The 72,089-nt window shown below is 37.6% G+C and overlaps 2 protein-coding genes across 2 annotated transcripts in view; both read left to right on the plus strand.

Moving 5' to 3' along the window:
• Positions 1 to 27,197: 27,197 nt before the first annotated feature.
• Positions 27,198 to 54,484, plus strand: LOC108665636. Its single transcript, XM_047884989.1, has 27 exons — positions 27,198 to 27,338; positions 27,821 to 28,034; positions 28,998 to 29,095; positions 29,439 to 29,593; positions 30,076 to 30,229; positions 30,391 to 30,636; positions 30,879 to 31,312; positions 31,606 to 31,948; positions 32,509 to 32,844; positions 35,311 to 35,405; positions 36,352 to 36,358; positions 37,675 to 37,851; positions 38,191 to 38,433; positions 38,531 to 38,818; positions 39,307 to 39,520; positions 41,579 to 41,772; positions 42,106 to 42,260; positions 42,654 to 42,807; positions 42,966 to 43,211; positions 43,397 to 43,830; positions 44,132 to 44,474; positions 45,015 to 45,326; positions 51,425 to 51,577; positions 52,136 to 52,329; positions 52,423 to 52,629; positions 53,292 to 53,401; positions 54,462 to 54,484. The coding sequence occupies exons 1-27, from the start codon at positions 27,198 to 27,200 to the stop codon at positions 54,482 to 54,484; spliced, it is 5,670 nt and encodes a 1,889-aa protein (XP_047740945.1).
• Positions 54,485 to 71,520: 17,036 nt separating this feature from the next.
• LOC125179330 overlaps positions 71,521 to 72,089 on the plus strand; it is a 3,151-nt gene continuing 2,582 nt past the window's right edge. The window contains exon 1 of the mRNA XM_047884990.1: positions 71,521 to 72,089. This exon is cut by the window's right edge and continues 2,582 nt beyond it. Within this exon, the coding sequence (XP_047740946.1) occupies positions 71,657 to 72,089 (433 nt within the window). The 5' untranslated portion in view covers positions 71,521 to 71,656.

Consider the following 72,089-nt stretch of genomic DNA (forward strand, 5'->3'; position numbering starts at 1 on the left):
GTTGCTACTTCGTCAGAAGTCCCAGCCCGGGATTCGAACCCTCGACCTTCAGATCCATCCTACTAGCCCAAACCGCCGCCTTTAACCACTACACCAAACTTTCCCGAGAGCTAGAAAGTTGAAACTTCTATTTGAATTGCGTAAAGTCAAATATTAAATTATTGATTAATTTCACACGTAGTGTAGCTACTCATCAGTTTCCATAACGGCGGTGTCCTGAATGCATTATTTGAAAGATACAGAAATTGAAAATTAAATGTAAAATTTAATGAATCAATATGAAAAATCAAAATATCATTTTTAGTATTTAGTTTTAGATCCGGTGTCATTTTTTCGCTACAAACGACAGGCCGCCATCTTGGATTATTCTTCCTGGACGCCCATGACTCGCCTCCTCAGCAAGCGGGTTCAAGCCAGCCCCAACTCACCACCCACCACGCCCCCCCACCCCCGAACTTGTAAATTGGCTACCAAAAATTAAAGGAACCATAGGAAATATTTATGAGTGGGACGCGTTCTGTAGGCTGTTGTTGGCAGTTTGTTTTCAAAAGTCCTTTTGGCCTAAAACTTTGCAACCGCAAGCACCTCTTTGGCCAACGTTTCATGTGCTAGCTGAGCAAATGAGGATAACCTGCAGCAATGGCTTCCATGTAATAACATATGGGCAATTGCCTGTCGTCATTCAAATAGTTACATTTTAAAGAACATTTGAGGAATAAAAATATTCGTACATAGTAGATTTTAAGTGAGCTAGCACTGAAAATTCTCAATGGAGTATAGAAAATTACCTTTATTACAGAAATTTTAAAATCTACATGTTAATATAGAAATTTTATTTCTTAATATGCTAGGAAATTTCTTGATACGGGAGTACTAAAGTCTACGGAAATTGATCAGGAAATTTAACTACAAAATCTAACCGCGTCTGCTAGGCAACTATAGCTTCTGTTATATATGACTTCCTTATAAGATTCGAATCGCATCACAATAAAATCCGAAAACATTGTAGCCAAGTTCAAGTCAAGTAAATTTCGTCAAGCCGAGTAAATCGCCACGCAATAATTGGGCTTGAACGCCGTTGTACGAGCATCGTTGGTACTGCTACCTTTGACAAGGCATTATTTGATGCAAAATCCTCTCAAACATCATGTTTAGTTTCTTTTTAACGGCAATAAATGAGTCAATTTGGCAGCTTTACTAGTGTAAAAAGTTAATACATGATGTAAATATTGCCTCTGCAGAAAGTAAGCGCAATTGTGGCAAGTGCCAATTACACTTGTTGGGAGACAGTATTTAGGGGGAAGCTCGTGTATATTTGTTATCATCTTTCGCGTAAGAAAATTTTACTTGAAATATATACTGTATATGGTGTTTAATTTGTGTGATCTAATTTCAGTTTATAAATTTTGGAATTTGAAATGCGGAAGAGGTCTTTAATAGATTATATACTGTATATTGTTTTGAGGTGTGAAGACCAATGTATGTTGCGTGTCAAGTCCTGATGAGTTTTTCTACAGTAGGATACGTGAATTGATGTAAATAATTTATTGGTATTATTTGACGTATTAATGTTTATTACTTTAATTTACGAGTCAAAAATTTGGTCAACTTGTTCATTTGGGAAAGCCTCAAGACTGCAGGCTTAGATCAGTACGCGGTATATTTTTTCTGTAGTGGATGGATGCCTGCTATGTGCAATGAAGTGATTGTGAGTGGAGTCTGTCGGTAAAAAATATAACTCAGTACTCACTGCAGTGAGTGACAGAGAGCGCATTTTCTCAAAATCGACGAAAACGTGAAGTCACAGACAGTCGGACGGACGGACAGACGGACGACCATGACGAGCACAATAGCGCATTTTTTCCATAAATGAGAAAATGCGCTAAAAATGACCCTGTGCTATCATGTAGGCAGAGTTGGCGTGTCGGTCACCACAACATTGTTATACTCAAACTTTCTTCGAAATATTTCTTAGTTCTTGCATGTATGAGCTTCTGTGAACTGAAAGCGTTTTAAAATATTCCGTACCTCCTTATAATAATGCAGATAAATGTTTACTTGTTACTGCAATGCCGCCAGAATAAGAAGCCAACAAAGAAAATGGTGGTGAGAATAGCAGATATATTACCGCTTTATTCCACGAATTTATGTAAAACTGACAAAATATTTCCCTCACTCTGACAGTTCGCAACTCAATGATTGATCCTGTAAAACAACACAATATTTTCGCTGCTCGCTACAATAATGAAGATTTTTCGATAAATATTTGAAGGTTCTAGCCTATTATGATTTATGCGTTAATCCTTTATTTATAACATATTCATCACTGCTGCTGTGAGCAGAATCAATTTCTGACAATATTCTGGGTAAGTCAAAAATTTTCAATACATTCAAATTTTGTGTGTTATCATAGATCTCGTTAGGGGATTTAGTTTTTTTGAGAGGATGGATAATCACATTGAAGCGCTCTCTACTGTCAAACATTCACGTTTGCATCGAAATGAAGTTATAATATTCTAATATCTGTGTATTTGCTATATTAAGTTATAAAAGAATTACTCAATACCCTTCATTCCATCATTTCATTCATATCTAATGGAAGTTCATTTATTGAGTTAATTTGCACGTGAGAAACATGCGGTGCTATTTAATCGAACACTCAACTCATGTAAATCCAGCAAAAACGACCGAAGCGTTGCATATAAAAGCCTTTCTATCAAACATGGAATTCACTTGATTGTTGCGTTCCCGTCGCTGTAAATTGAACGCTGAAGTCAATCATCTCCCGAGACCTGGTGCCTGTCATGTCGTAGCTAAGTTTGAGATATCACTTTGTTCAATGCAAAACATTGTTAAAGGTAAAGCTCTGCTTGAGGCCATGTTGGTTGGTAGCAAAGCTCGGTAGAGGCATCAATAGTTGAGGGCATTTACACTGATGTAGCTGCATAAAAAATTAGGTTCACAATCGCTACCGAATAAAACCAAAAAAATTCTATCACATTACCTGTTTAATACATAAAGAAAATTCCATAATAATTTCCAAACATATCTACGCAACAATATTATCCTTCACCATAGTGCAACGCATCAAACTTGAATGCCCGATTTATCGACCGCTTGGGAGATAAAGTGAGAGGTAAGTTCAGATACGATCGGGAACATCTTGGTAAAAATATTTACGGAACAAGATAAAAAATTATTCAAAATATTACTGTATATATTAATGCAAAATTATAACAATAATTCGAATGACACAGCACCTTGACTTTACATCATACTTTTCTTTCTTATTTTTTTTCATCTTAGTGATGTGGTTACCCCCGGTGTTTCGGAGTGAAATTTAACAAATAAATTACAAATAATATAGTGACATTCTCAGGGATAGAGTATACGGTTTGTAAAAGCTGCATAACAATCTTAACTTGTTGATGTGTGAGAAATTTACATTTTTTTGAGTGTGTTGACTTATTCTATCTAGTTGCTACCAATTACATAAATTAAAAAAATTGAACACAGTAGTGGAAATAATTACACAACATAAACGGCGATCCGCTCATTATTTTTTTCTTTAACATCCCATCACCTCAACTCTAAAACTCTCGTCTCAATGACCGGTTTATTTTCGTTATGGAATGCCTTAACACCACTTTCTTACTGCCTTAACCAGATCTTGATTGCGAAGCAAAATCAATACAAATAATTATTTACCAGACCGTCCCCAGCGATAACTTTTAAAATTCTGAACATAAAATGGTAAAACTAAGTAGCCTCCACCGTCCGCCCTGGTAATGTTAACTGCCTACGCCGTCCCTCTGTCCCTCCATGAGACACATCCCTCTGTCCCTCCATGAGACACGTCCCTCTGTCCCTCCATGAGACACGTCCCTCTGTCCCTCCATGAGACACGTCCCTCTGTCCCTCCATGAGACACGTCCCTCTGTCCCTCCATGAGACACGTCCCTCTGTCCCTCCATGAGACANGCAAAGGTGGTTCACAGCAAAGGTGGTTCACAGCAAAGGTGGTTCACAGCAAAGGTGGTTCACAGCAAAGGTGGTTCACAGCAAAGGTTAGTGAACTTGGGTTGAGACTGTTCTGGTGCAGGTACTGGAGTTGAGAAGTACGGTCGAGGTCGGCCTAACTAGGAGCCGCATGTGCTGGCCAGGCAAAGAGTCGGTCCTGCCGAACAATGATGGTCAGCAAGACTATAACTAACGATATTACACTATTGAACAATTTCAGTTAACACAACACATAAATACATTCAAAGAATTCAAACACTATATTCATAACTAACATTAAAGTAGAGCAAATACACCCACCTAATAGGGACGCTACAGGTGCATTCGAAAATAGTGACAGTAGGTACGATCCGACCGAGTTACAGCAATCGAATGAGACGAACTAACAGGGGCTACAGGCCGGTAACGCCACGTCATCAGATAGCACGGTTGCCAACCCTACAAACAGCCGTAAAACTTACGACACAAAAATAAATTTAAGTAACCGAAATCAAAACGGGTGAATTTCCCTTACACTTGTATATTGTAGTCAATATCAGTGATAGAATTTTGTAAACTCATGATTTCAGTACAGCATAATATTTGGATCTAGTGAAGGATACTATTTGCGATAACGTCGGTTAGCAGCAGCAGAAAATAATTATTCATAAATGAATTTAACGTAATGTGCTAGATTAGAGTGACATTTTTTAACGATCATCGTATCTTTCTGCACTGAATTCGCGCAAAATTTATCTAATCGCATGCGAGGCTTCATATGAACAAATGACATATATATAAATAATTACACGTGTTAATTCACTATAAATCTTTTTGAAATATTAGGAACTGGTAATAGGTCTTATTTTTGGGTCTTTGAAGCCCTCTTATCGATAGCCATTCACACCTGAATTTTTTACTGTGGCAGTTCGTTTTTTATTGGACTGAAAAGTTCAAAGCACCCATTACAACTTCAGCTCTAACTACAAACCAATGCTTTTTTTATTGCATTTTTACATTGTATACTTTTCGTGTAAGAGGTAATTTGAAACCAATAAATAAATTTTAATTATTAAATTTTTTTTATTTAAATTAAAGTAATTTAAGCGGCTTCCATATTATTTATTTACTCCCTTATTATATGTCGGTACAACCTTTTAATTACGACTTCTCGTTTCAATTGTTAAATTTATTCCTATGAATGGTATTCGTCTACATTTTACTCGATGACCAATTTTCTTATTACATGTAACGTTTTATGATGTCACGTAACAGCCAGCATATCTGTATGATTAAACTTTTTTAAATTAATCTCTTGCAGGCACATCATCCCTGGAAACATGGCTGCCAATTTCCTGGTCCCGCTCTTAATTCCTCTGGGCGAGCAGCTCGCAAACAGTGAGTCTTGCCTTATTATTTTTTTATTCTTTCAAGGACAGACTAGACAAAGCTATGCAGGAGCATATGTTCAGTCTTAAAATGCCTAGCACATTGCGGACCAGGCAACAAGTCCAGCAGCTATCTCTATCAATCGTCAGCTATGGAAAGATCGGGTTCCAAAGGCCGGATCCCTTGTGAATCAAGTCACGAAATGTACAATAATCGGCAACAGGCCATAGGCCTATTTCTTCAGTGCCGACACTTCAATTCTATTCTATTCTAAATCTAAATCCGCGTATTTCACAGGATTTGGTTCATAGCTATTTATTTTCCTTACAGAATAGAATAGAATAGAATAGAAGTGTCGGCGTTGAAGAAATAGGCCCATGGCCTGTTGCCGATTCTTGAACTTTTCGTGACTTGATTCACAAGGGATCCGGCCTTTGGAACCCGATCTTTCTATAGCTGACGATTGATCGTTTCTAAATCTAGGAACTCGAAAGAGCGTCTGATCAGTCCAAGTCGTTTTTTTTTTGGATAATTTTTTAGTATGTAAGGTACATATTTGGCCCCAGTATTGTTGAATCCCCAAATGCAATCTAATCATCATTTCCTTATATACGCTAATACTGATTAGCAGTTTTTAAAAATGTCTGAGTACTTTTCCTTACGGAACAAAAAAATATTTTCCATGAATTCGAAGGGACTTAACATCACTCAGACATTTCTATATGAACCAAGAATGAATTTATAACATTTAACTTATTGCAATACAGGAAATGCGTAACGAAGAATGTACTTCTGCGTTACCTGTTGCAAACTAATGGAACAACGATCAGAATTTCATTGAACTTTGGGTATAGAGAGATAGTAGTTTTAAGATCGATACAATGCAAACAAACGTAAAAATCCGAATTTAGAGTAGCCTCAAGATTTAAATTTTACACATTGATGTATTTCATTTTGGCGTGGTCTACCTCAAAAATTTAGACAAAGGAAACTTTTCTTTCACTCATCAGATAGAAAACTCAAACAATTTGGGGGGTAACTATAAATATTTTTGTGTACCCTAACTTTTTCCCACTTTTAACCATACATAAGATGTATTTTAGAAGCTAGTTTTCGGACGCAAATCTGGCTCCATGGATCTAGTTTCTACCATATTTAGTAATTCATCGCTGTGCTTATGACAGAATTGACCCTATGACAGTGTGCCCTTGTTCCCACTTAGTGTGCTAATTCAATAATAATTGTTATTTAGCAGCAGTAGCAGTTAGCATACTTTCTAAGCTTTCGGGAATACAATTCAATGAAAACTCATTTATTTGTTTAGTGTTCTGAACGAGTCCGAAACATTTTTTATCTGTTGTATTAGTCCAATTAGGTTTTTATGTTCTAAAAACGGACTATCATCTTCCACGAGCCATAGCAACTTCGGGACTGGAGTGATCCTCTGTAAACTCTGCGGATGTATAGCACAATATTTAAGTATCTCTGCTTGCACGTGTGATATTAGCGCGAGTCCTTAGTAGATACTAATTTTAACTCCTAGTTATACTATTGACTTTTTCATGATTTACTTGTTAAATTCTATTTACTTTCACTGTTCGATAGACGAGAATACGGGGTATAATCAACACAATGAATAACGAGCTAACTTATTACCCAGTCCGTAGTGGTTGACAAAGCAACAAATCGAATAATCTGGAGTTTAGTTTTACTGACTTATAATTCTTGTAACAGGGAAGTCACTATATGTGATTGCTAGATCCGCCGCATTAAATTTTCTTCTGACTTTCATTCTCAAATGAAAACCGACTCCCGCCGACTCTGCAGGCGGGAGATTTAGGTATCAGATCGATTACTCGTTCAGCACTCGCAAGATCGATTACTCGTTCAGCACTCGCAATGTTCGGAGGATAGACGAATTTTTCACGCGTGTAACAGCTTAAGTTGTGATTCTGACCAACAGCGACTAATAAGAGCAAATCCTGCCACCTAAAATTAAAAAGGAAAGTCTTTACCCAAGCTTGCACCTAAGCCGAAGAAGCAGATCGACACTCCGAATTATCATCATAAATTAAATGGTTTTGTGGGCATTCATATCTTCAGCGAGAAGAGAATTGTATTATTTTGCTCTCCATAAATAAGTGCAGAGGCATTAAAAAATTGTGTCTGTATTTACTCACATGTGATGGCGAGAGAAATCAATGACTAAATTCTTTGATTTTGATCCATTTTAAAGACAAAATTTTGTGATCATAATCTTGCTCAATATTAATTTAACTTTGTTTATCATATATTTTTTTTCTTGTGACAATTTACTTATGTACTGCCTTTACTTTAGAATGTAATATTTGCATTAATTTTCGTTGTACTTGTTGCAACTATTACGTTCATACTTGTTTCCTATTACGCCTGCAAAGCTTTTTTATAGCTTATATGAGCTTTTCACCTGGAAGCTTTTATTACCAAATAGCATGTGTTTATTTCTCTACCTATTGAGTCGTGCTGTGTTGCTTCTTTGTGTGAAAGAATAAAGAATAAAGAATTTATCGGCATAAGAAGCCAACAATTGTAATTGACTGCTACGACGCATCCGCGGTCGCCAACGATATGAGGATTCGAAACCACTGTTACGTAATCAGTGCAAAATTGTAAATTTAGTATTATTGTTAAAATTTTCGTCAGGTATTTCGATTTGAAGAAATCAAATAATTTTTTGTACATTCAATTTGCCAGCCAATAATTTTACTCAATGCCAAGCTCATGCTTAGATAAAATTTATCATCCGCCTGTTTTTAGATGTTCACGTCCTGACAGCTTACAAGTTATTTGCATGAACATTTAAGCCCTCACCGTCAGCCCTCACCTGTCAGTCCCCGCTGCAATTATTGCGACAACAGAAGCTATACAATTGCTCCATATAATTATCATCGAAGACTGAAACATGGGCGAATCTTCTCTTATCTAAATAGGAGGAGGAATTTTGTGAAAACTGCCTATTTAAATTTAAATTCAGATTCAATTTTATTTCTCATATAGAGGATTTACAATTTAAAACATTGAATTTAGAATATTACTTCCACAATACACAGCCGATAACTCTATTCATGATCGTTGAACGCTTTTATCTTAAATGGATTATCGCATATTATATGATTGACGTTAAAGACAATATTACTCTCATCCGGTTTAAGTAAGTATGAGCCCGCCTACATTGAAGAATTCTTAAATCAGCTTATTTTCACTACTTTGAAGATCACTCCTCTATTGATCACAATACTTTTTTCCGCGCTCCGTTTTTGTATAAGGTATTTTTTTTGCTAGAAAATAATTATCTTTCCCTCCCTCCCCCTCCCCCGCCCTCCCCGAGTGCAGCGAATTGTACAGCTCGTCGTCGCCGCAGATGATTCGATGACTGCCGTTATCATGGCTTCGTGGATAGTACATGTTATTGTTATCAATTGCTTGCTGGCTATAAAAAAAATTTGTTTGTAGCATTCTAAACTGACGTACTATGCTTCACATGATATTACATGTAATGTATACAGCACTTCATCCCTTTAATACAACGTGAGCGCGTGTACAGTAAAGGTGCCGTAGAGGCCGCGGTACCGACTCTGCCGGCGGGTCAGTGCGAGGCCTGGCGTCGCGGTGTGAGGTGTGCGAGGTGAAGCGTCCTGCGTACGGCGCCGCTGCGTGACTGAAGATGTGGCCGTCGAAACTTTGCTTATTTTTTCGAAGTTATTAACCGGCTAAGTGTGCTTCTACTAATTAGAATTTATTTATTTTTTAATCAAAGTTAATTCCTTAATTTAATCAAATTTTAGGATGCGTCAAAGGACAGTCACTTCATATCATACTTAAGCTATGATCACTTTTTGATGTCTCATGGTTTGTCGTTGAAAACCATAATACTACGTAAGCGTTCTATCGCCCCCAATACAATCTCGCCCGCGTAGACGTAAGCATAGGCAAATTCTCGTGTAATTTGAGTATCTTCAAGGTAATCGGGCCCCTGCGCAATGTACAAATATTTTTTGACAATTGAATGCCATTATATTATTTTGTTAGAAAGAAAACCAGTCGAAACTTAACCTATAATATTTTTCTGATTATTATTTTTCTCCACCTAAACATTTTCGTGTCCGAGAATAGTTCAACGTCATTCAAAATTCGTAGCGTCTTTTCCATGAAAATTTCATTGCACTAATTTGTATTAAAAGTACAAGCCTTGCACATCGCACGAGTTACACTCACAAACAAGGGTGATTCATTTTGCTTCATCAGATATATCTTCAAATAATTTAATTTCAGTTGAAAAGCTCCGTTATTGCAAGAATTTAATAGCATTAATTTTGTCAAGAAAAACAGCAGAAGGTTGTATTGATCTATTGCAAGAATTTCTTGTAACCAAAGTACAAGGCAAAGTTCGCATGGAAAGATCTTGAATTTCGTTTGCCAACCACAATGAAATTTCAAGCTTGAAAATAAGTCTCATAAAATTTTTTTAATGTCTCTAAGTTGAATAATTTTCCACTCAGCGAATTAATGAGTGCGAGGAATTTTATATTTTACAAGAAGTTTTATTCAACATGGGTATCGCAAACACAGGAAATAGGTTGCGTCAAAGTACAAAAGTGCATGACCAATTTCCAAAATTGAAATACCAAAATTAAAAACTCATTAGAAATGGGTGTTACAGATTGTGTTAGGGTTCGGAAATTTATTCACAAAATCATTAGAGTACATTAAATTGTTTTGTACGACTTGTTGTTCAAAATTTGAATATGAAGCCCTTCTTACCTTGTATTCATTATCGTTACATCATCGAACGAAAAAATGTTTCAGAGTAATTATTCTTTGAGCATTTCTCTGAATAAGTTATCTTAGCTTTCAGTTGGTGTAAAAAGTCTTTGTTGTGAAATTAATCGAGAATCTTGATCACACGTTTTTTATGGTCTGAGCGGGATTATTTTCATTGTGACATGATCAGCGCGTACAAAATTTGAACTTCTTCAAGAAACACGGCGACGGAAAATTTAAAGTGTTATTTATGTGGAGCAGGGAATTTCGAGGGCTTTTAAGCACCCGCGACGCAGCGCGACCTCAAACACTCCCCGGGCGCCGTGTTTGTCCATAATAATGAAGTGGAGGCTATCATAATAATGAAGTGGAGGCTATCATAATAATGAAGTGGAGGCTATCAAACTTTACCTGCAGCGTAAAACTCAGACTTATACCTGGCTACAGGCGCGTCTTTCATGAATGTTATGTTTCTAGAAGACTATGGAAGCGTTTCTTCAGTTTTTGTATAATTTTTTCATGAGAAAACCATGTTTGGAGATAAAGAAAGGAATAGAAAAAATAAACATTTTCAAACACATTCACGTTTTTGAAACGTTATTAATGTACGTTTTTTACCGGCCCGAAATAGTTGAACTTAAACATTTCATGCAAGCAACTCGAATAAGAATTGTAAATTATTGTCATGCATTTGTACTTATTATAGATCTGTAACTAACTTCCGTGCAGATAATCAAATTTAATATAAATTAAATTCGTCTCCGCATTTCATCAAACATATCAATTCTGACCATCAATTGATATATAAAGAGCTGTTCGCATGATAAACTTAATAAACTCTGGGAATTGCTTCCTAATTAACACGGCCTCATAATTTCTTCCTTCAATCTGCTCGAATGGATCCTGATTGCAGAAATGCATTCAATATTAGCATGTTTTTAATACAGATCGCGTCTGTGCCTTTAGAGTTTCAATGGGTATTCATCAGGAGGCTCTACTTAATTTCGTCGCTCTATGATGCACAGCCACAGTGCATCATAATGGAAAGCGAGAGCCTGCCTGAGAGCCTGCCAATTCAATTACAATGATCCTGTTTGTCATTGGTAGACGCAAGTGTTCAAATGTTCGAAATTTTTTAACTCTTCATGATAAAGATTCGCTGAAATTTTCATCAACATTGTCGTTGTGATCTCATGAAGCAGTTGATATTAACAGAGAAGAGGGTGCGATAAACCGGAACGCGATTTCATGAATGCCTTTTCTTAGTTGATTGCTATGCAGTATTAGGTATGATATTACTATTTGATGAAAACAATCGTAATCAAATTTGTCAATATTCGATAAATTTTTTCGATCGATTGACGTAAATGAATTGTTAGCCCGAAACTTAATCTGCAACTTCGCATTTATTTTAGACCTTTACTTTTTTACAATTGTCGAGATCGATTTCGAATCTCATGAGCAGACTTAAACTCTACCATCTAAAGTTAACAACAAGCCTGTTACGGAGCTCGCGAATGATTCAAAATTTGAGTATAATTTTTGATTAAAGCAGCTTGTTTCAGATGATCGGATTTCCTAAAACTCAATTCAATTTGGTGTTGATTTAAATGGCGAATTGCAGCAAGGCCGAAATTATTCCCAGCTTTTTATTGAATTCTTATAAGCTCATGAGCTGCCTTTAGAATTACAATGGGAATTGTCGTCGTCTCATGAATTCGTTCAAACTGGTCTGGCAGTGAATGGTATTTGAAAATCTTTGAACCTTTATAATTTGAAATGACAAATCAAGTGAATATTACAAGTGCTTCATCCACGAGCATAGAGAAGTGATTTTAGTTTAACTTGAGTTTAACTTTTATTGCATAATTCATGAATAAATGTGAGGTTTTTAGCAGTTTGAATAAAAATATAATTAGCGATGGACCCCGCGACAATATTCAAGATAATAACAAACAGCACCTGGATTGGTGAGTCTGATAGTTTGATTGTTATTGTCATGAGTTGATTGTCATCACCATATGTATATTTAATGAGACGTACATTTCCTTATGTACCTACACATAATCTCATTGTATTAGTATGTAGTAGTAGTATATTAGTAGTATAATCATTAGAGAAACACATTTATGTGTTTCTCTCTTGAGGCTTATTTTTTTGAAGCACGGCGCGCGTATATAGAGATACTGTATCTAAGATACCCTCTTGTACGCACTTGTGTCATTCCCAAATTACAATTTTAAGCGTTGCAAATACTCTTCACTTACTTGATAGTGAATACTGCATACTCGAAACGTCGTAAATTCTAATAAAATATCTCTCGGAAAACTTTTTTTTTTTAACTTTCTAATCCCACAAGTAACCTGATTAGCCAAATAGAGAAAAACAATAAGAAAATCATCAATAAGATATACTCTCTGGTCTTCAATTGAACTTGTATCAAAAGACAGCTTCTGCCTAACCACACTAATGTATAGAGAGAGGCAGGTATTCACGATACTTATCATGTCATGATATTACCTTTTCTAATGATTTACTTATTTCTAATGATAGAATGAGCCATTTACAACTCTTGATTTCTGATCACTTTGCAGTCAAGAGAAAAATCTGTGAAAATTTGTTTATGTTCCCTAAATATAGACTATAAATCGCGATCCAGGGAGTCACGATCGTACCTTAGCGTCTTTGAGCAATGAAGCCGCGTCTTCAAGACAAATTCGCCGTTTTCGTGACGTAGATAAATTAAGAGGAGACTTAATTTAAAAAATTCAACGAGTACTATATTTTGAGCATTCAAGTACAGTTGCAATCACAAAAGAGAGTCAAATTTTCCCCAAATTCCCCTACAGGACTTGAATGAGAGTTTCATGCAAACATGACATGAGTTTTGAACAGTTCATTCATAAAATTACGGTGCTTTTGTTTAAAAATTATTAACTGGATTCAGAACGATGGCTTGCAACTGCAGATAAATTTTTCCCGCGTAGCCTGCAAATCATTTTTATGAAATTGAAATAAAGGGGAATTTATTTTTAACCATTCAGGCTTTATTCAAGTGGATCTCATTATTTAAAATTTTGTATCAACCTTCAAGTTTTAACAAATTCACTTATTGAAATAAATTACCAAATTTAGAAAGTTCCTCTCACAATTATTCTCACCAACAATTATATTTTTAAACTTGCTCATTATTCTAATTAAACCATTCTATATTACGGTTGCATATCACAAATATCTCACCGTTGATCGAACCATCATCTCCTTTACCAGACCATTGCACCCGCTCTCAGCACCGAAACTTTTCGCGTCAGTAACTACATCCAGGAACTTATAATTCGGGATAACTCATGGAAATTTGATGCAAAATTTTGTTGAATTCATGAGTGTTTTCTTACGAATTTAATAGAATACTTGCCCTTTTTGAACTCGGCAGCTTGAAAGGAAGATTAAATTGCCAACTTAACGCTTGTTGTTAGTTCCACGCCTTACTGAAGCAAGTTCGAAATAATTTCATCATTTTTGAAATAATATGATTGGTTTTGAATAATACAGTTGTTTGGAGTGTAAATAATTATCAACATGCATATAATAATATTAATCAAAGACAGAAATCAAAGCGGTATTGTCACCTGATATGTTTCTCGGAAAGCAATGTTTAGCCAGTAACGTACATACGAAATAAATAATCTGAAATGAAGGCGACAATGTTATAAAAAAACTGTCAATGAAAATTAGCAAAAAACAGCTGCATGGCCTAATAATTTAAAATAATATTTAGGAATACATAAAAATACTGAATTCTTCTGTTAATAATTATGTTATGTTAATAATAATGTTCTGATAATAATTAAGAGGATGATGATGTCCAACAAAAAATCAAAATCTTATAATCATCAAACTTAATTTCAGAGGATTGAAGTATATTCGAGTATCAAAATTTTCACTATATGATTATGAAATAAAAGACGGTAAAGACCGATTTGAAAAGTCTGGTTCCACATCTGGAAATTACAGATCCTGGTCATACCCCGACAATATAGGTATTGTGGATACGCGCTTGAATAACAGCTAGTGTGTGTAGTCGCCAGTTTCAAGGACGCTATCTAACACCTTAACAAACATAAAAACTTTAGAAAAAAAGTAGCTCGACATAGCGAGTTACTGATGAAGACGCTTTAAGTTAGTCATGACGGAGTGTTGTGACTTCTAGTTAACGATCACAATTTTTATATATTTTATTTACATTGCATATGATTTCATATACCATCTGCTGTAATTGATAAATGTGTAAATTAACTAAAATGTAATTGGACTCGTATTAATTAATGTCGCCGATGTGCGAAATTTTCTGCGTCACAATTTGGTGATTGCTTACGAATTTAGTTTTTCTCGATGCGATCATTTTTTTCTAAGGAAAACTCGATATAAATATAATTTTTAACACCCATAATTGCAACTTAAGATTTTTAATAAGTTCACGTCAACGAATTCGATATTTTCCTGCGTACTTTTTACTCAAAACTTCTTGGGAAGCGTTGGTACTTAACGATCAACCATTAATTTTTATTTTGCATTAGCTCTCTTTATACATTATTATTTGTATAGTCAATGCAGCTACAAGTTCTTTATTTCTTCAATGCGCTTCTAAATAATTTTTTTGATGTTTTACTACATTCGAGTTATCCGATACCTGAACACTCGTACATGTAATCCACAGAATAAAAATATTTCGTATTTTATCAGCAGCAATCTCCATGAATACGATCGTTCTCTTATGATTGATTGTTGGCTGCCTAAAATAAAAACAAGTGATCCATCTGCAGAGGCAATCATGCTGCTTCATTTTTTGCGCCGGTGTTGACTGTTATAAGCGACCGTTTTGTGGAGAATTTTCGATTAAGTTTCCTTCTAACTGAGTGTAGAAAAACACACGAATATTTTTACGACTTTAGAGATAAAAGACAGAAAATGAATTACACTAGCACTCGACTTTTTCTTACTTACAGCGTGAAAATATGTTTTTTAATTAGTAATTAAGGTCAATCCATCGATTTATTCGGAAAGTTTAAAACTTGTTCTTAGGCAAGCAGTGATACTGAACTAACGCGGGAATGATTTAGTGACAGGCTGATGTTAGTTAAATAATTGGATTATAAGAATGGGTGAAAACTTATTGTACAGCTGGCATGGAATCTTTGCCATTAATTCGGGTTTTTGGTATTCGAATTCAAGTTATAAGAAATTTGAGCTTTCGTTGCTAAGTAAGGAATACAAAAATCAAACATTCAATCGTGGTTGCTTTTATATCCAATCAAATCTATTTAATGCCCTTGTTCTACCATTTGAGCTTTGACTCGTATTTTTACCGACTTATTTACATTATTTGAGAGCAATTTAGTTGAGTGTTAAAAAGGAAAATAACTGGGAATTGATGTTTGTGAATGAATAAAAGGGAATTCTCTGTGAAAGTGAATAATAGTCTGCGCCATCTAACATTCACTATTCGCATGCTATTCTCAGTACAAAGCTCCAAATAAGTAAATCTCGCAGCAAATTTGAACACAACCTGCAGACTAACCCTTGTGTTGCAGTGACGCAGCTCATGAGCGGCCAGTCGGTTCAGTTCAGCCAGAAGAATTACGTAGTCCAGGTCTCTGAGGCGGCCGCCCCGGGCACCATACTTCTACTACAGGCAGTTTCTCCCCATGAGGGTGCGTACATTTTTGTAAGTAGTTTTGCCCTATGAAGTAACTTTTGTTCCTAGTCCTTCACCCCGGATAATTTTTGTCTTTTTGTGCTGTTTATAGAAACTATAATTAGGTTTCTGTTTTCTTGGTTCTAGATCTCAATATACAATTGAACGTTCGGTGTTATATGAAAATGTATCCTTCCTTTTATGCGGCTATAATCATGATTAACTCGGCAAAATATATCTGTAGCATAAGCGCAGCATTTTCACATTCCGATCGTCTAATTACAATTTTGATATTTAACGCATGGTTATCTTTAGAATTATAAAACTTGAAGAAATCTGTTTTTTTTTTCTGACTGACTACAGTTAAATATTTTATTTTACATTTGAAATCTTCTGTACATATTTATTAAAAGAAGTGTCAGCCTCTTGTGATTTATGAGATAAAGACCCACGTCTTTAGACGTTATTTACGCAAATCCAAATTACGGCATATAGAATGTGTTTAAAGTTTGAAATTTAGTTTTCTATATATTATTATGTTTAACAGCTTAAGCAGTCTCAACAATATCCTTCAAGCTATTAGCATTTTAGATATCGGCGAAAAGTTTTGTCAATATATAGAGCGAATTTTCTATCCTGCATATTTTGCACGCAAGTTTAAACTTCGTGCTTCCTGAAAACTTTTCGAAATAAAATTACATCAACCATCAGAGATTGCCTTGGGAATGTTGTTCAGCGCCACGCTAGACTTCTCTGAAGGCACCAGTGTAATCGTCATTATATCATAATGTAATTTTGCATCACGATAAATATGCTCAATAGGCCTTGAAGGTTTAGAAGAAATCTTGAACAAATTTATGCACCGTAAACAATCTGCTGTGCATTAAATAGTTTACTCATATAAATCATCAATGAAGGTTAATTCTCGCGAAGAGTTCATTATGAGAAAGAGTAGATGCGACCATAATATTATCAATGTATCAATGAATTTTCGTGATATTTTTTATGAAATGAATATGTTCGCACGGCTAACTTTGAGCCGTGAAAAAACGAAAGTTTAACTCTTCTTAATGGTTTCCCGTAATTTCTTGAAGACAAACGAGGTAAGCAGGTTGATTCATGAACATCTTGAATAAACTTTACATTGATATAAATATGGTCCTAAATGGTATTGCTATTTCAATTTGCAGTAATAATCAAATTATTTCTTATCAGATCTGAAGCAAGTCCAAGTACAGAAAAAAATGATTACCTACTTTGTCTACAAATACAATCTGCAAAGTAAAATTCATTTGTTCTCATAAATGGATTTGAGCCTAGCAATTAAGTAATTAATGTATATAATATTACTTCAATTTAACTTTCTCTGTGTTTACAAACTTTGGTTTTTAGATAGGCTTACGGTCAATTTTTCACCTATTCCAGTCAATATTCCAGGTACGTTAAATCATTCACTATTTTTGGCTTTTGATTATTACTATTATTCTTTTTTTGGATCTTAAGGGTTACTTTATTTTTTCCCTCATTCATCACCTCTGCCGATGATGGAAACTTTAGAAATTTATTTTGCCGTCGTTAACCACTTATAAGATTTATTTAGAAAAGTTGTTAAGGCTTTACGCCTGTGCTCTCAATGTAAAATTTTAGTTACTTTCCCTGGCATTTCAGCTGAGCGAGGCAGCACTTGACGATGAGATACCGAACCCGTCGCGTTGGCCGAGCTTTGCCTCAATAATTTGGTGAATTTTAATCACTCAACCACTAGCTGCAATACTTGCCATACACTTTGTATAATTATCATGTAAAAACTTTTTATGCTTGGATTGTTCTTGATGTATTTCCCTAGTGACCATTTCGTACTTGCCAGAAACCGTTGGCGTCAACCACAACGCGTGTCAAATTATTATTATTCAACCCTGAGAAACCAGTCGATCCATGCGAGACTTTCATGTTTCGCCAAGTATGGCTTATTCTCCCCCACAGCAATCATTTGTCAACTTTTCTTCCTGTCGGGCAGTTGTCCAGACTTTTCTTATCAATCAATATAACTGCGCATAATCATGAGAACCTGGGACTCTCTCCCGGCAGAGGCAGCCGTGCTCTACAAGCTTGTGAGCGACAGCGCTTCCCCTCTTTTTCGAGTGGACCCTCAGTCAGGCGCCCTGCAGCTGCTTGGTCCCCTCGACTTCGAGTACCAAACTCAGGTGAGGGAGAGACTCGAGTGCAGTGCCATCAGAGGGGTGGTTGAGGGCAGCAGCCACGACGCGAGGGTTGCTGCAAGTCAATTGGACGAAGAAATTGCGCTGAGACTTGCATGGAGATAATTTCCAAGCAAAGTGGATGATAGCCGAGAGTTGAGGTGGTTATTTATGAATACGGAGGGGCTGATGGATAGAATTGTTTATGTGGTAGGACATACTATTTTTGTTAAGGATTATTTAGTAAACATTGTATTTTTGGGATAACGTTTTTGCAGAAATATATGAATATGATCCAACGAGAATAGATTCAACATTGTTTACGGGCGTTGGCAATGCTGAATATCATACCTTTGCGCTAACATTATTAATAATCCGGATAATACTGAAAATATTATTATCAGACAATGATGTAATTCTATAAATGCATCAATTTCAGTTGACAACTTTTCCGAAATTGTTTAGAATATGCGGGCTTTCCCTTTCCTCAGCACAACCTGACGGTGATAGCAACGAGCAAGGATGGCAAGATCGGCAGCAACGAAGCTCACGTGACAGTCGAGGTGCTTGACGCCAACGATCACTCGCCAGTCTTCGCCGTCCAGCGACATGAGGCACAAATAACTGAAGAAGATAACCACAACTTGCCCAGGCCGGTATTTACGGTCAGTTTATATTGTAACATGTATTGTACAATGTATTTTTGCTTTTTGTAAAATGTATTTTAATTAAATGATTGGCATATTCTATACTATTGGTTAAACAGTGCTCCGTGTTTCAACCCGGAATTTAAAGAAGAATAAAATTCGCAAAATGTACATCAGACTGTGGCCGTAGTATCAAATAAGTCAAGATTTTTAGCTCCATCGGCCAATCACTGACACTTTTTCAAGCCAAACCCATCAATCACAGACGAGAAATTGGTCGCTACGTGTGTGTAGGCCGATGCGTGTGCTTAAGCCGCTACGTGTGCGTAGGCCGCTACGTGTGCGTAGGGCGCTACGTATGCGTAGGCCGTTACATGTGCATAAGCCGTTACGTGTGCGTAGGACGCTACGTGTGCACAGGCCGATACGTGTGCGTAGGCCGCTACGTGTACATGATTAGTTTCGATAGTTCGGCCACCGGACTTCACTGGATGCGACTGGAAGACTAGGTCACTGAATGAACAGATGATGACACTAGCCTAAAAAACCGTTTTAAATGAAAATATGGCGCAGCTTGGTGGTATTTTTTGTAGCCCAATTTTAATTTATTGAATAATTAATTTATTATGGCTGATATTTTAAAGTAAGCTCGGGTCTCGAGCTATAATTTGGCATGCTAAAAGAGACGTTTTGTCATTGTATTTTGTGGATATTGCATTGTCGTTCATTTCATAATTTCTCCCAGTTTAAATTTTTAAAATATCATAACTGTTGTTTTTGTCGTAGTTAAAGCTTTCGGTCATCGCTCATCACACTTAATCGTTAAAACAACCTACAGACTTTTTCGAGTGCAGGTTAAAGCTACTGATGGAGACAAGGGAGAGTGGGGAGTGCTGCGGTATTCTATTTCTGGGGATGGTACCGCAGCTTCTGATAACCTCCCAAGCTCCGATCATTTCCCCGGCATGAAGATCTCAGCCGCATCCTCCTCGATCGAATATGGCCATAAGCGACGAAGAAAAATGCACCGTGACCGAGCCGCACAGCATAAACCGAATACCGAGCGCAGAGTTGCGACTTTGTTTATGATGAACGAAGGACATTACCGGTCGCCACCTCTCCTGGATCCAGGAGGTGTAGCAGTGAATGGTGTCAATGCATCCATAGCGAGTCATCAGACAGATCTAAATAGCGATAAACTGACTGTAAATAGCGACTCAAGTGCAATAAACAGATCGAATATAGCTGGAAAGGTTCGGTTTTCTACTTATAATATCCCAGAATCAGCCTTACACAATCCCAATAGAGTTGTAAAAGGCCTTTCTAAGACATTGCATAACACAGTTCCAAGTGAAGGCAATCATAACTTCTCTTTTATAGATCCAGATTTCCTTTCGGAAAGTGAACATTTTCAGGACACTCATTCATCAGAGAAGAGAAAAGAAGCTGCCTTCACGATTGATCCGGTCACAGGCACAATAAAAGTCATGCAGGTGGGAATTGTTTCATCTTTGCTGGCCTTTCGATGATATGTTATGGCGCTTATCGATTTTTAATTTATATGCTCATCGAATTCGAAGTGACAGCGTTTAGAGAATAATGAAATATTTATTAGGATCACAACTACCAATAAAATATCTGTGAATACTTGTGTGTTTAAAAAATGATGCTGGAAATATTGTGTGTGTACATATAATTGGGACTATAAGACTTTATAAAACGGGGAGGGATTAAGTAAATTTATAATGGAAATTCCATGCAACGTGAGGACCAAACGGATCTTTTTAAGGGCTTAAAAGTCCAGCCGGATTTTTAAAATATGCATTACGTCAAATCTGAACATTTTTCACGTATATTGAAGACAAAATCAGTGAAAATTTTATTTTAGGAGACAGTATCAGAGTAATAATTGATATAACAAATGGGATTGCTAGAGCAGTGCCGGGTTCAGCAGCCACTGATTAATACTATATGAGCGTCAAATGACTTATCAAACTATTTATTCATTTTAGTCAATTCGCTGTCCTCCTCTTATAATATTATCATGGTGAATTATTCAACAAGTGTATTATTTTGATCCTGATTATACTATTCCTTGATTGCCAAGCGATTGCTCGAAAAATGTCGATCACCCCAGGAAAGATGAACTCCATAACATTGTTCACTTTCACCAGCCCCTAGATCGCGACCCGCCTCACGGGCGTGCAACGTGGCGCTTGGTGGTGATCGCGTCAGACGGGGAGCTGCAAGCCGACACCGAAGTTGTGGTCAACCTCAAAGACATTAACGACAACGCACCCGTGTTCCTTACTGCGCGTGTCGAGGCTACGGTTATTGAGAACTCTCCTAGCGGTGAGTTATTTGCTGTAGGAGCCACTTACTGCACGTGTCGAGGCTACGGTTATTGAGAACTCTCCTAGTGGTGAGTTTTTGGCTGTAGGAGCCATCCGTTCACGGACTTGGGATGAAAAGAAATTTGTAGTACGAGTGAAATTCATTTGTGCTTCTCTGGATTCTTTTTATAAATTGTGATTATATTGGTGAAAAGCTTCAAGGTTTATACCAATTCAATGGTTGTGGAAAATACTTCTCGTTCGTTGACAATTACGAACGTATTATAAAATGCATCACAGACTTTGTTGGTAATCGTTTAATGTATTATTAATGAAGTGATGAATGAAGTATTGATGAAGTGATTTCAATATTAATTTATGTGTTCATTTTAGCTAACAGAAACTAAACTTTAAACTTTAAACTTTACTTTGAACTCTAATATCTATTTTTGAATCTTTTAATATCTCTTGAACTCTTTTATCTTTTTAAATTAATATACTCGTCAACAATAATAATAGCATCAATAGTAATAATATTAATAATAAAAATAATAATAAAGATAATAATAATAACAATAATGAATACAGGAACAATTTGCGATCAGCGCCTTTAAAGACAATAGTGATGATGATCAAGCTGACTTCACTGTGACAGCATTTTTCTCATGAGCTGCAAAACCTCAAGGCTCCTTTGTTCGGCAGCAATCGATAGCTTGCAAATGCTCTGAACCTTTCATCTTGAAGATGCAATGTCAGTGCATTATTCTAATGGAGGCCTTTAACGTCTTCGCGACGCCTTTCAGAGAATTTCGTGCAATTGAGGAATGCTAAGGCATCATTTTCCCTATAGAGCATTTCAGTCTCTGCAAACACAAGTGCTTTGATTCTTTCTTAAGGTTACTTTTTTTGAACATATTGCACTCACCGTCAGAGCTTGTCGCTTGGGAATTTGCCATCGCCATAACCGTCCTCGTTTGCTTCCTGCCGTAAACCAGGCACGCCTGTAGTCACGATAACAGCCGAAGACTTCGACGACAAGAACGAAGGGTCCAATTCTAAGCTGATTTACTCGTTGCAAAAGAATGCTGTGGACGAAGAAACTGGCCTGCCAATTTTCACCGTCAATGCTTCGACAGGCAGTATCAGCACAGCCATGTGTTGTCTGGACAGAGAACGTGCGAGTCATTACAGCCTAACTGTTGCTGCTACAGATGGAGGTGGATTGCAAGGTTAGTAATTGTCTACTTCAACTAAATATATCTTACGGAACAGCGAATGTTAATTTTAAAGTAATTGCACACTGATAATGTGAAATAAAATTTAAACGCTGCTTACAGATTACTTTTCAAAAAGTATTTCCAGTGCCCAATATGAATGATTTTCATAACATGACAAATTTCACTATAATGAATTATAATGATAAACTGTATATTTACTTGCACTTTTTTAAGTTCAAACAATCACTCCATGACTAACATTGAAAATATTTGGATAACTAATTTGCTAAGATTTATTTCCACGTCCATACTCATTACCAATAAGAATAATATGTATTTATGACTCGAATAATGTATCGTTAAACATGAAGATTGCATTCAATTCCTAACCACCGTCGTTGTATATGAGCTCCGCATTGAATTGTTTTTGAACTGCATTGTGAAATTTAGAGCGTTTTCTATTACATGAATTTTAAAAATTCCGCAAAAAGGCTGTTTGTGGATATTTGGATATTTATATAGCAATCTTTTTTGAGAGTTATTTTAAAGACAGACAGGCGTTTACTGTGAGCGTCTTCTTATTTAGAATAAAAGAATAATTTCCTTACTTATAAATAGTGTATGATGATTTTTTTTAACTATATTTTCATAAAATCTTTATTTTTTCCTCTGTTTCTTCGCCAAAATTATATTCGGTATCTATTATTCGTAAGTTTTTCATAACTTTAAACTTTTCCTGCTGCCAACACAACTCACCCGGCTCCATTTTTCACCCGATGCAGGCTCCTGTGAAGTTTTGGTGTTAGTGGCGGATGAGAACGACGTTCCTCCGCGGTGGGGGCGAGCGGAGTGGACAGTCGAGGTTACCGAGGGCGCGCCCCTCGACCAGGTTCTCGCTACCCTCACTGTTAAGGACCCCGACACCCGCAACAGTTTGGCCTACAGGGTAATTTACGTTGCTTCATGTCACTTCATCAGAAATATCTGTTGTATCCTATTAAACTTATTATACTCATGAAGAAAAGTTGACTTCACAGAGCTGCTCATCTGACATTGTAGTTTCTGTTCTTTTTTATAATTACGGGTCATTGCATATTACTCGCCTGTTGTTCCTCTGCGATAAGCTAGTACTAGTACAAATTCATTGTCCAATTTTGAGTCTTTGCTTTACTATTACCGTCATCTCCGTAAGTTATTTTAGGAATATTTTCGGAATTATATTTCTCTTTTGGATGTTAACATTACTAACCACTTTCAACTGAAGCTCCTACCAACCTGAATGTTTTTTGCAGTACCTACTTCGACTAGCAAGTTTGCTGTTTTAAGAGGTTAAGGAGGACAAAATTCTAGACCATAATAATGCCAGCCTAATGTAAACTTCTTTTACGGTGAAGCCGTATAACAATTTACTGAGAATGTCATCAACAAAAAACAACTTTTGTATGCAGAGATACTTAAATCTTAGGAGTCATCTCCGTGGATTTTGTTCAATCCTACCAGAATTTTTGCCGTTCATATATTTGCTCATCCGAATTGTTTAATTTAATGAACACTGACAGAACGTTGATTATGAATTAAATTAATCTGTTCCTTAATGAGATTGGATGCACCGCATTTGAATAATTATGTTGAGCAATGTTCAAACTAAACTTGGTGCGCGATGTCTGAGGCTTTAGAGGCTCAGTTCTGCAAGGCCTGCTCGGTCTATGAGCAATAATTAGCTTTAATTGATTCCAATTTGTTGCAGGCCTTAATGACTGTAGTGGCCGTTGAGAAAGTTTGTAGTCAAATACAGTTTCGATTGCACCATATACGTAATTAGCTTGTATTCATTTCTTCATTAAACTACAATATTTCACTGCACGAAATTAGTTGACCGAAGAGTAACTTTTATGTGTTTCCAATTTTTAAATTATAGAAACGAGTCATCTGTATCATGCGAGTAATTTGACTCGGTTTAGTTAGGAGAAGACTAATTTTCTGCCAACATTAAATGAAGCGATGATATTTTAATGCGGTCTCGAAATGATGAGTTTCCCTCTGAATTTGAATTTTAAAATTAGTTAAAAGATTTGGTGATAATAAATATTTTGAATACGTTAATTTATAAGAAATTTTCTTTACGAGTAATTCGGAGAGAATAAGAAGTTGCATCGAAGGATTTACGGCAATTTGATTTCATTGTAACTGTAATGACCATGAATTAAAGTGTTCCCAGTTTTTCGGGATATGCTATAAATATTTTAATAATAATTATGCAGTTTTGATACAATGAACATAGAGATCTGACGAGTAATTAAAAATAGAAATTATTACATTTTTTAGATAGTTTTCTCGGGTTTTTCTCCTACGTGATAATGTAATCGGGAATAAAACTTGAAGGAGGGTATGCCATTTTACGTTGCATTTATTCGATAATTTAGTTCATTACTTTGACAAACAAGCCTTGGTTGTGGGCTGACAAACATGGAGATGTCCCGGCCATCGTCCTCCTTCGACGCATTTCTCCACCTTTTATGTAGCTCTAGGGCTGATTAATGATGCCACATTTGCATCTATGTTGAAAAAAATTCGTTCCAATGGTTCTCAGTTCTCAATACGCCAAGGCAAAAATATATGAATGCATTTCCGCACAACATTTGCCTACACAATAATACAACTCCCAACCGTCGCCTTGAATATCATTACACTGAGATCTCTTCAATTTCTGAACTTCAATTTTCAAATTCTGTGACCTGAAAATTTTCGATGCATTTTCCTACAGGCCCCAAATGTAACTGAATATCATGCGCAAATAAGGCCTCGCGTCAATGCTCAAGGCTGATGGGTAAATTGTCGCTTTCATTTTTCTAGTCGTATGATATGGGACCGAAACTTACCTTATTTTTTTGTATTTGACATGATGGGATTGAGAAACCGTGTCCGTCCTCCACTGATGTCATTATTTTATTCTGAGAGTTTTAAAGCAACATGCTGGACATTTCGTCTGCGTTGAGATAGGAATAAAAAACTTTTTCGTAATGTCCAATCCTGCTATTCTTCAGATTCTGCCTGCAGAGTTGAAACTATGAGAAAAATAACAGAATTCTTTCTTTCAACAAATGTTCCAAGCTTTATAACACAAGCAAGAACATTTCATTCTTTCTTTCAATGGTCTCTTTAAAATTTTCAAACAGTTTTTACATATTTTCCTTCAGGTAGCTCCCAACAGTGGGAGGGGCTGGCAGATGGTGAAAATAGAAGGGCGAACAGCTGGTGATGGTGCAGAGCTCAGGAGTCTGGTCCCTCTTGATTATGAAAACCCTGACCTAAAGGACGGCTTGAGATTCCAAGTTCAAGTCACCGATCAGGTAATTAAACAATTAAGATTATATAATAGGATTGACCATATGATAGTCACTGAAACTCAGCTAAATAATGTTATGTAAACACGACAATTAAATCGTTCTCTTCAAAAGTCGACATTTCAACCCCGTAACCTGATTATGCGAATATCATTCGTATACATTCATATAATCAGATTTATTGCTCAAGGCTTCGAATGTTTTCTTGTATTTTTTATTCTGTCTAAAGCATCGTCTTCGTAGACGTTGATTTAACGCGCAATGCAACCAAGTTCTTATGCGCTATTATGTAGAGATGATGTTTGAAATATAAAATCAAGAAATATATTGTATATGTATGATATTCGCAAGAACGATATGCTAAACAATGCAAACCTACATGCTTCCTCTTGACTTTTCACCATGCAAACCACTCTGACGGTCGATTGCATATGCTCGTTTTCTCTAACTAGGTTATCCAAGTTTTTTGGATGGTGGAAATGAATAAGGTATAATGATCGAAGTTCGAGGTTTACCTCCCGAGTTGTTTTCGAATTCTTTTTTTGCATGTCTTAGGGAACGGATGCATGGGAGAACAGGTACAGGGTGGGCGAAGCGACCGTCATAGTGCGCATATTAGACGTTAACGACAACGCTCCATCATTCGAAAAAGTTCAGCAAAGCGTGCGGGTCAGGGAAGACGCGCCACTTGGAACGGTGGTGGCAAAAGTGCCTGCCTTCGATCTGGACGAAGTGAGAAGCCGAGGGATACTTGAGTTCTTCTATAGAGGAGAATCGCTTAATGTTTATTTGGTTATGTTAGCTTATACTCGGTTTTGCTAAATAAGGGAAATGTCAATATAATTTAAAATAGTAGAAACGACAGTGTCCAACTCGCTCTAACGTAACTTTTGACGCGGATTAATTAAAACCTTCATGCAAGATTTCCTTGAACAGAAACATTCAAAACGATTTAATCAGCTCACTCATTCACTTTATATTCAGTTGGGTGAATAAAATGGTACAATAAATTTCAGCATTAATATCAATTTTTTCCTGACTGCATTAACTACAAGAATACAACGCAGAACCGCTTTATGTCGAGAACACAGAACAGGAATGGCTTGGTTCGCTACAGCCTCGCTGGTAGGAGAGGATCAAGTCCTCACTTCGGCATCGACCACACAGGGACCATCAGGACCATCGGCCTAGTGGACAGAGAGGCCATCAGCAAGCATAGCCTAGTGGTTCATGCCACTGACCACGGAGTGCCGCCGCGCCAGTCGTCCGCTACTGTAACTGTAAGTGGTAAGACTGTAAGTGGTAAGTCTGTAAGTGACAAGACTGTGAGTGGCAAGACTGTAATATAATGTAGTGGTTCATGCCACTGACCACGGAGTGCCGCCACGCCAGTCGTCCGCTACTGTAACTGTAAGTGCCAAGACTGTGGGTGGCAAGATTACTAGTGGCAAGGTTGTAAGTGGTAAGACTAATGTAATGTAGTGGTTCATGCCACTGACCACGGGGTGCCGCCACGCCAGTCGTCGGCTACTGTAACTGTAAGTGGTAAGACTGTGAGTGGCAAGACTGTAGGGCATGACTGTAAGTGGCATGACTATAAGTGGCAAGTCTGTAAGTGGCATGACTGTGAGTGGCATGACTGCGAGGGGCATGACTGTAAGTGGCAAGACTGTAAGTGGCCAGACTGTAAGTGACAAGTCTGTAAGTGGCATGGCTGTGAGTAGCAAAACTGTAAGTGGTAACACTGTAAATATCAAGTCATTCTTCAACAGAGCACTTAATTTTCACTATTTCAACATATTAATGACTTAGTGCCGCGTGAATCATCGAACTTTTTTTAACGTTCAAGCATTCGAGATTAGTAATTATCTTTTAAGAATGGAAGAGCATTTGCAAGAAAAAGTTACAAAAAACTCCAACAAGTCAATTGGCTGTATTAATCACCGAATTACATTGACTTCTCGAATTCAGCATTAAACTTAATTCTAATTTTCGCTAGGATAAAGTTTCCTGAAAAGATAAACATATTCGCATGAAATTCAATCATCACAAACGCAATTAATACTTCACTATATTTAGATAATTTTTCTACTGTCCAATTCAAGAAAAGTGAGTATTTTCAACATAAGATTGAATTTTCATTCATACTTCATGATATGTCAATTTAATATCAATATTTTCTTCCACATATATTGAAGGTTGAAATCGATGACGTGAACGACAACGCTCCCATCTTCACGGGTCCCACGTACGTGAACGTGCACAGAAAAAACATCGAAGGCTTCACGAGTTTTTTTAACCTAACCGACCTCGACGTCTGGAGTGTTGGCCATGGACCTCCTTTCTCCGCCCAGCTTGATCCAAGGGCTCCCAGCTTCATAAGAAAGGCTGTCAGTGTCGCATATAAGAGAGGTGAATATCATTTGTGTCATTCGTGTTCATCCCATACTTGGAGTGTGGGCCATGGACCTCCTTTCTCCGCCCAGCTTGATCCAAGGGCTCCCAGCATCATAAGGAAGGCCGTCTGTGTCGCATATAAGTGAGGAGAAAATGTTTGTATTATTTGTGTTCATCCTATACGAAGGTATTATCCTTCATTTGAATTGTTTCGGTGATTATTCTTTCGGTAAATTAGTAATTTTGAAAGTCTCTACATTGATCTTATTTTTTCAGTTGTATGCATTGAACTCCAACCGATAAAATTCATAATATTTAACGATAACATTCTTATTTACCATTTTTTTGTATACGTGCAATCTAAAGACATATTGTTTATATTTTGCTTCCACTGGTGGGGTCAATTTGTTTTATACTTTAATGTGACAATTACTTATTTTATTTGCACATGGAATTACTTTTTACGTTTAATTTATGCGGTAATTTTAGAGTTACCCTTAGTTTTCCTTTTCTTGTCAATGTATATTATTTTTATTTATTTATGATAAGCTCCTGCTACTGCTCTATGTGTCAAATATTGCTGGTTGCTGTTGGACGAAAAGGAGCCAGTGGATGCATTGTACCTCGATTTTGCCAAAGCATTTGACAGTGTTTCGCATGAGCGGCTGTTGCGTAAAGTGAAGTCCTTGGGAATTGAGGGAAACGTACTCCAATGGATCAGAGATTTTCTAGTAGGTAGACGACAACGTGTCAGTATTAACGGAACCGTGTCAGACTGGGCATCAGTGCGCAGTGGCGTGCCACAAGGAAGCGTTCTGGGGCCTATTTTGTTCCTTGCTTTTATAAATGATCTGCCAGAAGTAGTGTCCAGCGTGTGCTCCATGTATGCCGACGACACAAAAGTTTATAATTCAGTGAAGTATGCGTCAAATAAAGCGCAATTACAAGATGATCTTGACAGTTTAGTTAACTGGGCAGGGCGGCCCGCCATGACAGGCACCGTGTCCCTCACCATCGCCGTCGTCAGCGAGGACAGCCCCATAGCTGTCAGGGACGTCACTCTTGTTGCTCTCAACGTACGTAAATCACAAATTTAAAGATTGAATGAAATTCAATCAAATTTTTTATTACTTACGCATTTTTAATTTGATAGGCTTAGTTATTCAGTATTTCAATACTGAACTATTTTTCCTAATGGTGTGCAATTCGAATCTCTCTACGAAGAGAATATTTTTGTGAAAAATGACGTGAAATGATTCATTGTCTCCTAGCAGAAGAGTTATATACTTCCATATTAATTTTCTCGAGGTTGTCCAGAGCGCAATTAACCGCGTGCAATCAATGTACGTTTCGCGTTGCTCTTCACAACATCACAGTTTATTGATTCCAACCGTTTTCAAGTTTTTAATTCTTTTACAGTCTGAGATGGAAATCGGACAAGCCATTCCTCTAGGCTCAGTTTCCTCAAAAGAGTCTAGCAAAGCAGAATATTCTTGGTCGAGATCCCACAAGTATTTTGTGCTGGACAAAAGATCAGGAAACTTGTTTGCTGAAGCTTCAACTCCTTCTGGCAGGTGAGTCCAGCCAACGTTATTATCAGTATCATTATTTTGTCGCTCAAAAAATATCAGGTCTCGGTTTGTTCGGCTCCAATTTCTTCTGGCAGATAAACACAAACAGTTAACTTTCCAGACATTGAATTTGTTTTTTAATTTTTGCGGTGTGTTATATCATGATGAGATTGATGGACTTATTTCTAAGAATCAGCACTTGCAATTATTTTACGCTAATTTATTCTTTCTATCGAGTGAGTAGGTTACGATTCTTTCAATAGATTGATGCTTACGTCGCTAATCTAATTCCTACATATTTCATGCAAATAACATTTTCTCACATCCTAACGCATTCATAAATCAACTTCAGACATCCTCATGCTCCTATATGATGCAGTTGCACACATTAACTTCTACCCCAGTCGTGCCCGACTTTTCAAATCTATATTTATACAATAATAACATCTATAAATTCATCCCTCTGTAACTCATCTCCTCCGCAGCTACGGTCTGAGCATCGCCATCCATGAGCCGCCTGCGCCTGACGTGCAGGCGAGCCTCAACGTGGCCGTGGGGCGGCAGGCGAGGCACCAGGCGCTCCACAGCACGCCTGTCGATGTCGCGGCTAAACCCGCGGCGTTGATCGATACCACGCAGGTCTTGTTATTTTGTTCCATGCTAATCTAACCTGTTATCAGGAGAATTATTAAATTTTAATGAGCATTTAGAGTGAATATGCATCTTACATGACCTATAATTTAACAGCGTTGTGGGTTTTCTGTCATAATTGTTTTTCCGTTTGCATTTGTTCCCAATAGACTGGCACTTCACTTCTCAATGCACTCGAGGTGACTCTCACGCGAATAAGATGGCGCGCAAGTCACGGATTCCCTTTGAATTTGACAGCCGCTGAATTTTTGACTCATGAACCCAGGACTCCCTCGGTTAAAGTTGTATCGCTAGAAGGAATCCGACAAAACTCAGACGAACATGTCTCCAGAGTCTGGCTCGCAGACTCTACCAAAACGTCTTTAGAATTGTTCATCGCTTTGAATAAAGCAGAGGTTCGTTCACTTGTTCGGAAATCACGACTTTGGATTTCTCCAGCTTCAAATGTCATGAAACATACTTTTGAAGTATACCATTCATACCTTTTTGTAAAATAAACTTTGTTTGCACCAAATTGCGTAAGCTTTATTTGTGGTCTTAATTTAATTTTGATGATCGACCAGTTTATCTAATGAACAAAATATTCAAGGAAGGAAATCCCTCCTGATGTTTTATGATACTTCGAATATTTAAACAGATAGAAGAGCACCTCGGGCTCAGTATTCTGGGGTCTGGGATGAGCAGAGCAGGCACTCTAGACTGCGGCAGGTCTTGCGAATGTTGCTGCAGTCCCCGCACGGTCTTGTCTGAAGGCTACTCAATAACTCAGACTCCGTCTGCCACCTTTGTCGGTCCGATCCTGAGCCTAGACTCCAATTGCAAATGCATAAGTAATTCGACGGTCAGTGAAGTGAACCCAACATTGGACGATCAGATTGGCGGAACATTAGGTTTATCTCCCAGGCTTGCAGAGGAGCAATCCTTGAACGATCAAAGGCAAGAAGGGGCGGCGACCCGAGCGCCTTATGCTCACGCTATGAGGAACAAGCGCGTCAACGGAAAACTTGTTGATTGCCATGAAAATACCTGCCTTAATGGAGGCATGTGCCTGCCTTCTGCTCCTGGATACAAGTGAGTTCAAATTAACAATGAAATCCAGCTTGCTTAAAGCAGATATAGTGGGTAAAATTTTTTAAGAGCGTCTAATCCTCGAGTTTAATGAGTTTCCTATATAAATTTCTTAGTGTAAAGCTGCGAATATCGAGACTTATGAAAATTGAATTCTTCTTTTAATTTTTTTATTATATGCCACCTGATATAATAGACCTAATATCGTTGAAGACCAGCAGCACACTGCTTTCAATAATAGGAATATTAACGTAAAATGCGATTTTCTACTTGGTTATTTTCCCGCGAGTTGGCAGGTGCGTCTGCCCCAGCCACACGATTGGGCCTCGTTGCAAAATCCTGACTCGGCACTTTGCCGGGAGCGATGCGGGAGGCTCTGGGTCATGGCTTTGGCTTCAACCTTTAAACCCTTGCTCAAAACTTCAGCTACGCTTATTTTTACTCACCGACTCAAAGAATGGAACCGTACTCTCCAGCGTTGAGAAGCACGGAAATAGGAGAGTGGGTCTGGTACTTCAACTAACAGAAGGAAAGCCGCTTTTTCGTTTGTCCCTCAACTCTGCCGCTGTTGACGTGAGCGTCAATACTTCTCTAGCAGACCTACGGTGGCATCGTGTGGACATTTTCTGGCGAAATAAAGTACGTGTTTTCGACTAATTTTAATTTTCACTTCTAATCATTATTTTATTAGCATTTGCAATCAGTTTCACAGGTTATAATTGGTCTATTGGTATTCATACCAATACCATCATTGTAATTGAACAACCAACTTAAAGACAGACCCATTTTTTTGAACCATCTTGATAACAGTAACTATACCGTATTTTTCTCGTCCCCTTGTCAAAGCAACAATCATTCTGAACCACGCTTTGAATTCCACAAAGCGCTAGTAAAAGTTTTGTAACCTGGAAATTAGACTGTGCAGTGCTATTCCCATTGAAAGCTTAGCAAATAAAAAAGAAGGTGATTCACAGAAAGCTCTCACCGTGAATCACCTTCTAAAATTTTTAGTTTTCATGGTATTTGGTTATTTCAATTATCATTTTTCAACGCGTAATATTTCGTAATTGATGAAAAATGGTACACAGATTTTCTTTCCTAATACATTTAAATTTTTTTAGTTTTTTGATTTATATTAAGCTATCCATATTTTTTATAAAATCATTAATTTGCACAATAAATCTGTTCATAATCCCCAGACAGTCGAGATGATCATCGACAACTGCGTAGGACAGGCCACTGAAAATACAACAGAAGAAGACCGCGGTCCCGGCCTAGAAGAAGACCGCGGTCCCGGCCTAGAAGAAGACCGCGGTCCCGGCATAGAAGAAGACCGCGGTCCCGGCCCGTCCAAACAATTCTACTGCAGAAATGCTATGCACGCGCAAGATTTGACTGGACAACTCAACACACGAGGCGCGCCTTTGCAACTCGGAGCCATGGACGCAAGTTCCAGTGATGCATTGCACGAGAATAATGGTGAAAAACAATCCTACTTCAAAGGATGTCTCAGGAATATACGACTCAATGGAGAGGTAGGAAATTACACTGTATAAGCTCATAGCACAGAATAATTAAAATATTTAACAATGTATAATTTCACATCTACTAGAAGTTCTCAAATCATGAATGCCAGTTTTTCGTACAGTAAATATTAACAGTATTAAAATAGATCAGAATTTAATTCCTTCATGATAAATATCATTCGTTCTGCATTCCTAATCGAGAATTTTTAGTACATTGAATAATGAACAAAAAAAGTTTGGGCGTTGAAGTAGGTAATCTTCATTCAATTAATAGATATTTAATTATTCTTATATAATTTTGATCCCTTACCCGGAACATTCAGAAGTCTAAGGTAAAATATTGAAGAGATACTCTATATTAGTCGACATTGCCCTGCAGAGCCAATATTGATTGTAATCATAAGTTTTTAAGTTCCAGTACCTCGCATAGAGAAATGAACCATCGTTACTCTTTTGCGACCGATGCACATTTTATTGTTTTGTGACTCGTACATGACATCTATCCATCACAAAAATTTCTAGCGCAAAGCCCTAGATATGCTTAACATTGCGCTCAGTGCTCAAAACTCTGATGATATTAATTTCCTTGTTAATTTATACTTTGTTGCTTCCATTTTGAGGATAATTTTTATTACTGGCGATTCGTGATAGGTTTCCTCTAACAAGTTGGAGTACAAGATACTATTCATTCAGATTCAAATGAAGAGAGGTCGTACTTCCATTGAAAAATTCCCTAAAGTTAACTCAGGTTCACATATAAATAAAGTTAACTCTAGCTCACATGTAAATAAAGTTAACACAAGCTCACAAGTAAATGAAATTAACTCAAGCTCACGTGTATATAAAGTTAACTCAAGCTCACAAGTAAGTAAAGTTAATTCAAGCTCACATTTAAATAAAGTTAACTCAATCCCATATGTAAATAAAGTTAACTCAAGCTCAAATGTAAATAAAGTTAACTATAGCTCACATCCCCCACAAAGGCCACATTCAAATGCAACTAAATGCGTCCGCCTCACAATCAAATCTCGATTTCAGTCTAGCGTTGGGTCATTAATTTAATTTTTCATGCATCAATGAATACATGAAATAAAATCATAAACGAGTCTTAATCTACATTTATCAACGAATACCCGATGGAGAATTGTTAAGGGGGTTCAATTCGCCGTGCATTCACGAATGAAACGAATGCACGAATGAATGAAAATCTATAAAAAAATTTCTAGAGTCATTTAATTTGGGCAGATTCTTATTAAAACTTTGCATATGAAGGAAAATGTTACGACGAGGCACCAAGAACCTGGAGATAAAATCTTCTAGTCCACTTCAAAAATATATGACTTCACAGCATAGAATGCCCCCCTGCATCTTACTAATGAGCTCAGCCAATGCTTAGCTTACAAAATATGCAGTGCAATAATAATATTTTGTTATGCAGTGGTATTTATGCATAACAATACATTGCATGAAATTCGGTTTTTATCCACGTTCGAATTAATTTGACCTGAAGTCGACTCGAACTGGATGTAAAAATATTAAGCAGCAACTTTTTTGATAAATTGCGTTATAAATGATTACGGTAAAAACCAACCTTAAAACAGCCGCAGAAATGCAGTACAGTGCAGATAGCAGATATATTCATGCAGAACTCGGGTTCGTTTGATCACAGAAGAGGTTTACTCCTCATTACGCCCCGGCACTGAACAGAGCTCGTTGTCGATCCCGCAGTCCCTTTGTTCCACGTCTGCATGAAACAGCGTTGCGTTATTTTCCTCATTCCTAGTATATCTGACACGGCCGCTCATCGAAGTGGCTGCTAATTACTGATAGCGAGCTTCTTCGATTTAGTTTCAGATTTTTCCATAGACGAAGTGTTCGAGCATAACAGGAAAAGTTCATTAACTGTGCATGTCTAAGAATTTTACCAGAATGTGATTTGCGGTATTTCAGAGAGAATGTACAATGAGATTCTGCATCATCGGTTTCAGCATTCACTTTGTGTCTTGTGTCTTGCTAATGATTGTAAATCACGTTGAATATATTGAACACAACGATCTCTGCAAAACCTTATAGTTTAAAATTTTCAACTTTACTTAGATACTTATTGTATAATTATATTAAAATGTTGAGTGAATATTGTTGCGAAAATTGCTTTACGCTCCATTAAATGTTATAAATATCTCTCTACAACACCTCAACTTCGTGAATTATTGCTAGTTATCGTAAAGCCACAATCTTGAATCATAACGGGGAAGAACGTTTGTGCAACCATTTCATTTGCAGTCAGCAATTCCGAATGCATGACTCGAGAATAAGAATATATTTACGTGTACAGCAAAGATCGTACTTTCTAATGGGAACAAAACTATGCAAGAGAATAATTCTATTCCGAAAATGTCCCCGGTTTAAGATTGATCAAAAATGTTATCTCACGGACTTCACGCTGTTAGTAATGTAATTTTTCTCCCCTCAAAGCTCTTGGATTTGGGAGAAAATGTGCCCAGTAATCGATCAGAGCCTGGCTGTGTCTATCAGAACTGCGCAGCTCTGCGCTGCCCAGCGAACTCCAAGTAAGTTGGTCTTTACCGTCCGAATTTGTTCAGGTGCAGGTGTCAATTTTTCTCAAGCAGTGAATATTCAAGGCTTTTGTAAGAGCCAGCTTCTCAATTTGAATTTTACAATCGTATTTTTTCGTTGCATAATTGGTAAAATGTAAAATTTGAAACTGCGAGAAAATTTATCACTTATCAAAGTATTGGCTTCTCTCTAACGATTATTTTCTTAGAACTTAATGTTTCATAACGCGATGTTTGACAAAGAAGAATCTATTAGGAAAATTGATTGAAATTCCTATGTTTTCGTATTCAAAAATACACGTTGCACACAGAATAAACTGGAGTAATTATCGGCCAAACGAGCCAAAAAATGTCCACTCGCCGCTAATTACCATAATTAATTGAAATTTCATTTGATTGTAACAGGGACTCGATGAGAGTAACGAATTTATTCATGTGTAACGCTTTCATTTTGATCATGAATTTCTTTCAGTGTTTTAATTTAATGCTTATCGGACTGCATGGGTACAAATGTACACTGGGTACAAATGACCACTGTAACGTCGTAAAATTTTTCGGTCTGACGAGGGTTAAAAAAGGAGCGAGAAACTAAGTAAGTCCGTGTTCAAAGAACTCCTTTGCTTGGTGTTTGCGATCCATTCTAACATCTAACACCCGAATTTTACACAACTACCAAAAAGCTTTATGTGGAGTATTTTTACGAAACATATTTTTATTTACAATGAAGAATTATTACCAGTTGTTAAAATTTATTCATTGCAAAAAAATTGAAAGACGAGATATATGTCCACGTGGTCGTGGCGCCGACTGAAACTGAAGGCGACATATCTGGACAGTTGGACGAATGAGCTTCACCCATGAGCGAAATACGTAATACCTTCAATAAAACTGTAGTAGCTAGTATGTGGAATTAACAACTGAGTGAAAATAATATCCCCAGGTATACTGTAAATATCGTTTGTTTGAAACATATTATTATAGCTCGTTCGTAAAAATTTGTACGTGCCAATAATCAACATCACGTCGTGTGGAGGTCCTTACTCCCTTCCTGTAAAATAATGCTCCTCCTTTCCTTTTGCATATGTTCCGATTGGTCATTTTCTGAAGAAAAACCAACCACGTGTTTTTGAAATTTCCTTGTTTGCACACAACGCATCATGGTTTCTATTTAAATTCGCTGATTTTAGTTACCTGAAAATAGGGCGGTTTCTTCGAGGCAGTTCGTGTGCACCCTGGCATGCAGTGTAGGACATCGTGACCCTGCATGTCGTGTAGGACTGCGTGCGTGCCCCGGCATGCACTGAAGAACTACGTGTCTCGGCATACAGTGTAGGACATCGTGTCACAGCATGTAGTGTAGGACTGTGAGCGTGCTCCGGCAGCCAGTGTAGGACTGCTATGTACGCCCCAGCATGCAGAATAGGACTGCGTGCCTCCCTGAATGTCATGTGGAAACCCGGGCATGCAAGTCCCGGAAGTGTAGGACTGTTGAGCAAGACTTTCCCTGCAGTGTAGGACTGCTGGGTACGACCTTCCCTGCAGTGTAGGACTGTTGGGCACAACGCGTTCATTTAAAATTCTCAAAATTTGATTCTTTTAAAATTTTCGCATACCCTGACCTGCGTTATTCATGATTCATATCTTTACTTGCTTGAATTACTTATACACATTTCAAACTACCTATATTGGATGAAACATGATAAATCAATATACCAACAGTAAATAACAAAATTTGCTCAAATCAGATATATCAGCAATACACTTATCAAATGCTCAATGAACCATCATATTCATCATATCAAGTAATCACCAAACAATTAAATACATATGCGCCCCACGTTTTCCGTTTTAGATGTTGTAAAATATTTTAACTGAAATACAAAAGACCAAGAGAATGAAAGCAAACAGAGATCAGTAGCTGCCGAAAAATTATTTTCTACTTTATAGTCCACATGAAAAACGTGGTCTTTAAAAATTTTTTTATACATTTTATTTACTTACTATTATGTAGAGATAATGTTTGAAATATGGAATCAAGAAATATGTCGTATATGAATTATATTCGAGGAATGGTAAGCTATACAATGCAAGCCTACATGCTTCCTCTTGACGTTTCACCACTCTGGCGGCCGATTATACTTGCTCGTTTTACTCTAGCTAGGTTATCCAAGTTTAATGGATGGTGGAAATGAATAAGGTATAAAGATCGAATTTCAAAGTATACCTTCCGAATGGTTTTTAAATTATTTTTTGCATGTCTTAGGGAACAGATGCATGGGAGAACAAGTACAGGGTGGGCGAAGCGACCGTCATAGTGCGCATATTAGACGTTAACGACAACGCTCCATCATTCGAAAAAGTTCAGCAAAGCGTGCGGATCAGCGAAGACGCGCCACTTGGAACGGTGGTGGCAAAAGTGCCTGCCTTCGATCTGGACGAAGTGAGCAAACGAGGGATACTTGAGTTCTTCTATAGAGGCGAATCGCTTAATGTTTATTTGGTTGTGTTAGCTTATACTCGGTTTTGCTAAATAAGGGAAATGTTAATATAATTTAAGATAGTAGAAACGAGAGTGTCCAACTCGCTCTAGCGTAATTTTTGACGCGGATCAATTAAAACCTTCATACAAGATTTCCTTGAACAGAAACTTTCAAAACGATTTATTCAGGTCACTCATTCACTTTAAATTCAGCTGGGTGAATAAAATGGTGCAATAAATTTCAGCATTAACATCAAAAATTTTTTTCCTGACTGCATCAACTACAAGTATACAACGCAGAACCTCTTTATGTCGAGAACACAGAACAGGAATGGCTTGGTTCGCTACAGCCTCGCTGGTAGGAGAGGATCAAGTCCTCACTTCGGCATCGACCACACAGGGACCATCAGGACCATCGGCCTAGTGGACAGAGAGGCCATCAGCAAGCACAGCCTAGTGGTTCATGCCACTGACCACGGAGTGCCGCCGCGCCAGTCGTCCGCTACTGTAACTGTAAGTGGCGAGACTGTAAGTGGCACGACTGTGAGTAGCAAAACTGTAAGTGGCGAGACTGTGAGGGGCTAAACTGTAATGCAATATAGTGGTTCATGCCACTGACCACGGTGTGCCACCACGCCAGTCGTCCGCTACTGTAACTGTAAGTGGCATGACTGCAAGTGGCAAGACTGTGAGTAGCAAAACTGTAAGTGGCAAGACTGTAAGTGGCAAGACTGTGAGTGGCATGACTGTAAGTGGCATGGCTGTAAATGGAATGACTGTGAGTGGCATTACTGTGAGTGGCAAAAGTATAAGTGACAGGACTGTAAGTGGCTTGACTGTGAGCGGCATGACTCTGATTGGCATGACTGTAAGTGACAAGACTGTAAATGGCAGAACTGTAAGTGGCAAGACTGTAAGTGGCAAAACCGTAAGTGGCAAAATCGTAAGTGGTAAGACTGTAAATAGCAAGTTATTTTTAACCGAACACTTGCTCTTCACTATTTAAACATATATATGACTTAGTTCCGCGTGAAATCATCGAACTTTGTTCAAACGTTAAACATTCGAGGTTAGTAGTTATCTTTTAAGAATGGAAGAGCATTTGCAAGAAAACGTTACGAAAACTCCAACAGGCCAAGTGGCTGTATTAATCACCGAATCACACTGACTTCTCGAATTCAGCATTAAACTTAATTCTAATTTTCGCAGGAATAAAGTTTCCTAAAAAGACAAACATATTCGCTGTTACGATCAATCGTCACAAACACTGACACAATTGTTATTTCACTGTAATTAGATAATTTTTCTGTTGTCCAATTCAAGAAAAGTGAGGATTTTCAACATAAGATTGAATTTTCATTCATACATTATGATATGTAAATTTTATACCAATATTTTCTTTCACATATTTTGAAGGTTGAAATCGATGACGTGAACGACAACGCCCCCATCTTCACGGGCCCCACGTACGTGAACGTGCACAGAAATAACATCGATGGCTTCACGAGTTATTTTAACCTGACCGACCCCGACGACTGGAGTGTTGGCCATGGACCTCCTTTCTCGGCCCAGCTTGATCCAAGGGCTCCCAGCATCATAAGAAAGGCCGTCAGTGTCGCATATAAGAGAGGTGAATATGAGTGTTGGCCATGGACCTCCTTTCTCCGCCCAGCTTGATCCAAGGGCTCCCAGCATCATAAGAAAGGCCGTCAGTGTCGCCTATAAGAGAGGTGAATATCATTTGTGGCATTTGTGTTCATCCCACACTTGGAGTGTTGGCCATGGACCTCCTTTTTCCGCCCAGCTTGATCCAAGGGTTCCCAGCTTCATAAGAAAGGCCGTCAGTTTCGCCTATAAGAGAGGTGAATATCATTTGTGGCATTTGTGTTCATCCAATTCGAAAGTATTATCCTTCATTTGAATTGTTTAGGTGAATATTCCGCTGCTAAATCATTGTGAGAAATTTGTCTCACACAATCGGATCAAATAAAACAGAAATAGTTCAATTGGATTTTAATATTCAATCCAAAGATTTCCCAAGATGGACGAAGTAACTTTTCCACATCCCGATGGGATGAAGATGAAGGGGGCAATTATCAAAGTAAATGTGGACGTACGTTGATCTTAATAATTGATTCAGGCAACAGAATAGAAATGTCCTCTTCGGCATTGCTTCAGGAGGATCCAGCACAGAATACTGCAAGATATAAATGAATATTTAAAGCAATTGTTCTATCCACCTCGCTATAGCTAAATCAAAATCAGAATCAGAGAAAGTGATAACTATATATATGAATGGACAAGTCTACAGTTCACAAACCTAAGATTTAGATGCGTCTCAGTGATAATTACTAGCTTTCAGGAAGGTGGCAAATTTGAGCTTAGAGAAATTAGTGGAAGGTAGGTACTCTAGACGAGAAATATAGTAAGTACAGTAGGACATTTGACTTTTGAAAGGAAGAAAAAGCTTATAGAGCAGTGGACTACACATACGGATGCCAGCTCCGCATGAACTTTAGAAGCCACGCTATATAATTTAATTGATAAATTGAATAGTTGATAAAATTGATTGATAATTTAAATTGTAGAGTTGATAAGATAATAATTTTGATCGATAAGTTGGTAGGATTGGATTAATTTGATTGTCTAGAGTACCGTAGTAAACAAGCTTAATAACAGAACGTAAATAAAAATAAAGAATAAACAGCAACATTCATACAAACGAAAAGATAGATAAATAGAGCACAGGAAGAAATTTAGAACTTATTGTGGATTGATTGGCTGAAGCTGCACTGATGCGGAGGTTGACGTGGTACTAGTCGCAAGACAATGCAACCCGGAGCGAACATAGTTCGTCCGATTGCTAGTATGGTAATGAACGTACTGGCTCTGGCTCTACCTACCAACTTTACCTCTATTACTTAACGAATAAAAATTACCCTAAATGAGACCCAACAAGTGAATCAACAACAGCGAACCTGAACAAATTAACAATGGACAAAAAAATGATCAACGGTGGGAAAATTTTCCCACATCATTTGGAATTTTCTACATGGATCATATTTTTTTTTAATTTATGCATTGAACTACAACCGATAAAATTCAAAACAGATAACGATAACATTCGTATTCACCGCTATTTTTTTTCTTTTTGTATAGGTGCAATCTAAAAGAATATTGTAAGATCTATATTTTGCTTCCGCTGGTGAGGTTAATGTGTTTTATACTCTAATATCACAATTCAATGTGGCATTTTCTATCGTATTTGCACATGGAATTACTGTTTACGTTTAATTTATGCGATAATTCTAGAGTTACATGTAATTTTCCTTTTCTTGTCAATGAATATAATTTTTTTAATTATGATAAGCTCCTGCTAATTCTCTATGTACCATATATTGCTGGTCGTTAACAATATCAGATATCAATCAAAATTTTTGCATTTTACTTCTGATCTCGCATAACGACATATTCTAACTAATTTAACGGATCTTTAAGCCCAACTTTCTGATATATTCAAATATTCTCAACTCACACCCACCTCTGTTGCCCGGCTCCAGACTCCGCGGGCGGCGTAGGCAGCATAAAAATAACCTCACACCCGCCTCTGTTGCCCGACTCCAGACTCCGCGGGCGGCGTAGGCAGCATAAAAATAAACTCACACCCTCCTCTGTTGCCCGGCTCCAGACTCCGCGGGCGGCGTAGGCAGCATAAAAATAAAGCGCCGCCTCGACATGGACGCGCCGGCGTCGTTCGTGGTGCCGGTGCTGACAGCTGACGGGGGGCGGCCCGCCATGACAGGCACCGTGTCCCTCACCATCGCCGTCGTCAGCGAGGACAGCCCCATAGCTGCCAGGGACGTCACTCTTGTTGCTCTCAACGTACGCATATTACAGATTGAAAGTTTGAATGAAATCTGATCACATTGTTGATTACTTACGCATTTTTAATTTAATAGGCGTTGTTATTCAGTATTTCAATACTAAACTATTTTTCCTAATGCTGTTCAATTTTAATCAATATCTTAGAAGAAAATTTTTGTGAAAAGTGAATTAAAAAAGACCTATCAGAATAATTAAATACTTCCATATTAATTATCTCGTGGTTGTTCAGAACGCAGCTAATCGCGTGCAATCAATGCACGTATCGAGTTGCTCTTCACAACATTACAGTTTATCATTCATAACTATTTCTTTTTTTCATTTTTTTCACAGTCTGAGATGGAAATCGGACAAGCCATTCCTTTAGGCTCAGTTTCCTCAAAAGAGTCTGGCAAAGCAGAATATTCTTGGTCGAGATCCCACAAGTATTTTGTGCTGGACAAAAGATCAGGAAACTTGTTTGCTGAAGCTTCTACTCCTTCTGGCAGGTGAGAACAGCCAACGCTATTGTCAGTAACGTTATTTTGCAATGAAATATCAGGTCTCGGTTAGTTGGGGTTTCCAGTAGATGAACACGAAAAATTTCCTTGCCAGACATTTAATTCTTTCTCTAATTGTTGCCGTTCTGTACTTCGTGATAAGATTTATAGATTTATTTCCAACAATTAGCCCTTGGAACTATTTTCTTGCTACTTCATTTTTCTTAGCGATGAATGCTTACGTCTGTGATATCCTCATACTACCCAGCAATGCCCTGGATATATTTGCATGAATCAACCATCCTCCTACCCAAGCCCCAGTCCTCTACTGATTTATTAAATCGGGATATATATTAGAATAATATATATGAATTCATCCCTCTGTAACTCATCTCCCCGCAGCTACGGTCTGAGCATCGCTATTTATGAGCCGCCTGCGCCTGACGTGCAGGCGAGCCTCAACGTGGCCGTGGGGCGGCAGGCGAGGCACCAGGCGCTCCACAGCACGCCTGTCGATGTCGCGGCTAAACCCGAGGCATTGATCGACACTACGCAGGTCTTGTTATTTTATTGCATGCTAATCTAACCTGTTATATAGAGAACTATTCAATTTTACCGTGCATTTAGAGTGAATGGGCATCATACATGACCTATAATTTAGCCGCGTTGTGGGTTTCTGTCATAATTTTTACCGTTTGCATTTGTTCCCAATAGACTGGCACTTCACTTCTCAATGCCCTCGAGGTGACTCTCACTCGACTAAGATGGCGCGCAAGTCACGGATTCTCTTTGAATTTGACAGCCGCTGAATTTTTGACCCATGAACCCAGGACTCCCTCGGTTAAAGTTGTATCGCTAGAAGGAATCCGACAAAACTCAGACGAACATGTCTCCAGAGTCTGGCTCGCAGACTCTACCAAAACGTCTTTAGAATTGTTCATCGCTTTGAATAAAGCAGAGGTTTGTTCACTTGTTCGAAAACAGGGCATACCATTTTGTAAAATAAATGTTGTTTGCATCAACTTACATCGAATTTATTTTTTGTCCTAATGTAGTTTAGCTTATCAATCAATTTACCAAATGAAATATATATTCAAGAAAGAAATGCTTCCTAATATTTTATGATACTACAAATATTTACACAGATAGAAGAGCACCTGGGGCTGAGCATTCTGGGGTCTGGGATGAGCAGAGCAGGTACTCTAGACTGCGGCAGGTCTTGCGAATGTTGCTGCAGTCCCCGCTCGGTCTTGTCTGAAGGCTACTCAATAACTCAGACTCCGACTGCCACCTTTGTCGGTCCGATCCTGAGCCTAGACTCCAATTGTAAATGCATAAGTAATTCGACGGTCAGTGAAGTGAACCCAACATTGGACGATCAGATTGACGGAACATCAGGTTTATCTCCCAGGCTTGCAGAGGAGCAATCCTTGAACGATCAAAGGCAAGAAGGGGCGGCGACCCGAGCGCCTTATGCTCACGCTATGAGGAACAAGCGCGTCAACGGAAAACTTGTTGATTGCAATGAAAATACCTGCCTTAATGGAGGCAGGTGCCTGCCTTCAGCTCCTGGCTTCAAGTGAGTTCAAATTAACCATAAAATCCAGCTTGCTTAGAGCAGATATAGCAGGTAAAATATCTTAAGAACGTTAAATCCTTGAGTTTTATTGAGCTTTACAAATAAATTTCTTAGTATAGAGCTGCAAGTATCGAGACTTATGAAAATTGTATTCTTCTTTAAATTTTATTTATTATTTGCCACCTGATATAAAAGATTTAATATCGTTCAAGACCAGCAGCACCCTGATTTTAATAATTGGGAATATTAAGGTAAAATGCGATGCGAATTTATATTTGGTTATTTTCTCGCGAGTTGGCAGGTGCGTCTGCCCGGGCCACACGATTGGGCCTCGTTGCAAAATCCTGACTCGGCACTTTGCCGGGAGCGATGCGAGAGGCTCTGGGTCATGGCTTTGGCTTCAACCTTTAAACCCTTGCTCAAAACTTCAGCTACGCTTATTTTTACTCACCGACTCAAAGAATGGAACCGTACTCTCCAGTGTTGAGAAGCAGGGAAATAGGAGAGTGGGTCTGGTACTTCAACTAACAGAAGGAAAGCCGCTTTTTCGTTTGTCCCTCAACTCGGCCACTGTTGACGTGAGCATCAATACTTCTCTAGCAGACCTACGGTGGCATCGTGTGGACATTTTCTGGCGAAATAAGGTACGTGTTTTCGATTAATTCGAATTTTTATTTCTAATCATTATTTTATTAGCACTGGTTATAATTGCTCTAATGGTATTCATACCAATACCATCATTGTAATTGTAGAACCAACTTAAAGACCGACCATTTTTTGAACCATCTTGATAACAGTAACTATTCCGTATTTTTCTCGTCCCCTTGTCAAAGCAACAGTCATTCTAAACCACGCTTTGAATTTCACAGAGCGCTGGTAAAAGTTTTGTAATCTGGAAATTACCCTGTGCGATGCTACTCCCACTAAAAGCTTAGCAAATAAAAAAGAATGTGATTCACAGAAAGCCCTCTCCGTGAATCAGCTTCTAAAATTGTTATTTTCCATGGTATTTGGTTATTTCAATTATCGTTTTTCAACGCGTAATATTTCGTGATTGATAAAAAAATTATACTAATTATCTTTCCCAATACGTTTGAATTTTTTGAGTTTTTTATTTATATAAAGCTATCCATATTTTTGATACAATCAATAAATTTTTCCATGAGTCTGTACATAATCCCTAGACGGTTGAGATGATCATCGACAACTGCGTAGTACAGCCCCTTGAAAATACAACAGAAGAAGACCGCGGTCCCGGCCTAGAAGAAGACCGCGGTCCCGGCCTAGAAGAAGACCACGGTCCCGGCCCGTCCAAACAATTCTACTGCAGAAATGCTGTGCACGCGCAAGATTTGACTGGACAACTCAACACAAGAGGCGCGCCTTTGCAACTCGGAGCCATGGACGCAAGTTCCAGTGATGCATTGCACGAGAATAATGGCGATAAACAATCCTACTTCAAAGGATGTCTCAGGAATATACGACTTAATGGAGAGGTAGGAAATTACACTGTAAGCTCGTAGCGCAGTATAATTCAAAGATTCCACAATGTATAATTTCACATTTAATAGAAGTTCTCAAATTATGAATGCAAGTTTTCCGTACATATTAACAAAATTATAAATTCCGAATTTAAATAAAAAATTTGCAGTAAATTATTGGACGTTGGAGCAGGTAATCTGCATCCATTTAATAGATATATAATAAATCTTTTATAATTTTGATCAATTACTCGAAACATTCAGCAGTTTAAAGTAAAATATTGAAGAGATACTCTAAATTAGTCTGCACTGACCTGCAGAGCCAATATCAACAGATATTGATTGTGATCATAAGTTTTTCAGCTCCAGTACCTCGCACCGAGAAATGAATCATCGTTACTCTTTTCTAACCGATGCACATGTTATTATTACCACGTTTTTCTTGACTTCGTTTCGTGTGTGTCTGTCATCAAAAATTCAAACCTTAATTTAGAGTACTTCTAAACATCCTAATAAGTTGAAATTTGGCATGCATGTTTATGCTGCCTAACAATTCAAGATTTGGTCATCAGAAATTATAATTTAAAAAATAAAAAAAAATTAACAAGTTAAAAAAAAACACTAAAAATTCACGGTTAGTAATTAAGTTTTTTCTCGAACATCCACACATGCCAACCCTGGAAATTGATTTGAATGGCTATAATTGCTAACTAAAAAGTAGAAAATAGATAAATATAAAAATATTTTTAAAAACCACGTTTTTCTGGTTTTTACAAAACTAAAAATAGTGAAATAAAACAAATAAAAAAAACTTTTAAAAACCACGTTTTCTTAACGGAGAAAAAAGAAAAACATTTACTCTTACATAACATTACATAACATTTTACATAACTTAAATGTTATGTAAGAGTAAATGTTTTCCTTTTTTGTCCGTTAAGAAAACGTGGTTTTTAAAAGTATTTTTTTATTTGTTCTATTTTGTGACTCCTACATGACTTCTATCCATCACAAAAATTTATAGCGCCAAGCCCTAGATGTACTTAACATCGAGCTCGGTGCTCAAAACTCTGCTCTCATTAATTTAGTTTCCACGTTCGACATTTAAGCACATTCCTTGTTAATTTATACTTTATGTCTTCTATTTTGAGGATAATTTATATTAATGGCGATTCGTAATAGATTTCCACCAACAAGTTGGAGTGCAAAATACTATTCATAGATTCAAACGAACAGAGGTCGTACTTCCAATAAAAAGTTCTCTAAAGTTAATTCAAGCTCACATGTAAATAAAGTTAACTCAAGCTCCCATGTAAATAAAGTAAACTCAAGCTCATATGTAAATAAAGTTAACTCAAGCTCACAAGCTCACATGTAAATATAGTTAACTTAAGCTCACATGTAAATAAAGATAACTCAAGCTCACATATAAATATAGTTAAGGGGAGCGTCTACCCTAAAAATCTATATTATAAGCTTTTCCGGTTTTTAAGCTCATCTCAAAGCTTACTTTCTGCCGCATCGAACGGCACTAGAACCATCTCTGTACGTTGATTTGCCGCGTCCAGGACAGATCCAAAACGGGGGGAGGGTGGTGGGGTCCCTTCACAAAAGTCTATGGGGATAATTACGGCCAAGCCATATAAAATGGCTATCACTGGACCTGCAGCTCAGTTATCACTCAGCCATTATGCGGAAAGGTGTTGATGTAGTCGTCCTATGCACTGCTGACTGACTTTGAAGTGAGATAACGCTTACTTCCGGTATCTAAGCTACGTTACATGCCTTTACATAGCGCGCCGCGGTTTTTCGCCTCTACTGAAAAGTTTGAAAACATGAAAACCTCTCTCACGGCAAACCTATCTCCTCCTAGAGTTTTTATGCTATAACAATGAGACATACACCATTCGATGCGCAAGAAAAAGATCTACAAATCGCTGTATGCGTTTTTTAATTTCGATACAGTTTGGATTTCATTCCGCAAAAAGGGGGTTGTGGGGGGGGGTAAAATAGAAAAATTTCCGAAAATTTTACAAAAAATGCCCCCACACCTACAAAAATGAGGATTTCCAAAAAATAGATTTCTACGGTACCCCTTTTTTTTGGCCGTTTTATAAGATTTTCACGTTTTCTTTCATTTTTTTCGAAAAATTCACATATTTAAAAAAGGCTTAGACTTCTCTTCTACATATGCTTACCAAGTTTCAGAGTGATCCGTCTGTAAATAGCCGAGATAAATTTTACCCTAGACGCTCCCCTAAACTCAAGCTCACATGTAAATATAGTTAACTCAAGCTCACATGTAAATAAAGCTAACTCAAGCTCACGCGTAAGTGAAGTTAACTCAAGCTCACATGTAAATAAAGCTAACTCAAGCTGATGCGTAAGTAAAGTTAACTCAAGCTCACATCCCTACAAAGGTCACATAGAAATGCAGCTAAGTTCGTCGGCCTCACAATCAAATCTCGATTTCAGTCCAGCGTTGGATCATCAACTTAATTTTTCATGCATCAATGAACACATGAAATAAAATCATAAACGAGTCTTACTATACATTTATCAACAAATAAGTGATGGAGAATTATTGAGGAGTTTTAATTCGCCACGCATAAACGAATGCAAAGCGAAAATCTAGAATTTTTTTTCCAAATTCATTTAATCATGGCAGATTCTTGCTAGAACTTTGCATATAGAGAAAAATGCTACGACGAACAACCAAGAACTTGGAGATAAAATATTCAAGTCCAATTAAAAAATGTATGACTTCCCAGCGTAGAATACCCCTGGATCTTTCTAATGAGCTCAACAAATGCATAGCTTATAAAATATGCAGTGCAATAATAATATTTTCTACACAATAATATATCTGCATATAACAATGCATTGCATTAAATTCATTTTTTCCCCTCTATCGAATTCATTTGAATTGAAGTCGACTCGAACTGGTATACAAAAATACTAAGCAAAACCTTTTTGTTTAGATTACGTTGTTAATGATCATGGTAAAAACCAACCTTACATTATTTTAGGTTACTAGAAGCTCCACTTTTTTCCTTCTTATTGCGGTTTGCTTTGCTGCTCCTGCATGCAGCAACACACAACAGCTGCACGCAGATTATTCCTAATAAAATTGAGGAAATTACCAATTATTTTGCGTCATTTCCTCGGGTACGAAGAAATACCGCTGGAAAATTGCACCAATTTTTCCCATTATTTGTAGCTCTGAAAGATTGAGGCCTCCGTTCTGCGCTCCCTGAATCCTGCTAGTCGATGTTTGGTCAAACTTTTACGTTATATTTCTGCTTCTGATGCTTTAGTGTTCAACTTTAAAGCATGGTATGAAAATTATAATGTGTAATAGTGTATAGGAAGTGATGAATGCCGTGAAATACATTGCATTAATTGAATATCCAGCAAGGAATTAATACTAATGTCTGGAACTATTTTCTTGTAAGTTGATCACAGCCATTTTCAACACGTCCAGCGATGCCGCTACCTGCGCTGCGGAAAACAACCGCAGAAATGCAATACAGCGCAGATAGCAGATATATTCATGCAGAACTCGAGTTCGTTTGATAACAGAAGAGGTTTACTCCTCATTACGCCCCGGCACTGAACAGAACGGACAGCAAGGGTACGGGTACGAGCCGCACCACAATGCCGACAACCAGCGCAATGATCAGGGGTTCGAGCCCTAATGCACTGCCCAGAACACAGAACCGGGGTGGCAGTTACGCCTCAAAAGCACGACTATTGAAGAGTACGAGCCTCCAATAAGCCGCTGACAATTTACTCGAGCTCAGAGGTTATTAGCCTCTACCCCGAGGGTGCGATTTGAACGGCTGTTAACCACCCAACGCAGCCAAAACCTGGAACTATCCAAGAACTCCACCTACGCCGTTATTAGTCCGTTAGAGGAACTCATTAAGAGTTATGCCCAGAACTGCGGTGGAGTTTATTCTTGGAAGCCCAAATTTGGCTCTGCCTGATTCGAGTCGAAACCGTGTCACCCCAACCCAGCACCACTGAGAACACACAACTTCCGAGTGCACACAACGAGGGGGTAACTCAGCCAAAATGAGCTTACTTCAACAACCCGTTTACAATGTACAAAACAGACTGTAAACACTTCCTAAGTGCAAAAAAATAGATAATATAATATAATACAATAAAGTCAACATATTTGTAATCATTTGGCAATCTAATCACAGTTAAAAATCTAATAATCTTGAACTAATTCCGAAGATACCAAACTCTCCATCGTTCACGACTACCTAGCGCGCGTTATAACGAGGTTAGGAGCAGTTCGACCAATCACGTTGGAGCTACACCTTGTCTCGTTCCAAGACTACAAACACCACAGCTAGACAAGATTCCATATAACGGTCACGAAATAAATATTCGTTTACACATTGCTTAGTCATAAATAAATACATTCAACCATTATTGAATCATATTGTAACGTAATAGATAATATCAAGACTCGAATCTCTTAATGAAGTTGATCTTCCAAGTCCAGCCAATACTACGTTCTAAAAAAAATATTTCATAAAATTCGGGTTCCGCCTGTGTACGTAATTAATTTGTATTCATTTCTGCAGTCAACTACAATATTTCACTGCACGAATTAGGTAGACCGAATAGTAGCTTTTATGTGTTTCCAATTTTTAAATTATAGAAGAGAGTTATCTGTCGCATACGAGTAATTTGACTCGGTTTAGTAAGGGAGCGACTAATTTTCTGTTAACATTAAATGAAGCGGCGATATTTTATTGCGGTTCGAAATTATAAGTTTCCCTCGGAATTTGAATTTTAAAATTTGTTAAAAGATTTGGCGATAAGAAAAATTTTGAATTCTTTACTTTTATAAGAAATTTTCCGTACGAATAGTTCGATGAGAATAAGAAGTTGCATCAAAGGTTTTACGGCAATTACGGCATTTAACTTTAATGACCACGAATTAAAGTGTTCCCAGTTTTTTTCGGGATATGATATGAATAATATAACAAAAATTATACAGTTTTGATACAATGAACATAGAGATCTGACAAGTGATTACAAATATAAATAATTACTTTTTAGCGCATTTTCTCATTTATTGAAAAAAATCCCTTATTGTGCTCGTCATGTCCTTATGTCTGTCTGACCGTCCGTCTGTCCGTGACTTCATGTTTTCGTCGACGAGAAAATGCGCTCTCTGTCACTCACTGCAGTGAGTACTGAGATATATTTTTTTAGATAATCGTCTCGGGATTTTCTCCTACGTGATAATGTAATCGGGAATAAAACTTGAAGGAGGGTATGCCATTTTATGTAGCATTTATTCAATAATTTAGTTTATTACTTTGACAAAAAGTCTTGGTTGCGGGCTGACAAACTTGGAAATGTCCTGGCCATCGTCCTCCTTCGACGCATTTCTCCACCTTTTATGTAGCTCCAGGGCTGTTCAATGATGCCGCATTTGCATCTATGTTCAAAAAAATTTGTTCCAATGGTTCTCAGTTCTCAATACGCCAAGGCAAAAATATATGTATGCATTTCCGCACAACATTTGCCTACACAATAACACAACTCCCAACCGTCGCCGTGAATATCATTACACTGAGATCTCTTCAATTTCTGAACTTCAATTTTCAAATTCTGTGACCTGATTTTTTTCGGTGCATTTTCCTACAGGTCTCAAATGTAGCTGAATATCATGAGCAAATAAGGCCTCGCGTCAATGCTCACAGCTGATGGCAGTATTGTCGTTTTAATTTTTCTAGCCGTATGATATGGGACCGAAACTTACCATATTTTTGTACTTTGACATGATGGGATAGAGAAACCGTGTCTGTCCTTCACTGATGTGAAGGACAGACACATATTTTATTCAGAGAGTTTTAAAGCAACAAGCTGGGCATTTTGTCTGCGTTGGGATGAGAATCAATTTTTTGTAATGTTCAGTCCTTCTATTCTTCAGATTCTGCAATCAGAGTTGAAACTGCGGTTCGAATAACAGAATTCTTTTGTTCAACAAATGTTTTATGCGTTAGAACGCAAGCAAGCGCATTTCATTCTTTCTTTCGATGGTCTCTTTAAAAATTTAAAACCTTTTTTAACATATTTTCCTTCAGGTAGCTCCTGATAGTGGGAGGGGCTGGCAGATGGTGAAAATAGAAGGGCGAACAGCTGGTGATGGTGCTGAGCTCAGGAGTCTGGTCCCTCTTGATTATGAAAACCCTGACCTCAAGGACGGCTTGAGATTCCAAGTTCAAGTCACCGATCAGGTAATTAAGCAACTAAGATTATAAAATAGGATTGGCCATATGATAGTGACTGAAACTCCGCTTCATAGAAATGTTACAATGTAAACAATATAATTCAATCATTCTGTTCTCTAAAAAATCGCTATTTCAGCCCCGTAACTTGATTATGCGAATATCATTCGTACACATTCATGTAATCTGATTTATTTCTCAATGCTTCGGCGGTTTTCTTTTATTTTTTATTTGTTTAAAGCATCGTCTTCGTATACGTAGATTTAACGCGCAATGCAACCAAGTTCTTACGTACTATTATGTAAAGAAGATGTTTGAAATATAAAATCAAGAAACATATCGTATATGTATGATATTTGCAAGAACAATATGCTAAACAATGCAAACCTACATGCTTCCTCTCGACTTCACACCATGCAATCAACTCTGGCGGTCGATTACATTTGCTCTTCTTACTCTAGGTTATCCAAGTTTATTGGATGGTGGAAATGAATAAAGTATAAAGATCGAAGTTCAAGGTATACCTTCCGAATGGTTTTTAAATTCTTTTTTTTTTGCCTGTCTTAGGGAACGGATGCATGGGAGAACAAGTACAGGGTGGGCGAAGCGACCGTCATAGTGCGCATATTAGACGTTAACGACAACGCTCCATCATTCGAAAAAGTTCAGCAAAGCGTGCGGATCAGCGGAGACGCGCCACTTGGAACGGTGGTGGCAAAAGTGCCTGCCTTCGATCTGGACGAGGTGAGCAAACGAGGAACGTGCTCCCGATCCAGATTTTCCTTCTCACTCAATAACCTCTCGTCAAGATACTGAACCAAAAGGTACCTCAAACCTCACAATAATTGGCCCAGGCTGCCTGGACGACGTGCGTGTGAGCGGTCGACGGCTGCCGATGCCCCCGGCCCTGAACGCCACCCGCTGGGGGGCCGTGGAGGCTGCGCTGGACCTGGCGTCGGGGTGCGTGCCACCTTCAGCCTGCGTCAACGCCACCTGCTCTCCGCCCTACAAATGCCTGGATACTTGGAAGCAGTTCAAGTGCGAGTAAGAAGCATCTTTGTGTCAGTATTTGGATACAACTATTGTCTAAACTATAACTTTTGGTGGAAACAACTTTCACCTGTGGCACAATATAATGATACGAACGAACCTTTAAAAGATGAATTCGCATAATGGACATATTTTTTATGAGATTTCTCATTGCATTTATAACTTCACTATTATGTGCGTTGTGTTACTAATAATTTTGGCATCTGGATGGCAGTGGACCACTCTGTGTTTCTGAACATAAGTTTATGAATCAGTTCCGGCCTCATCTCTGAAGGTATTTGTAAATAAATTCATTACGCTAGGTTGGACATGGATTAAAATTAAAGGAAACTCTTTGGCTCCGGAAGACTATTTTGCTAAAACAAAACCTTGAAATGCAGCCCGACACAACGCTGTGTCCTAACACACAAAGCACTGTTGTGCCATAACAAAACCAACACAAAAACCTCAGAGCACGCAGGGTCGAGCCCCGTAAAAATAAACACCGCCGTGTCGTTCTATACAAAATACCACTGGAGTTTACCACACAAAACTTCAGTGCAGCATGCCTTCTGTTGTCAATTATTCTTAAAAACCTCTGCAATATAGCTTGCATGCGCCAGTAGGGCTGGAAGAAATGCCACTCTCTTCGGTTTGTGGTCTAAAAAGCGTTTTTTCGCCCCCTGGTCCGCAGCTGCGGCGAGGGCTTCCAGCTTAGTCCCGACGGCTCCTCCTGTCTGGATGTGGACGAGTGTCGCTACGAGCCTTGCCTCAACTTCGCCTCGTGCTCAAACTCGGTGCCAGGTAATGAAACTTTATCCCACAGTAAGATTTTCTCAACTGATCAGACTAAGATTGATTACTTAATTATTTTATTTCAGTCATTGATTTCTTGCATTGGTGCTTCAACTATGGAAATGTCTTATTATATGTCTTTCCCAAATTATCTCGAATCGAAAATTTTGTAAGAATGCCAAGTTTCGAAAGGATCTATATATATCACTTGCACCATAGAATTGACTATCACTGTCAAACACTCCCAATTTGCATGATGAAATAAAGCTTATTGAGTTTAAAAATACGATTCGCTGCGAATAATAGTTATTAGCATGGGATATCCTAAACCATCACAGTGGATCGAATGAAAGTCAAACACGCTTATATTTTTCATGATAAATCAATCTTTGGTATGCATTAAATTTAAACTATTAATGAGGTAATCAAGAGTATCTGTTATGATATAAGGGACGGTTAGAACATCGACTCACATCACCTAACTACTCAGAAGAAATGAATGGATTCGGATTCACTGTAAAAATTAATTCATTTTTACATAAAACCATTGTACATAAAATGGTAAGGGCATCATGCGAAAATTATTCATCTTAATTAAAACGCAGATTTCAGCGGGAAATTAAATTATGTTCTGTAATCATACAGTATTACTGTCATTTTCTAGTCGCATGTTGACGTTGAATTGGCAAACACTCTCTGGTAACAAAATAGATCAATAGCACCAACCATGAATACAACAAAAATCATTTTCAGAAATTTGGGACAATTTATCTTTTGCTGGAAGAATCGTCAATGGTTTAGTATGTAAACGATAGCCAAAAATTCCAAAATAAAAATCGTGCGGCTTTGTTAGAATGTCAGAAAAAAAGCCGCTTTGAAACGGTTTCTTCAATTTGTGTGCAACTCGACGAATGTTCTGTGAATACCAGTTTTAGAAAAAATCGTGTCTTAGAGTGGATGATGAGGATTGCATGTCAGTATTCAACTTTAGGAGCAACAAGTCCCTTAGATAAGCCATTATTTCCCCGCATACTGATGAAAATACCGTAAGTGGAGACAATCCCTACAGGCGTGGCATCCACGCTGTTATAGCGGCCAAACTAGACTTGGTGATATGAGCTTTCACCTGTTGAACTGCGCGCGTAACTCTTACCATCAGAACTAAAATGGAAACATTAATTCTATAGTACATCTTTCCAAACGACACTCCGTCTTGCAAGCACCAGACGTGTCTAAATGAGTATATTCATGAAAAGATAGACTTCAAACCTGGAACCACGGCACAAATTCATGAATTGTTAAATCTAAGAGAAACTATTTCCTTTGAGATATTATACCCTGTTTCTTCACAAGTTTCATTGTAAATTGAGGGAGTTAGAATACGGACCTCCAGCTGAATATCTTCATGCAATAGCGTCCTTGTATATTCCAATCAGCCATGATAGGCTGGCTGAGGGTGATCCACAAAAGAATAATCAAACCTGAAGTCTTTTAACCACCTTTTCTTTAAAGACCCTTGCATGACTGCCGTGTGCATGTGCGCCCTCAGTAGGGGAGTTTTCTTCAATTATGTATCATGGTACAGTATCAACTGTACCCTGAGGACGAACATGACGTAAAAATGCAGTTTTAAAAGTTTACATTTTGCATATAAGGTTTAATATTAGGTAAATCTGTCATATTAGACGATGAAAGTTACTGTTAGGTATACGGAAATCGTCTTCTTTGGTTTAATTTGCTCATATTTATTCCTCATTGATACAAATGATCTGTTTTTATTCTCAAGAAGCTGTGTTAAGTGCTCGTCTTTATGTGCATGAAAATAGTTCTACTGATCAATAAATGCAATATTTAATTCAGTTTCAGGTAAAAAAAGATCTTCAGAATCAATTTTGCTCATTTTTATCGTCCTACTCTCGATGTTCCTACAAGTTTTAACACCCCAGTTTGATTTCATTTTGAATTTTATGAAAACAAGTCTGTCAAGTCATATAACATAACATATTGATCTCGGCGCTGAAGCGTAGGCCTGATGTAGCCTGTCGCCGATTCTGTTCCTTTTCGTGCCTTGTTCACAGAAGATCTAATATCGTTTCATTTGACCGGATATTTTCATGACTGACGATAGTTTGAAGTAGCTACAGTACTAGACTTCCACCGGGTTCCATAAGGTGCTTGGCATTTCAAATCTGAACATATATTTTTCCATAGCTTTATCTAGTCTGTTCTTGAACGCGTTCATACTTGGAGCGCCAACGATGTCATCGGAGAGGCTGTTCATATTACATCATAAAATAATACGTCAGACTCATCAATGCGCAGCATCATTGATGAGTATGCATCATTGCCTACATCAATGCATCATTACCTACCAAGTAATAGAGTTAATACTGTGGACGTCACTTCAGTTCTTCAACATCAACACTTGCCGCCCCGTATCACAGGCTACCACTGCTCGTGCACTAGCGGCTACGCAGGCCACAACTGTGAGCAGCAGGCCGGACCCTTGGCCTTCCCCCTCGGCGGCCTGCCTGTCCTGCTGGCCTTCACCTTCTCCCTCGTTACTGTCTTAGGTCAGCCTGAATATGATTTATGAAACCTTGTTTATTTGTTAAAATCGTTCAATGTTTATGTTTACTTTCGTAAGGTAATAATTTACAGTGAAATCATTCATCGTGACGGAAAATCATTCACCGGCACAAAAATATACACTTCATTCATTCTACAAAGAGCAGGTTAACACAGGTTCGGGATGTTGTGTGTAAATACATAACGTTGCCTGTAGCAGTGGAACTTCTCAGGATTATCCAGATCAGTAAGACTACTCTGCATTGCTGGAAAACAAATTTAATTGCTTTCCCCCGGATAAATTCATAGAATTAATACAATTCCTATAGTAATTCCTAAATTTATGGTTCCCAATTAATCCTCGCAGGATACGAGGATCAGGCGTTATATTACTGCTAACGTCAGTTAACACACCAGTTAATTTACTTATCAACACAATTATACATACACACTGTGAATATCATGAAATACATACAACATTACTATACGCCCTGTTAATCTCATGAAATAATTGAATTAACAATGCAGTATTTCAGACATTTTTCTTTCTTAGTTATTCATTTACTCAACGATTAACAATTATTTCGTTTTTGTGGCTTATCGTTAATATTTTTTAAGGACGAATTTGTTGTTTCTCTACAGGTTTGCTGGCGATTGCAGTATCAACTTATTTTCTAAGGCGCCGGAAACTCGAAGTCAAGACAACGTCAGTCGACGGAACAGCAAGTAAACTAAAACATCAACAAGTCATAACCACAGCAATCATAGACTCCTCCAACCTCTCCCAAGTGCCTTCTAGAGAATCTAAAAAAAGTGTTTCCGTAGAGGAGCCACCTAGTAATAAACAATTTTCTGAAGAATCGTTGAAAAACATGGCATTATTTTCAAAATCTTCTTTGAAAAATCTAGCTCTTTCCGAAGGACTGCAAAGGGAGAGTTTATCATACAAAGAATCCTTGTCTTGTGAGGGAATAAATTCAGTAGCCGGCCACGCCATCGAGGTGCGCTACACGGCCAGCGCCGCCACACACACGACACTCGCGCCCAGCGTCTGCGAGCTGCACGCGCTCCAGCACGACGCCGTGCCTTGCTTAGGGCGCACCGTGCCTTGCTTATGGCGCTCCAACCCCGACGCCGTGCCTTGCTTATGGCGCTCCAACCCCGACGCCGGGCCATGCTTATGGCGCTCCAACCCCGATCTCACGGGTAAGTTCTCCTATGAATTCTAAGTGGCAGCTTAACCAAGCTGATAGGTTTTATTTTTATGTAAAATCGACGGTGTTTTTACCAAAAATTTTCAGCAGTCGATGGTATACAGATATTGACCATAGTCTACTGATAAAAACTCCAGTTACAATACATTTTGACGCTATAAGCATTAAGAATGATTAATGTGTCTGACGACAAAATTTTACTAATGCTAAAGAGGCTCAGTTGAACTGTAACTATTTTCTAGTGACCGCTTTTTTGTGTCATGCATCAGGCGAGGACGTGACGAAGTCTGGCCATGCAGGGCCACTGAGCGCTCTAACGCTCATGGCGCCTCGAGGCTATAGAGACGATGATCAGGTCCAGCACAACAAATTAAAACTGCGAGATGTTATACGTAAGTCATTCTGGCGCTAAATAAAAAGAACCTGGTATTCATAAAAAAAATTTTTAACATTACCATTGTTGTTTGCTTGCAATTACTTTTTTTAGGAAAGCCAGTTTCGAATACTAAAAACTCAATTTAACCTCCCGGGTTATTCACAAGAGAGATTTATTTTGACAACTTATTCAATTGTATACCGACAACTGTTGCGTGTCATTTCATCAAAATATCCTGCAATGAATTTATTCTATTAATACGCATATTTCTGTTCATTAGATTCATTGGATAACAGCTCGATTACATATTACTCAAATTTTAAGTAAAGCTTTGCTGCGCTCATTTGGCTGCATTTTCAAATAAAACAAAAGATTAAAGCGATTTTATTTGCCACAATATAATTCCCTGTGATGAAATATTCGCTTCAAAAATATATAACTTATTCCGAAAAGCTAATACAATGCAAAGTTATTTACTGAACTCATGATATGTACATCACCATTCACCATTCAAGTTGTTACGCTAACTTGGGATCCATTTAAAATTAATTTCTTACAGTGTTTTGCTTCTATTCATTTCATGGATATCTCATCTGATCTCAATTTTATATTCAAGAAAATAAAACAATACTTGTATATATAGTTGTAATTTCTTAAAACAAAATTATTTGATTCAAAACCTAGCGCCAGATATTTCGTCGATGTAATGAATACAAAATCAAGGGAACACTCGAAAATCAAACTGCAATACCCAGACTGCCTTTCATAGAGAAAATTTATAAGTGATTACACAATTCTCTGCTCATTATCTAAGTCCCATCTTAATATGATAAAACTCTATGGATACAATCGCTTTGTCAAATAATTTCTGCAAATGTTTGAATACTACTGTTTGATTGCAGTAAGTTGACCCCAGTGCATTACTCGACTGAACCCGTTATAAGCCTTAACTGATATTCTACTCTATCAATAAACTTTTTCAGAAGTATACAGATTCCCCTCTGTCAAGGAACCTGTTTCAAGCCCTACTTATATTCTCGTATATACAGAAGCATGCACACGTGGTTAAGCCCATCGCGTTTTAAGCATAAAATTACAAATCCTGACTTTATGCTACTTACGTACCGTTAACCTACTGCATGTAAAATATCTGCTGTTTATTCTGATTCCATTAAGAGATGGAATTTAAATTTCTTTGCGTAATAATTATTATTTTTGTGCGGTTTCATGACTGAAAAATTTATTGCAATTTTCCCATCCATTGCAGAAAATAACTTTTAAGAGATAAACGCTGGGTATAGTGAATGCTACCTTCATGATTAAAAATATGTTTTCAGTAAATACTTCTCTACAATCGAGTTTGTTATTATTTACAGCGCATGACAATTTTGAGCCCGAAGTAACCTTTGTTTCACGAAAGACTCAATCAAATTGAGATCTAAAATGTTACTCTTAAAATAAATCACCCTTCCTTTCATCTGCATTGTTCCAGATGGCGTGGAATCCATCTGCTCCGAGACTCCATGGCCGCTGCTCCAGTCATGTACTTCAGACTCCACTCCTGATAATATCAAACGGCCGTACTTTTCATCTCTGAGACGCAAGTCAAATGAATTGGCTCCTTTTCTCAACGTCAGTGGTGAAAAAAAGATATCGACGTCTCAGCCAGGCTCAAATGAAAGAATGGAAAAAGTTGCTTGGTATTGTGAAGTGCACAACGCTCCCCAAAAAACTGACATGATGGAAAAAGACTCAGAAGTTGATACCGCATCAGGATCGCTGCCTGCTCAGACAATGTGTTCTGCATCTCATGAGTGCAAGGCTCCTAGATGACAAAAATAAGTTTGTAAAATTTAACATTGCATTTGAATTTCAGAACTATTTGTTCGATGGATCTATCTATGAATTATCTAAATATATTTTCAACTCACTCGAGCTGTTCTCATTTTGAACCAAACTTTCTACAAACTGAGACCATCACTAGCAAATCCAATATTATATGCCTGCGAAAACAGCTCAAACAAGGGAATTTAAGCAATTTCGAACAATCGTCATTTATGAAGAAATTTTTGAACGCCCTCCAGCCTCTTCCAGTCAATAAAATTTTTTGATTCCATTCTAATTTGAGTCTTTAAAGGATCGAATTGGTAGTTCTGTTGAATTACACTGACCTATGCAAGTAAAAATAAACGAGACCTCATCAACAAACCAAATATCTGTACAGAAGAAATTACTGAAACAATGACGACACGAGCGCGTTTATAATGAAAATAATGAAAATAATCATTTGCGTCACTTAAAATATTGCAATTAATTATTGAACATGAAGCACTCTATCCCACTGGTAGGCTAAAAATCATAAAGGTTATCGCATCAAAATCTGCTTCAGGAACGGAACAAAAGACTGGACATGCATATGAACCTCGGCGAAACGGGATACAACAGTAATATCCGAAAATCTGAACTTTTTTATTGAAAATGATATGTTCATTCGTCAATGACTTGATTCAAATGCCACTCTTTTCAATTTTTTCCCTTTCAATAAACAAATTTATCCTCGATTTCCAAACCTTGAAAAATATCTTTCTTTTCTAAAGAGAGATATTGAAAAATATTTCACTTGCTACAAATATTACTAGCTTAAAAAAATCGAATTTGTTGTGTATTAGAAATAACAAAAATTCTGTTTTCATAACATTATTCTTTGATCTTTTACATCATCAAGCCAAGTTCTTGAGCTTAGTCGTCTTCAAATAATGAAACTTGGAGTTCACAATATCCATTTACTTCTGATTTCAATTTTTTACCAATAAAATCATAAACAATTCATTCCTAAATTATTGAAGATAATGTCAAAATTTCTAAACAACCCGTAAACATTTCTAGTACCCATGAGAAGTTTTCTTTATTCTGGAGTTTATGTGTTACTCAGAGCGTGCTTATGGCAGACATGAACACTTAAGAGCTTCCAACAATCCTACGAGCTGGAATTATTCACACGTGGCTCGTTTGCAACCTCCACTAAAGAAAGGTTCACTAAAGATATAAGTCTTATAACAGACAGCAAAGTTCATGAATGAAACAACGAAACTTTGTCTGATAAAAAGTAAGTACGATAAAATAAATAAAAAAGCGAAAGTGACAGCGTGTCTGCTGTAAACAAAATACTAATTAAACTATAAAGTTTGGAAACGGGGAAAATTAACCCTACTTCACCGAGAGAAAAAATTTCAAAAGTATTTTCGTTAGCCAGCCCTACTATATGAATCTCATGAGTCTTTCTAAGACGTAATAAGATGCTTCCTCAACCGTGTGCTGTGTTGCAGCAAGTTTATTTTCTAGACTCATACTTTCCTCGTTTTATCTCCAAACAACAGCGATTCTAAGTGGTCCTCGGCAACCGACTAATGCCGGCGATTTTTTGGAATTCAAAGACCGACTTCCAGCAAGCATTAAAGACCGTAAGCTATTAATTATAAAACAGGGTTTTCATACTTAATCTTAGAATGAAATGCAACTCGGTAAGTGATTTGCGCAGAGTTGTCCATCAAACTGTTACTTTTATAATACGAGTTTAGGTTAAAATCGCCGTTTTAGTTGAAGCGGTTGAAATAAGAGGCCGTAAATGGAAAATCTTACGCAATTCAATGTTATGTTGAAATTGTCACAACCTAACTGGGAACATTGATATTATTTTCAGTCTCCTATCTTTGAAACGTTAGAAAAAACATACTTCATATGAGCTTCGGATGTAAACACTATATTAGTACGCAAGATTTAGCGATAATTACTCCAAACACAATGAGCGCATTAAATTCAACAGAAAAATTAATTCGATCGCCTGTTCAATTTTAATTCGTAATAATGGATGAAAATTCAAATTAAAATAATTGCTCGCTTGTTGATTATATCCTGAAAGAAGTTGTCCACCATCACTTTGAAATTTAAACGACTGCGAGCATTATCTATAAGTTTTAGTTTACCCAACTACTTCTTATACGGTAATTCGATGTTAGCATTGACGTAAGATCTATAATGTATCACAACGATCAATAGAAACGCTGATCGTTTTTCTAGACAAATAGTGTTGATGCCTAGGAACAAATATTTTATGATTAAATTTCTTCACACGTGCATGAATCTGACTGTTGACAGCGAGCAACCGAAAAATTCACGTCTCCCCAAAAGGGAAAAGGAAATTGGTTTCTCAGTACCAACGTTGCTGCAATAACACTTCAACAAATTGTTCCACAGATCAAGAAGACCAAACCATGGTGTAAAATAACAAAATTCACTTGAAAATAATTTTGAAACAAATTGAATTTTCTCGCCTAAAATAAATACAGTGTAGAAATTGCTCTAGGAAAAATAGCTGGAAGCTTTTCGGCTGGATTACAAAGTCATATTTTAGTAACGCGGACTTTTCCAAAACTGAATTATGCACAAGATCGAGGTACACAAAAAGTATCTGCATATACCTATGATACAAAAATTTCCGATTTAAATCCGTATTTTTTCACTACTTGCTTTTAGACTCTTTAAATATTTATAATCACAATTGACACCGATTCATAGCTCTCATGGTGAAATCAATAGACAGAACTTTGAATAACATACCTGTGAAATTTCTTGGAAGCATTTTAAAATATTTCACAGCTGACGCAAATCGGCTTAGCCAAACATAAAATTTCGTGCCGCGTATGATCTGTCGTCCGTATTTCTGGGTGGAAAAATAGACGGCTTCAAGATTTATCGAAATCCTGACGGGTGGATTTTGCAACGAATCCAAGCGCGGCTGTCAAACCCCGAATGATGTCTAGTAAATATCGGCCATTGAATCTTTACTTCAGGCTTTGGTTCTGGCGTCGGGTGGCATGAGTCAAAATTTGAATAATCCATGTCGACGGCAGCTGCCTCACTCCCCCAATTGCACGTCATATGAATGCGGCGTTGTGAATTACGAATTGTACTGAAACTTCCTTTGAAATATAAATTTAAACGGTAAAATAAAAATTAAAAGCAGGAGATAGTATCCATGTAAAAGTTTTTTTTAAGTACGTCATACGTCACGAAAGATTACAAATAAATAAATGTAAGAGCAAAGAGTCACTTTAGTAAGCTATTAAAAGTTTTTCGCTTAATGCTCTTAAGAAATTTCATTATAATATAACGCTACAACCTCCCTAGTTCATAGGCCAGATCAAGTTCTTAATTTCGATCACACGATTTTCCTTACATCGTCTTACGTCACCACAAGTGCCTAGGCCATGCCCGGAGCCTGCGCCTCGCCAGGCTCTCCTGCGCCTCGCAAGGCTCTCCTGCGCCTCGCCAGGCTCTCCGCGCCTCGCCAGGCTCTCCTGCGCCTCGCCAGGCTCTCCTACGCCTCGCCAGGCTCTCCTGCGCCAGGCGCCTCAGGGAAGAGCTGCCAGGAAGTGGTGAGCTGAAATATCCTGACAAGGCGCCCGCCAAGTGGGATAAGCTGGGCAACAGGCGTCCCTTCAGTGTAACCTCATCCTTCAAGTGAGAGCTGCGATAAACTTGTAAGTGACGTTCACGTTAGGAATAAGAGCTTTACAATGAAATAGATTATGTTAAGTTTTCTGAAGTATTTTTAGTATAATATAGATTACGTGACCTTTTTTTAAGTATTCTGCTATTTCGAATAAAAAATTTGCATCCAGCTAGAAAAAAAAATAATTTAGTTAGAATTCCTCGGTCTCAGTGAATGACAATGAAGCAGCAAGAGATACGATCGTAAACAATATTTCTTACATTTAAACGAAGAATAATCTAATAAAATTATGTGATGCTCCAATAATTGATGCATCACTTACCTGTGAACGCTCTATTCATCAACTGATTCTGGAGGAATAAATTAATCACTGTCAGATACACTTCCATTGTTTCAAAACATCCGAAAGAATTTACCATGAAGCGGGCTTAGCAATAAACGAAGTGAATGCGATTTCAGATCGCCCGTCTAAAACAAATTGTGCACACGGTTCCTCAATTTAGCGCGCGCCCGCGAACCGGTAGACCAAATGCCAGAGCTAACGGCGGTCCTTCGCTGGACGCCATTTTTCACCAAATTTTGACACGATGAAATGTACGTAATTTATCCAGAAGAAATTCATCGGAGGAAATACGGGTATTGAGAATCTATGTGCAGCGCCTATGTTTTATCTATAAATATAAAACTGTGTAATTACTGTGTTTTTAAGGATGCACTTTCATAGCGAGAAATATCCCAATATTTTATCAAGTAAGTACTAAATGTTTAAGTGGAAAGCCATCCTTTCAAGTTGAACCGATGCACAAATGACGTTCCATCTCAAAAGGTTAATTCTGTAGATTCAGTGCTTGCAAGTCTTAAAAACAAGTAATACTAGTTTACACCTTTTGTTTTTAAGACTTTTAACCGCTTAATTGTGGCAAATTATGACAGCTTGAATTTTGGTTTCATACGTCAGGGATGCTAGTAACATAAAAAACAAATTCTACAATATATTGTTATGCTAAATGTACATTTTCACGATTCTTTCCATTCCACTAAATTAATGGTAAATATTTGGGCGATAATTCAGGGGAATTTTAATAATATACACGTGCACGCAATTACGAAGATATTCATATTTCATGAAGATGGATGACTCAAATAAATGAATTTTAAAGCATGCGATACCGCGGTGCCCACGGCAGCTCACAGAGATAATGAGCGAGTGCTCGCAAAATCCAGACTAATTTTTATGTGCACTAAAATTAATGCGCGCATACGACAACTTAAGGGCGAACTCCGAAATAGTCGTTGGCGAAAAGTCTAGTTAAAACATAGCGAATAAATATGAAACAGGCGTTGAAATATATCGATGTTGGAAATTGCAATGGTTTAGTGTTATCAAACAATTTCAAACTTAATTAAAGAAACACTTAATAATATGACTGACGAGGTTTTTACTTGTACATATTTTTTTCATAATTCGAGATATTAAAAGTGAGATGTTGGTTCTGGCAGGCAACTTCCGTCTTGTTACGAGATAACAACTTGCGGGATGAGGGTCCGACAGCTTCCAGTTCTGTTCAGAGTGCGAGGCAAACTCGGAAACTTTATTATAAAAATTACCTTTACTAGTTAAATCGCAATCAGAATTCACTTGAAAGCAATTAGGAATACGATGGCATCATCTTATGAGGCTTATTCGTCACAAATAAAGCAATAAGATTGGGTTACTGTACAAGACATAGATGGGGCATCGACGGAACATGGATGGGGCATCGATGGAACATAGATGGGGCATCGACGAATCATAGATGGGTCATCGACGGAACATAGATGGGGCATCAACGAACGTCGTAGGCTTAGTATATTCAGATCAAGGCTCGTACATAGACATCGCCGATGTCCGTTCAATGAACTCATCATCCGCCATGCACGGATCTTCACCTCTGATGGCGCATACATATGTCGCCTTTGGCCACACCTCAAATAAATAAAAAAATGGCCCGGTAGCCGGAAGACGAGATTAGTTTCGACCATCGAATGACTCGAGTCTTTTATTCTTCTTGTCGTTGTCGCGCTTCTGTCCATGGACGCAGCATCCGTATGATGGAGAATCTACATACAGTCGATTCAATGTATATGAATGTGGCTGGGTACTCATATATGGCCGCTCGTTGAAAGACTGCCATGCACTGTTATATTAATAAAACTATTTTTCGTACCAATTAATATTATTTCTCTCTCAATAACTCATTTGTGCTCATAGTCATCCCTATATATCAGAGTTTTATTGTCGCTTGTTAGTAACATGGATGTCAACTCGTCGTAACTCCTCGCAAAATTATATTATAATAAACATCGAGCCTAATTGCTGTTCCCTGCTCACCAGTAAAAATATAGCTCAGTACTCACTGCAGTGAGTGACAGAGAGCGCATATTCTCGTCAATGAAAACGTGAAGTGACGGACGGACAGACGGACAGACGGACGGACGGACGGACGGACGGACGAACGGACATGACGAGCATAATTGCGCCCTTTTTCCATAAATGAGAAAATGTGCTAAAAAAGTAAGGTTTTCAGCCTTCAACATTTTATTCTTTACATTTATGCTATTTAGAGAGGCACGTTGTGAGTTGGAAGTTTATCTTTTTTCGGACCGACATGATTAAAACGTCAATCAAAAAACGAAGGGTCACCAATTTTTTAATATCATGCTACCTAGAGTGTCAGGGAAAAACTTGAATGAACGAAATTTTTCGTCCATGACTGTGCAATACAAGTAAGGTTCTAAAACTTTGAAAAAGCAATTTTCTTTTCCTGTGCTATAAATGTCTTTTTTATTGATAGTTGATAGCGGCTTTCATATTGGATCGGTTATTGCCGATAAATAATTTTATCTGATTTAGGACTTGTTCATTGCTTCAGTTATATCGAGACCATCACTAAAGTTTTGTAAATCGTACCACTAGCGTATTTATTTCAGGATAAATAATTTTATTTCTGTAATAATATAATTATAATCATCAGCTTCAAACAATTCGACAGAAATCACAATAACAGGCAATTTCTGATTGCTGTTCTGATTTAAATTCACATTAAAAATCAGATCATGCTCGCCAGCTACGATATTTATTTTTACCTATATTCTTTAATATCAAACTGGACAGACTTTGGCATAATTCAAACATTATCATAATTTGGCCTAACAATGTCGGTAGCTTTGTTGGTGGTCATCAGACTTGCGTGCACTGTCTACATGTCTTATGCCAAGATGTAGTTGATTATAAAACACAATGAAAATCTATTAATTTAGCTCTGTTTATCTAGCGATTTTTGTTATGGTTACTCTTGGTCTTCGGTTGTTAATAACACTCGTAGTACGATGAGCCTTGAGGCTTTTCTTCTTCCCACTGTCGCTCATAATAACGTACCGTACCCAAATATCTTACGATACATTTTAAAACAATGATAAAAATTTGCTTCGTTTATAAACGCGCAAAATGTAAATAAAACTCATGAAAAACTGTTAAACCGGATAAATACCTGACCGGATAACCTGACTTTCTACGTCTTAATTTGATTCATCATGCCTGATAATGAAGTAAAGCTATAAAAAGAAAATGCACTTTCGACAACAAAATCAGTGCGCGTCTTCGAAGATGAAAACAATCCATGGAGCCACGAGCTCAAAGATGTGTTTAGCCCATGTAACCTCGATTACGTTTTTATTAAATCTAGATTGAAGAATTTCAATTCTTCTCCTTTGGACAGCAATCACCGCGGTGGAGCTTCCTAAAAAATCCAATTCACCAGATCCGCTAGCAAATTCCAGTTGCAAAAACACTTCAATCATGTTTTGTCAACGTAAATTGAACTTGAACGTACGCAGAATTTTGTGCAAATTAAATTTCTAGGTGCCTTTTGTGCATTAAATCTTGAATAAATGTATAATAACCTACGTCTGTGAGTTTTTACAAGTGCAGAGACAGTAATAGTTAAGTATGATTAAAGCTCGGTGGTTTGCCAACCAAATCTACTCAACCGATTACTATGAGGACCAGCTGAGCACCATAGCAGTTTGCAGATAATGGTGAGCATAATTTCAAAGCAACCTTCACGAGTTTCGTCGGCACTTCCGAAGCGGGCACAGAAAATTGATGGAGGCGAAGAAAATTAAAAAGTTCATTACCATGGATTGCAGAGGAAATTGTTAGAATTTGGTGAGAACCACTACATAGTATGAGACAATCATGTGAAATCTCTCATGTCAGTAATATCTAGTATCTACTGCAGCCATGTTTGAAGCTATGATAAAGTGGTTACTTGAAGTCTCTTTGAGGAAATTGTTTCTGTCCGATTACTAGATCGAAGAGTTTTTAGACTCAAAATATAAGCAGTAGTTTGAAACTAGGGTGCTTTTAAATGGAGAAACAAAATTTAAAATTTTGCATGCAGTTTCGCTTGAACTCCAATTCGCGATAGACTGTTTTAATTTAGTTTTTTAATCCTGCATGAACCTAGAAACGGCGCTGTTCTAAAATTTCCTTGGGGCAAAGGAGTTAATGAAAGGATCTCGGTCAAGCCACTTGCCTCGAAATAGGGAAATAATCAGGACGGTCATTAACTTCATAATCCAGTTATCCCCAGGAAAATTTGACTCCTATTGCTATTTTACAACTTGCTTCGCTTCCCGGATGAACTGAGGTTGAATGCTTGTAAAAGGTATTTGCATGAAGGAATTTTGCACACTTTAATTTTTATCTTGAAAAATGCATTGGAATATTGGAAGCTTTAACGTAAACATTGACCAACTTCGACGCACACAAAAATGTTAAGTCCTAACATAGAAAGTCAAATTAATATATGTGGAAAATATTGAAGAGATGTGGATCTATTCTCCCTTGGAAACAACCTAGCTGGCCCAACCTTGTTGCACATTTCTTAATTTGAGAAATTTTTATTCATTGATTAATCTGTGATAAAAATATTCAGATGGCGAAAAAGTTATATTCAGTGTAATGAAGATTAATAATTTATTGAAATACGATATATATAAATTGATTTTAAGAGTTAATTCAGGATTTTCCTGAAACTATGAATAAAACAATCACAACATTCGTCACTATATAAACCGTCAAGCAATCGAACATATGACAACATCTGGTTCTTGTTACATCAATTTTAGGCTCCATCTAGAATAACTGGAAAATTCATATATATTTTTTTTCTATTTATAGATGTTCATCAGTGATGATAAGAATGCTTCATATTTTATTGGCGTATTCAAAAGCTCATGTCTTTATTTTTAATGTTGCCGAAATTGTTTGTGATGATGCCTAATTTGCAGTATAATCCTTCGCTTAACGCCATATACTGTATAGTGTATACGCTGACCACTTGTCTAGACTTTTATTTATATTAAAATCCACCAGTATAGAGTATACTGTAGTTCACCGCTAATTAAGACTAGGCCCTATACTTTTGTGGACTGAAGAATTTTGTCATCATTAGCGTAATTCGTTAATCAATATTTATCTGTTTATTTATCATTTCCTTACACGCGTTATCATCGAATTGAAAGCTACAAGATCCGTGTTCTACCTCGGAATCAGATACAGTTTAACGTTGAAGGGGGGCAGGGGTTACTAATGTCCAATACAAATGATTATAAAACTCTTCGTACATGACAACCTGTTACTAGTTCATATGTCCGTATACCCTATATAGTCCAAAGACCTAAATTTGTAGAAAGAACAATATACAGTATGTATGTAATACGCATGTGCATATCGGTGACTCATGTGAGCGTAAATACAATACAGAATTTAATCAATGTTTATACGTAGAGCAGTTCTCATTGTCAAAATGAGCGTCTCAAACTACCGCGACCAATTTAATGCAATTAATTGGCGCTACGAATATTCCTGAGGAACTTGGTTGGCTCGTAAGGAAATTGTCGACTTCAGTCCTGCTGTGCATTGGTTAATGAGCTGCTTCCTGGTTACTGGTGCTGCAACTATGAACGACATTAAATGCATCATATTGTAACCGGAAACACGCCGCGAAGTCGAAATATTTACGGGTAGCGTGCCGACTTGGTATAGACTTTCGTTCTGATCCTAAACACAAGGGCTAAAGAGTCGCTCTTTGGTCCGACTCTAAATTCCCTTGCGTTGTAGAAAGGAGTAATGAACACGATGAAGTTTTCGTAGTATACTGGAAATCTTCAGGCAAATACAAGTTTCTTCATACAAGGCGCACAATTTGTTATTCTTCTTAATCCAAAAGTTCGCAGAAAAAGGTTTGACATTTCAGGGGTACAAACAGCCGAAAAATGTAACTGAGCCCTAATACACAGCTGCGAAAAACAAAATGGATAGCAAATGGCACGGGAACTAACCGCATCGAGATGCCACGACCAGCCGCAGAGACTAGGGGTTCTAGCCCTAATACACTGCCAAATCACCAAACGTACAGCAAATGGTACTGTAAATAGCAAAAATACTCGGTTGTGTATCATTACCTGCGTAAAATAAATAAGTTCAATTAATCAATGTCAGAGATAATTTAATATGAAGGATTAGATTTGAATTTATAATAATACGTATCGTCATTACGGGATGAAAATGGCAGTTTCTGTGCGAGCAGTTTCTGCTTAACGTCCACCTTAACTTTTGTACAGACGCAAATTTTAATGATATGTGTCAGGTTGTCAACCGTAAGTCCCTTACTTGTGTTAGCAGTTACTGCGTCACTTCCGTGACGTCACTATAGTATGCCTATATATGAAGAAGATCATCACTAATAATCAGGTTACCACTGAAATAGGTAACCTGACATATGCACCATAAGCGTGGACAATTTGTCCATCAGATTCAATGCGATGAGTAGGTTTATTTAAAACAACGGCAGAATCAAGCGACAAGTTGAATAAACGTGCATAAATCACGAGAAATCATTTGATTATACCTGCTGGAAGTGAAGCACCAGGGGAGTCTTGTATTGCGCTTCATAAATGTTTAGTAACTGCGGAATGCAGACAAGCAGAATTATGAAGTGCAGGAATGGGGAAAGCGCTGGATTAGATGTAAATATTTTGTTCGCAATGCTGGCTAGCAAGAATCATTCTGTTAGCATCCGTAAAGAGAAATACATTCAAAACAGAAAGCCAAAACTATAACATTATTCCAAAGCATTAGTTTTGCCTCGTACAACGACGAGATGCAGCGCTTATCATAGGTTACCGGCACAATATTAAGCTTTGGATGTGGATAATTCTGCGTCAAAATCGTCTTACTTTGAGATATTCATGAGATTCTGCATAAAATCATTGTGTAAATCAAATTCAGAAATAAATAGTAATTTGTTTCCATATAAATATTGTACTGAGATTTATTAGCTCGAACATCCTAAGACTAATTTTGCTCATCTTCTTTGCTATATATATACATGAATCGTGAATTTAATTCGTTCATGATGTATTTCAAATGGGTTTCTGTCACGCAAAGTAATAAGTTCCTGTTCGAGCAATTTTTCGATATTTTTTCACAGTTCTATAGCAGAAAATCTATTTCACATTGCCCTACTTTGGCAGCTCTTCGAAACCATGTGCAACGAATTGAATATCTTATTCATGAAATATTTTCAGATGATTCTCTGCACGCTTTTCTGGTAAATCATTTCGCAATTGGTTAATTCTTCAGGTATGAGTATTTTATTCCTGCCCGAAAGCGGTCCTCTCAGGTTTGCGAGTACAGCTGTGCGCAGTGCGCATCAGCGTACATCAGAATTGAGTCAGGTAACCCTCTACTTCAGACTAAACACGCACAGTGTCAAGAGTTTCCGTTCTGGAGTTGTAATGGTATAGACTCCAGTTCTAAAGAATATTTAGTAATCGAAATTGTTAAAGTAAAAAAAATTATTAGGATTTTTTTGTAATACTCAATTATTCAGATTTTTATTCATAGCAAATTAGTTAATTCATAATTAGTAGGTTCCTATTTATGTGTAATCGGTAATTTTATGGTGTTAAGACTAACGATCATGGTCAGTACATGGTAGTGGTTCCCCGCTACATGTATTTAATGGTGCCGTGACTTCTAACGTAAATTGCCTCTATCATAATGGTGCGTAACGTTGAAACGTAAAGAAGCATTAAAGAAAGCCCTGTTTAAATTTCATTAAATAAATCAAATACTTCGATATCGTCATACCTGTGCTTGTGTTCATTGCTCAAATTTAAGTTGGCAACATTTGTATCTGATAATTTGTTTTGCCTAATATTTTTGATAGGATGTTTAGGTGTGACTGTGTGAATGATTGTGAACTTTAACCGATATTGTGTGTTGTAGGATTGAACAATTTGAATCTATTTTTCATTACTATGTACGAAGTGTATTACCATTACCATTCTGTGGGTTTAGTAAATTTCCAACGATGAATTTTCGTTGGAAATTTACTAAACCCACAAATGTAACTCAACTCCGTCAATTTTTAGGATTAGTAAATTTCCAACGAAAATTCATCGATCAATGCTCAACTATAGCCAAGCCACTGTCGGAATTGACAGGAGGGCCGAAACGTAAAACATTAACTTGGACACCAGAAATGGACACCGCATTCGAAACCCTGAAGCAAAAACTCGCAGAAGAAGTAACGTTAGCATTTCCAGACTATTCAGAACAAGCAGACGAATTAGAATTATTTGTCGATGCATCAGGCACAGGTGCAGGAGCCTGTTTAATGCAAAAACAACAAGGTAACTATAAAACAATAGCATATTCTTCCACGACATTCTCAGATACGCAATGCAGGTATTCAACAATCGAAAGAGAATTGGAAGCCATAAGATGGGGAATCAAAACATTTCGAGCATTTTTATTTGGAGTTAAATTCGTCCTTTACACAGATCACAAACCATTACTCTATCTTCAAAACATGTCCAGGGAGAATTCAAGATTAATGAGAACAATAAATGAATTAGCTGAATACGATTTCACCATCAGATATAGACCCGGAACACAGAACGAAGCTGCAGATG

Source organism: Hyalella azteca, unplaced genomic scaffold (genome assembly GCF_000764305.2).
Source record: "Hyalella azteca isolate HAZT.00-mixed unplaced genomic scaffold, Hazt_2.0.2 contig16662, whole genome shotgun sequence".
Classification (NCBI taxonomy): domain Eukaryota; kingdom Metazoa; phylum Arthropoda; class Malacostraca; order Amphipoda; family Hyalellidae; genus Hyalella; species Hyalella azteca.

Excerpts from the sequence above, each read along its gene's own strand:
- LOC108665636 (XM_047884989.1), top strand. The coding sequence starts at position 27,198 with ATGACTGTAAGTGGCATGACTATAAGTGGCAAGTCTGTAAGTGGCATG. Across the intron at positions 27,339-27,820 it reads AGTCTGTAAGTGGCATGGCT|GTTGAAATCGATGACGTGAA; the intron begins GTGAGTAGCAAA and ends CATATATTGAAG. Across the intron at positions 29,594-30,075 it reads GCTTCAACTCCTTCTGGCAG|CTACGGTCTGAGCATCGCCA; the intron begins GTGAGTCCAGCC and ends TCTCCTCCGCAG.